Here is a 72,089-nt window from a genome sequence, read left to right as displayed (position 1 = left end):
GACCTGTAGGGAGAGGCCCTGCATCTGCTGGGCCAGGGTCTCAAGGGGGTCCATGATAGCGTCAGCGTAGGAGAAATGGTAGACTAGGTATGGGCTTGTAATTATGTAATGGCAGGAAGGAGGTGAAGGGAAAGTGAGCCCTAATCTACCCACCGCCCTGTCCCTGCCTACTTGAACGACCCGCCCTAGGCGACGGGGTACAACTGGGCAGCGGTCCCTGCGCTGTCTAAGTGCACGGGAGAACAAACAGGGAAAACGCAAGGGAAGGGCCAGTCGCCCACGGAACGCCGCGAGGAAACGGGGCGGTGAATGAGTAGTCCGGACCAGGATGAAGTGGAGTATACCCAAGTGAGCACGGAGGAGGAAGCAAGCCAGAGGCAAAGCAAAGCAGGTTTAAGCGGAACTGCAGCAAGGCAGAAGCACGGCAGAAGCAGGCTGGAGCAGGCAGCAGTGGGCCAGGAATCCAGAAGAATTACAAGCACTGAGGAGGAGAACACAGCAGGTAATAAAGGGCAGGGGGCGGAGCTAACTCCGACTGACCAGGCCGCGATAGGCTCTCCCACTCCTGAGTCTGCCACCCTGGTTGGTGGGAGATGGTGTCAGTCGAACAGGTCTGGCCTCAGGTGTGGATTGAATAGTCCCAGGAGTATACCTAGACGCAGAACCTGGCAGATCCCTAACACCAAGGCATTTACAATGCCCAATGCTGGCAATAATTCTCCTATAAGAGTGACTATGCCCTCATGAAACCCACAATGTCATTTATAAGAGACACAATGCCACTATGACAGTCAAATGCCCTCCATGACAGCCACAAAGCCACCAGAAAATCAACAATCATGCGACCACAATGTACTTTATCCATGCAACAATGCTGTCAATGCCCCTTATGCCAGCCCGAAGGCCAAAATGGAAACCACCAAATGTCAATGCTCCTTTTGCAAGCAACTATGCCTTTATTAAAGCCACAATGAACTCACTTTCCCCTTTGCTAACCAAGACATGACAGACACAAGTCCCCGTGCCAGCCATAATGATACCTGCAAGCCACAATATCCTCATGACACTCGCTATGTCCCATATCCCAGTCATAATATCCTCAATGTTAGCCACAACTTCCTCCCTGCCAGCCAACCACAAAGCCCCCATTACATCCAATACCACGTGACAGCCATAATGCTTCTAACCAATATCCCATATGGCAGCTAAAATGTCCCAATGACAGATACAAAGTCCAGTGTCCCTTATTCCTTTCACAATGCCCCTTATCCAAACCACTTTGCTCTCAATGCCGCCTAAGTTAACTGCAATACAACCATGACAGCCACAATGGCTTCAATAGCCCTATGACAACTACAATGCCCCATGACAGTCATTATGCCAGGAGCCACAATGCCACTATGCGAGCCACAATATACTTTAGCGCAGACACAGTGCTGCCAATGCCCCTTATGCCAGCCCCAATGCCCCCACGATCGTAAATTGTCCTCCATGCCAGCCACTGTGCTCTAAATGCCAGCTAAATTGCCCCCATGAAATCAACAATGTCCCATTTCCCAGTCAAAATGCAGCCATGACATCTGCAAGGTCCACAATGTCCCTTATCCCAGCCACTATGTTCCATGATAATCTAATGCTCTCAATGCCAGCCATATTGTCCTCAATGCTCCCTAAGCCAACATCAATAGAACCAGGACAACTAAAATGCCCCATGACAACCACTATGTCCTCATTGTCTACTTTACCAGACACAATGCTTACCTAAAATCCACAATGCCCCCCCATGACAGCCACTATCCCCAAATTACTCATATGCGAGCCACAATGCCCTAAGTGCCAATTACAAATTTATCGAACAACCAGAAAGCCCTCAATTCTATCTATGCCAGCATCAATGCCACCACAAACGCCACATTGCACTCCATATCAGCCACAATGGCCTGAATGCCTTTTTTGCATACCTCAATGCTCCCATGACAACTACAAAGTCCCTATGTCAACCACAATTCCTCCTATGGCAGCAATGCCCACGTGCCAGCCACAGTGTTCCTCTGGAGCCATTATGCCCACATGTCTGCCACACTGTCCCTGAGCCCAGGCACAATATCTTCATTACAGCCACAATGTTCTCAATTCCCCTTTGGCCAACGAAAATGAAGAAATGGCACAATGCCCTCCATGCCTTTCACAATGCCATTAATAGTCCTATTCCAACTAGATTGCCCCCATTCTACGCACAATACCCCTAATGCAAGAAGCAATGCCCACAGAACACCCACTATATATCTTATCCAAATAGCCAAATACCAGCCACAATGGCTCCCATTCAAGCATCAATGCACTCATAAGAGCCACTATGCCCCCATGACATCCACAATGTCCCTTATCCCAGCTACAATAGCTCTATTACAGCCACAAGTCCCACAATGCCAGCCACATTATCCTTAATGCCCCCTTAGCCGTCCCACAATGCCAGCCACATTATCCTTAATGCCCCCTTAGCCATTCGGAATACAACCATGACAACCACAATTCACTTATTGCCTCTTAAGAGAACCATAATGCCCCAAGACAAACAAAATGATTTCATGACAACTACCACTTTCCCAAACACAATGCCCATTTTAATACCACATCTCCAACTAAGTCACAATGCCATCTAATGACAGCAACAATGCCTTCAATGGTAATTACAATTCCGCGAGGACAGTTACAATGTCCACATGACACCGGCTATATGTCTTATCCAAATAGCCAAATACCAGCCAAAATGGCTCCCATTCATGTAACAATGCACTCATGAGAGCCACTATGCCACATGACATCCACAATGTCCCTTATCCCAGCCACATTATTCTCCATGTCCTCTTAGCCATTCGGAATACAACCATGGCAACCACAATTCACTTATTGCCTCTTAATAATGCCCCAAGACAAACAAAATGCTCTCATGACAACTACCACATTCCCAAACACAATGCCCATTTTAATACCACATCTCCAACTAAGTCACAATGCCCTCATTGTTCACTTTACTAGTCACAATCCCAACACAAATATCACAATGCCTCCAAAAAAGTCACAATGTCCTCATGACAGCCACACTATCCCTAATTCCCAGTCACGATGCTACCATAAAAGCCACAATGTCCTCTGACAACAACATCACGGAATGCATCGTATTACAGCAACAATGTCTTCAATGCTAATTACAATTCCGCGAGGACAGACTCTATGCCCTCAATTCTCCCTATGCCAGCCACAATACCCTCCATACCAGCCAAAAATTTCCCATTGGGGAAGTGGAGATGGTGATGAATGTGTATGTTGGAATGTAAATGCAGTGCACCCATGTGTAGAACACAAAGGCATTTACAATGCCCTTAAATATCTATAGCCAATATATGTACTACTAGACATATATCCTTATATACCGGGAAGGTATTACCACACCTCTGAAAGTCCAGAGCTAGAAACTAGCCTGATAATTATCAGTAATTAATAATAATATTAATTACCAGTCATTTGATTCCTCTATTGCCGCTGTCTGGAGGATTCCATATCTTGCTTCTCTTCACTTTCAAATAGACACCTAGAAAAAAAAAATCAAGAAAGAGGTGTGATAATACATTCCAGGTATATGCTATAGATGTATTGGAAACAGTAAAGAGATTTTAGTGTGCCTAGTTTCTAATGAAACCCCCAAATATTTTAAGGGCCAATTAAACCCTTTCTATGATACATTCTGAGGAGCCAAATTAGAGATCCAACCTCAAGTCTTCCTATCCAAGAGTATGCACAAACCACCCCATCTTGACTAGAAGCTATAAGTAGGATATAATCAACTCTGATCACAATCCCAAAATTAGTCACCAATCACATCAAAGATCAGATGTCTAGAAGAAATAGCACTCTCCTCCACATCTGTATAAAACAGAAAACCATTCTTCAATCTATTCAGTGGACCATTTACAACTCATATATGACATGGGCCTAAATGTGACCTAGAGAGGACACAATATAGCTATTATCAGTCATCATGAAGAATATCACACATTCAACAAAGACCTCACATGCGCCAGGTTAAGACACAAAGTGATATCACTAGTAGCGAAAATAGCTAGATGCTGACTTGCAACTTGTGGCCAAATCACTAGAGAGGCAAAGAAAATTAGACACATCAACTATACTGTGCCACTCATAGTAAAAAAAGAAACATCGTCCACACAAACCCTAAATCAAAAAGCCACGACAGTCACAATTTTCCAATGACAGACAAAATGCACCTATGACAGCTACATTGTCCCACCACATCTAAATGGCTCCAATGACAGCCACAAAGTCCTCAGTGCCAGCCACATTTCCCGCACATGACAACCACAAAGTCATCAATGCCCCCTATGCAAATCACCATGCCTTCAATACCTGCTAAGCCAACCAAAATTCCCACATGACAACCGTAGTGCCTGCCGTGCCAGCTACAAGACCTTCAAAAAAGCCACAATGCTTTTCAGGTTAGCCACAATGCACTCACAACACCCACAATGTACCTTATTCCAGCTACAATGCGCCATGCCAGCCACAAGGTTCTTATAATAGCCACATTATGCCCCATGTCATTTACATGGTCTCCTAAGTCACTAAAACCCCATGACACCCCCATTGATCCCATGACACACGCAATCTACGTTATCTCCACAAAAATGCCTTAATGGCAGCAACCACGCTGTCAGTGGCCACTATGCCAGCCACAAAGTCCCCATGCCAGCTACAGTGTACTTTATCCCAGCAGCAATGCCGGTGATACCCCTTATCCAAGCTACAATGACCACCCAAATGTCCTTTATTCAACACACTGGCCTCAGTATCTATATGCAAACTACAATTAACCACATGACAGCCACAAAGCTCCCATGTAAGGCACAATGCGCCAATGACAATGACATTGCGCTCAATGACACCAAGGCATTTACAATGCCCAATGCTGGCAATAATGCTCCTATAAGAGTGACTATGCCCTCATGAAACCCACAATGTCATTTATAAGGGACACAATGCCACTATGACAGTCAAATGCCCTCCATGACAGCCACAAAGCCACCAGAAAATCAACAATCATGCGACCACAATGTACTTTATCCATGCAACAATGCTGTCAATGCCCCTTATGCCAGCCCGAAGGCCAAAACGGAAACCACCAAATGTCAATGCTCCTTTGCAAGCCACTATGCCTTTATTAAAGCCACAATGAACTCACTTTCCCCTTTGCTAACCAAGACATGACAGACACAAGTCCCCGTGCCAGCCATAATGACACCTGCAAGCCACAATATCCTCATGACACTCGCTATGTCCTATATCCCAGTCATAATATCCTCAATGTTAGCCACAACTTCCTCCCTGCCAGCCAACCACAAAGCCCCCATTACATCCAATACCCCGTGACAGCCATAATGCTTCTAACCAATATCCCATATGGCAGCTAAAATGTCCCCATGACAGATACAAAGTCCAGTGTCCCTTATTCCTTTCACAATGCCCCTTATCCAAACCACATTGCTCTCAATGCCGCCTAAGTTAACTGCAATACAACCATGACAGCCACAATGGCTTCAATAGCCCTATGACAACTACAATGCCCCATGACAGTCATTATGCCAGGAGCCACAATGCCACTATGCGAGCCACAATGTACTTTAGCGCAGACACAGTGCTGCCAATGCCTCTTATGCCAGCCCCAATGCCCCCATGATCGTAAATTGTCCTCCATGCCAGCCACTGTGCTCTAAATGCCAGCTAAATTGCCCCCATGAAATCAACAATGTTCAATTTCCCAGTCAAAATGCAGCCATGACATCTGCAAGGTCCACAATGTCCCTTGTCCCAGCCACTATGCTCCATGATAATCTAATGCTCTCAATGCCAGCCATATTGTCCTCAATGCTCCCTAAGCCAACATCAATAGAACCAGGACAACTAAAATGCCCCATGACAACCATTATGTCCTCATTGTCTACTTTACCAGACACAATGCTTACCTAAAATCCACAATGCCCCCCCATGACAGCCACTATCTCCAAAGTACTCATATGCGAGCCACAATGCCCTAAGTGCCAATTACAAATTTATCGAACAACCAGAAATCCCTCAATTCTATCTATGCCAGCATCAATGCCACCACAAACGCCACATTTCACTCCATATCAGCCACAATGGCCTGAATGCCTTTTTTGCATACCTCAATGCTCCCATGACAACTACAAAGTCCCTATGTCAACCACAATTCCTCCTATGGCAGCAATGCCCACGTGCCAGCCACAGTGTTCCTCTGGAGCCATTATGCCCACATGTCTGCCACACTGTCCCTGAGCCCAGGCACAATATCTCCATTACAGCCACAATGTTCTCAATTCCCCTTTTGCCAACGAAAATGAAGAAATGGCACAATGCCCTCCATGCCTTTCACAATGCCATTAATAGCCCTATTCCAACTAGATTGCCCCCATTCTACGCATAATGCCCCTAATGCAAGAAGCAATGCCCACAGAACACCCACTATATATCTTATCCAAATAGCCAAATACCAGCCACAATGGCTCCCATTCAAGCAACAATGCACTCATAAGAGCCACTATGCCCCCATGACATCCACAATGTCCCTTATCCCAGCTGCAATAGCTCTATTACAGCCACAAGTCCCACAATGCCAGCCACATTATCCTTAATGCCCCCTTAGCCGTCCCACAATGCCAGCCACATTATCCTTAATGCCCCCTTAGCCATTCGGAATACAACCACAATTCACTTATTGCCTCTTAAGAGAACCATAATGCCCCAAGACAAACAAAATGATTTCATGGCAACTACCACTTTCCCAAACACAATGCCCATTTTAATACCACATCTCCAACTAAGTCACAATGCCATCTAATGACAGCAACAATGCCTTCAATGCTAATTACAATTCCGCGAGGACAGTTACAATGTCCACATGACACCGGCTATATGTCTTATCCAAATAGCCAAATACCAGCCAAAATGGCGCCCATTCATGTAACAATGCACTCATGAGAGCCACTATGCCACATGACATCCACAATGTCCCTTATCCCAGCAACATTACTCTCCATGCCCTCTTAGCCATTCGGAATACAACCATGGCAACCACAATTCACTTATTGCCTCTTCATAATGCCCCAAGACAAACAAAATGCTCTCATGACAACTACCACATTCCCAAACACAATGCCCATTTTAATACCACATATCCAACTAAGTCACAATGCCCTCATTGTTCACTTTACCAGTCACAATCCCAACACAAATATCACAATGCCTCCAAAAAAGTCACAAGGTCCTCATGACAGCCACACTATCCCTAATTCCCAGTCACGATGTTACCATAAAAGCCACAATGTCCTCTGACAACAACAATCACGGAATGCATCGTATTACAGCAACAATGTCTTCAATGCTAATTACAATTCCGCAAGGACAGACCCTATGCCCTCAATTCTCCCTATGCCAGCCACAATACCCTCCATACCAGCCAAAAATTTCCCATTGGGGAAGTGGAGATGGTGATGAATGTGTATTTTGGAATGTAAATGCAGTGCACCCATGTGTAGAACACAAAGGCATTTACAATGCCCTTAAATATCTATAGCCAATATATGTACTACTAGACATATATCCTTATATACCGGGAAGGTATTACCACACCTCTGAAAGTCCAGAGCTAGAAACTAGCCTGATAATTATCAGTAATTAATAATAATATTAATTACCAGTCATTTGATTCCTCTATTGCCGCTGTCTGGAGGATTCCATATCTTGCTTCTCTTCACTTTCAAATAGACACCTAGAAAAAAAAAATCAAGAAAGAGGTGTGATAATACATTCCTGGTATATGCTATAGATGTATTGGAAACAGTAAAGAGATTTTAGTGTGCCTAGTTTCTAATGAAACCCCCAAATATTTTAAGGGCCAATTAAACCCTTTCTGTGATACATTCTGAGGAGCCAAATTAGAGATCCAACCTCAAGTCTTCCTATCCAAGAGTATGCACAAACCACCCCATCTTGACTAGAAGCTATAAGTAGGATATAATCAACTCTGATCACAATCCCAAAATTAGTCACCAATCACATCAAAGATCAGATGTCTAGAAGAAATAGCACTCTCCTCCACATCTGTATAAAACAGAAAACCATTCAACAATCTATTCAGTGGACCATTTACAACTCATATATGACATGGGCCTAAATGTGACCTAGAGAGGACACAATATAGCTATTATCAGTCATCATGAAGAATATCACACATTCAACAAAGACCTCACATGCGCCAGGTTAAGACACAAAGTGATATCACTAGTAGCGAAAATAGCTAGATGCTGACTTGCAACTTGTGGCCAAATCACTAGAGAGGCAAAGAAAATTAGACACATCAACTATACTGTGCCACTCATAGTAAAAAAAGAAACATCGTCCACGCAAACCCTAAATCAAAAAGCCACGACAGTCACAATTTTCCAATGACAGCCAAAATGCACCTATGACAGCTACATTGTCCCACCACATCTAAATGGCACCAATGACAGCCACAAAGTCATCAATGCCCCCTATGCAAATCACCATGCCTTCAATACCTGCTAAGCCAACCAAAATTCCCACATGACAACCGTAGTGCCTGCCGTGCCAGCTACAAGACCTTAAAAAAAGCCACAATGCTTTTCAGGTTAGCCACAATGCACTCACAACACCCACAATGTACCTTATTCCAGCTACAATGCGCCATGCCAGCCACAAGGTTCTTATAATAGCCACATTATGCCCCATGTCATTTACATGGTCTCCTAAGTCACTAAAACCCCATGACACCCCCATTGATCCCATGACACACGCAATCTACGTTATCTCCACAAAAATGCCTTAATGGCAGCAACCACGCTGTCAGTGGCCACTATGCCAGCCACAAAGTCCCCATGCCAGCTACAGTGTACTTTATCCCAGCAGCAATGCCGGTGATACCCCTTATCCAAGCTACAATGACCACCCAAATGTCCTTTATTCAACACACTGGCCTCAGTATCTATATGCAAACTACAATTAATCACATGACAGCCACAAAGCTCCCATGTAAGGCACAATGCGCCAATGACAATGACATTGCGCTCATTGACACCAAGGCATTTACAATGCCCAATGCTGGCAATAATGCTCCTATAAGAGTGACTATGCCCTCATGAAACCCACAATGTCATTTATAAGGGACACAATGCCCCTATGACAGTCAAATGCCCTCCATGACAGCCACAAAGCCACCAGAAAATCAACAATCATGCGACCACAATGTACTTTATCCATGCAACAATGCTGTCAATGCCCCTTATGCCAGCCCGAAGGCCAAAACGGAAACCACCAAATGTCAATGCTCCTTTGCAAGCCACTATGCCTTTATTAAAGCCACAATGAACTCACTTTCCCCTTTGCTAACCAAGACATGACAGACACAAGTCCCCGTGCCAGCCATAATGACACCTGCAAGCCACAATATCCTCATGACACTCGCTATGTCCCATATCCCAGTCATAATATCCTCAATGTTAGCCACAACTTCCTCCCTGCCAGCCAACCACAAAGCCCCCATTACATCCAATACCACGTGACAGCCATAATGCTTCTAACCAATATCCCATATGGCAGCTAAAATGTCCCCATGACAGATACAAAGTCCAGTGTCCCTTATTCCTTTCACAATGCCCCTTATCCAAACCACATTGCTCTCAATGCCGCCTAAGTTAACTGCAATAAAACCATGACAGCCACAATGGCTTCAATAGCCCTATGACAACTACAATGCCCCATGACAGTCATTATGCCAGGAGCCACAATGCCACTATGCGAGCCACAATGTACTTTAGCGCAGACACAGTGCTGCCAATGCCTCTTATGCCAGCCCCAATGATCGTAAATTGTCCTCCATGCCAGCCACTGTGCTCTAAATACCAGCTAAATTGCCCCCATGAAATCAACAATGTTCCATTTCCCAGTCAAAATGCAGCCATGACATCTGTAAGGTCCACAATGTCCCTTATCCCAGCCACTATGCTCCATGATAATCTAATGCTCTCAATGCCAGCCATATTGTCCTCAATGCTCCCTAAGCCAACATCAATAGAACCAGGACAACTAAAATGCCCCATGACAACCACTATGTCCTCATTGTCCACTTTACCAGACACAATGCTTACCTAAAATCCACAATGCCCCCCCATGACAGCCACTATCCCCAAATTACTCATATGCAAGCCACAATGCCCTAAGTGCCAATTACAAATTTATCGAACAATCAGAAAGCTCTCAATTCTATCTATGCCAGCATCAATGCCACCACAAACGCCATATTGCACTCCATATCAGCCACAATGGCCTGCATGCCTTTTTTGCATACCTCAATGTTCCCATGACAACTACAAAGTCCCTATGTCAACCACAATTCCTCCTATGGAAGCAATCCCCACGTGCCAGCCACAGTGTTCCTCTGGAGCCATTATGCCCACATGTCTGCCACACTGTCCCTGAGCCCAGCCACAATATCTCAATTACAGCCACAATGTTCTCAATTCCCCTTTGGCCAACGAAAATGAAGAAATGGCACAATGCCCTCCATGCCTTTCACAATGCCATTAATAGCCCTATTCCAACTAGATTGCCCCCATTCTACGCACAATGCCCCTAATGCAAGAAGCAATGCCCACAGAACACCCACTATATATCTTATCCAAATAGCCAAATACCAGCCACAATGGCTCCCATTCAAGCAACAATGCACTCATAAGAGCCACTATGCCCCCGTGACATCCACAATGTCCCTTATCCCAGCTACAATAGCTCTATTACAGCCACAAGTCCCACAATGCCAGCCACATTATCCTTAATGCCCCCTTAGCCGTCCCACAATGCCAGCCACATTATCCTTAATGCCCCCTTAGCCATTCGGAATACAACCATGACAACCACAATTCACTTATTGCCTCTTAAGAGAACCATAATGCCCCAAGACAAACAAAATGATTTCATGACAACTACCACTTTCCCAAACACAATGCCCATTTTAATACCACATCTCCAACTAAGTCACAATGCCATCTAATGACAGCAACAATGCCTTCAATGCTAATTACAATTCCGCGAGGACAGTTACAATGTCCACATGACACCGGCTATATGTCTTATCCAAATAGCCAAATACCAGCCAAAATGGCGCCCATTCATGTAACAATGCACTCATGAGAGCCACTATGCCACATGACATCCACAATGTCCCTTATCCCAGCCACATTACTCTCCATGCCCTCTTAGCCATTCGGAATACAACCATGGCAACCACAATTCACTTATTGCCTCTTAATAATGCCCCAAGACAAACAAAATGCTCTCATGACAACTACCACATTCCCAAACACAATGCCCATTTTAATACCACATCTCCAACTAAGTCACAATGCCCTCATTGTTCACTTTACCAGTCACAATCCCAACACAAATATCACAATGCCTCCAAAAAAGTCACAATGTCCTCATGACAGCCACACTATCCCTAATTCCCAGTCACGATGTTACCATAAAAGCCACAATGTCCTCTGACAACAACAATCACGGAATGCATCGTATTACAGCAACAATGTCTTCAATGCTAATTACAATTCCGCGAGGACAGACCCTATGCCCTCAATTCTCCCTATGCCAGCCACAATACCCTCCATACCAGCCAAAAATGTCCCATTGGGGAAGTGGAGATGGTGATGAATGTGTATGTTGGAATGTAAATGCAGTGCACCCATGTGTAGAACACAAAGGCATTTACAATGCCCTTAAATATCTATAGCCAATATATGTACTACTAGACATATATCCTTATATACCGGGAAGGTATTACCACACCTCTGAAAGTCCAGAGCTAGAAACTAGCCTGATAATTATCAGTAATTAATAATAATATTAATTACCAGTCATTTGATTCCTCTATTGCCGCTGTCTGGAGGATTCCATATCTTGCTTCTCTTCACTTTCAAATAGACACCTAGAAAAAAAAATCAAGAAAGAGGTGTGATAATACATTCCTGGTATATGCTATAGATGTATTGGAAACAGTAAAGAGATTTTAGTGTGCCTAGTTTCTAATGAAACCCCCAAATATTTTAAGGGCCAATTAAACCCTTTCTGTGATACATTCTGAGGAGCCAAATTAGAGATCCAACCTCAAGTCTTCCTATCCAAGAGTATGCACAAACCACCCCATCTTGACTAGAAGCTATAAGTAGGATATAATCAACTCTGATCAGAACCCCAAAATTAGTCACCAATCACATCAAAGATCAGATGTCTAGAAGAAATAGCACTCTCCTCCACATCTGTATAAAACAGAAAACCATTCTACAATCAATTCAGTGGACCATTTACAACTCATATATGACATGGGCCTAAATGTGACCTAGAGAGGACACAATATAGCTATTATCAGTCATCATGAAGAATATCACACATTCAACAAAGACCTCACATGCGCCAGGTTAAGACACAAAGTGATATCACTAGTAGCGAAAATAGCTAGATGCTGACTTGCAACTTGTGGCCAAATCACTAGAGAGGCAAAGAAAATTAGACACATCAACTATACTGTGCCACTCATAGTAAAAAAAGAAACATCGTCCACGCAAAGCCTAAATCAAAAAGCCAAGAGTGTCACAATTTTCCAATGACAGCCAAAATGCACCTATGAGAGCTACATTGTCCCACCACATCTAAATGGCTCCAATGACAGCCACAAAGTCCTCAGTGCCAGCCACATTTCCCCCATATGACAACCACAAAGTCATCAATGCCCCCTTGCAAATCACCATTCCTTCAATACCTGCTAAGCCAACCAAAATTCCCACATGACAACCGTAGTGCCTGCCGTGCCAGCTAAAAGACCTTAAAAAAAGCCACAATGCTTTTCAGGTTAGCCACAATGCACTCACAACACCCACAATGTACCTTATTCCAGCTACAATGCGCCATGCCAGCCACAAGGTTCTTATAATAGCCACATTATGCCCCATGTCATTTACATGGTCTCCTAAGTCACTAAAACCCCATGACACCCCCATTGATCCCATGACACATGCAATCTACGTTATCTCCACAAAAATGCCTTAATGGCAGCAACCACGCTGTCAGTGGCTACTATGCCAGCCACAAAGTCCCCATGCCAGCTACTGTGTACTTTATCCCAGCAGCAATGCCGGTGATACCCCTTATCCAAGCTACAATGACCAAACAAATGTCCTTTATTCAACACACTGGCCTCAGTATCTATATGCAAACTACAATTAACCACATGACAGCCACAAAGCTCCCATGTAAGGCACACTGCGCCAATGACAATGACATTGCGCTCAATGACACCAAGGCATTTACAATGCCCAATGCTGGCAATAATGCTCCTATAAGAGTGACTATGCCCTCATGAAACCCACAATGTCATTTATAAGAGACACAATGCCACTATGACAGTCAAATGCCCTCCATGACAGCCACAAAGCCACCAAAAAATCAACAATCATGCGACCACAATGTACTTTATCCATGCAACAATGCTGTCAATGCCCCTTATGCCAGCCTGAAGGCCAAAATGGAAACCACCAAATGTCAATACTCCTTTTGCAAGCAACTATGCCTTTATTAAAGCCACAATGAACTCACTTTCCCCTTTGCTAACCAAGACATGACAGACACAAGTCCCCGTGCCAGCCATAATGATACCTGCAAGCCACAATATCCTCATGACACTCGCTATGTCCCATATCCCAGTCATAATATCCTCAATGTTAGCCACAACTTCCTCCCTGCCAGCCAACCACAAAGCCCCCATTACATCCAATACCACGTGACAGCCATAATGCTTCTAACCAATATCCCATATGGCAGCTAAAATGTCCCAATGACAGATACAAAGTCCAGTGTCCCTTATTCCTTTCACAATGCCCCTTATCCAAACCACATTGCTCTCAATGCCGCCTAAGTTAACTGCAATACAACCATGACAGCCACAATGGCTTCAATAGCCCTATGACAACTACAATGCCCCATGACAGTCATTATGCCAGGAGCCACAATGCCACTATGCGAGCCACAATGTACTTTAGCGCAGACACAGTGCTGCCAATGCCTCTTATGCCAGCCCCAATGCCCCCACGATCGTAAATTGTCCTCCATGCCAGCCACTGTGCTCTAAATGCCAGCTAAATTGCCCCCATGAAATCAACAATGTCCCATTTCCCAGTCAAAATGCAGCCATGACATCTGCAAGGTCCACAACGTCCCTTATCCCAGCCACTATGCTCCATGATAATCTAATGCTCTCAATGCCAGCCATATTGTCCTCAATGCTCCCTAAGCCAACATCAATAGAACCAGGACAACTAAAATGCCCCATGACAACCACTATGTCCTCATTGTCTACTTTACCAGACACAATGCTTACCTAAAGTCCACAATGCCCCCCATGACAGCCACTATCCCCAAATTACTCATATGCGAGCCACAATGCCCAAAGTGCCAATTACAAATTTATCGAACAACCAGAAAGCCCTCAATTCTATCTATGCCAGCATCAATGCCACCACAAACGCCACATTGCACTCCATATCAGCCACAATGGCCTGAATGCCTTTTTTGCATACCTCAATGCTCCCATGACAACTACAAAGTCCCTATGTCAACCACAATTCCTCCTATGGCAGCAATGCCCACGTGCCAGCCACAGTGTTCCTCTGGAGCCATTATGCCCACATGTCTGCCACACTGTCCCTGAGCCCAGGCACAATATCTTCATTACAGCCACAATGTTCTCAATTCCCCTTTTGCCAACGAAAATGAAGAAATGGCACAATGCCCTCCATGCCTTTCACAATGCCATTAATAGCCCTATTCCAACTAGATTGCCCCCATTCTACGCACAATACCCCTAATGCAAGAAGCAAAGCCCACAGAACACCCACTATATATCTTATCCAAATAGCCAAATACCAGCCACAATGGCTCCCATTCAAGCAACAATGCACTCATAAGAGCCACTATGCCCCCATGACATCCACAATGTCCCTTATCCCAGCTACAATAGCTCTATTACAGCCACAAGTCCCACAATGCCAGCCACATTATCCTTAATGCCCCCTTAGCCGTCCCACAATGCCAGCCACATTATCCTTAATGCCCCCTTAGCCATTCGGAATACAACCATGACAACCACAATTCACTTATTGCCTCTTAAGAGAACCATAATGCCCCAAGACAAACAAAATGATTTCATGACAACTACCACTTTCCCAAACACAATGCCCATTTTAATACCACATCTCCAACTAAGTCACAATGCCATCTAATGACAGCAACAATGCCTTCAATGGTAATTACAATTCCGCGAGGACAGTTATAATGTCCACATGACACCGGCTATATGTCTTATCCAAATAGCCAAATACCAGCCAAAATGGCTCCCATTCATGTAACAATGCACTCATGAGAGCCACTATGACACATGACATCCACAATGTCCCTTATCCCAGCCACATTACTCTCCATGCCCTCTTAGCCATTCGGAATACAACCATGGCAACCACAATTCACTTATTGCCTCTTAATAATGCCCCAAGACAAACAAAATGCTCTCATGACAACTACCACATTCCCAAACACAATGCCCATTTTAATACCACATCTCCAACTAAGTCACAATGCCCTCATTGTTCACTTTACTAGTCACAATCCCAACACAAATATCACAATGCCTCCAAAAAAGTCACAATGTCCTCATGACAGCCACACTATCCCTAATTCCCAGTCACGATGTTACCATAAAAGCCACAATGTCCTCTGACAACAACATCACGGAATGCATCGTATTACAGCAACAATGTCTTCAATGCTAATTACAATTCCGCGAGGACAGACTCTATGCCCTCAATTCTCCCTATGCCAGCCACAATACCCTCCATACCAGCCAAAAATTTCCCATTGGGGAAGTGGAGATGGTGATGAATGTGTATGTTGGAATGTAAATGCAGTGCACCCATGTGTAGAACACAAAGGCATTTACAATGCCCTTAAATATCTATAGCCAATATATGTACTACTAGACATATATCCTTATATACCGGGAAGGTATTACCACACCTCTGAAAGTCCAGAGCTAGAAACTAGCCTGATAATTATCAGTAATTAATAATAATATTAATTACCAGTCATTTGATTCCTCTATTGCCGCTGTCTGGAGGATTCCATATCTTGCTTCTCTTCACTTTCAAATAGACACCTAGAAAAAAAAATCAAGAAAGAGGTGTGATAATACATTCCAGGTATATGCTATAGATGTATTGGAAACAGTAAAGAGATTTTAGTGTGCCTAGTTTCTAATGAAACCCCCAAATATTTTAAGGGCCAATTAAACCCTTTCTATGATACATTCTGAGGAGCCAAATTAGAGATCCAACCTCAAGTCTTCCTATCCAAGAGTATGCACAAACCACCCCATCTTGACTAGAAGCTATAAGTAGGATATAATCAACTCTGATCACAATCCCAAAATTAGTCACCAGTCACATCAAAGATCAGATGTCTAGAAGAAATAGCACTCTCCTCCACATCTGTATAAAACAGAAAACCATTCTTCAATCTATTCAGTGGACCATTTACAACTCATATATGACATGGGCCTAAATGTGACCTAGAGAGGACACAATATAGCTATTATCAGTCATCATGAAGAATATCACACATTCAACAAAGACCTCACATGCGCCAGGTTAAGACACAAAGTGATATCACTAGTAGCGAAAATAGCTAGATGCTGACTTGCAACTTGTGGCCAAATCACTAGAGAGGCAAAGAAAATTAGACACATCAACTATACTGTGCCACTCATAGTAAAAAAAGAAACATTGTGCACGCAAACCCTAAATCAAAAAGCCACGACAGTCACAATTTTCCAATGACAGCCAAAATGCACCTATGACAGCTACATTGTCCCACCACATCTAAATGGCTCCAATGACAGCCACAAAGTCCTCAGTGCCAGCCACATTTCCCCCATATGACAACCACAAAGTCATCAATGCCCCCTATGCAAATCACCATGCCTTCAATACCTGCTAAGCCAACCAAAATTCCCACATGACAACCGTAGTGCCTGCCGTGCCAGCTACAAGACCATGAAAAAAGCCACAATGCTTTTCAGGTTAGCCACAATGCACTCACAACACCCACAATGTACCTTATTCCAGCTACAATGCGCCATGCCAGCCACAAGGTTCTTATAATAGCCACATTATGCCCCATGTCATTTACATGGTCTCCTAAGTCACTAAAACCCCATGACACCCACATTGATCCCATGACACACGCAATCTACGTTATCTCCACAAAAATGCCTTAATGGCAGCAACCACGCTGTCAGTGGCCACTATGCCAGCCACAAAGTCCCCATGCCAGCTGCAGTGTACTTTATCCCAGCAGCAATGCCGGTGATACCCCTTATCCAAGCTACAATGACCACCCAAATGTCCTTTACTCAACACACAATGGCCTCAGTATCTATATGCAAACTACAATTAACCACATGACAGCCACAAAGCTCCCATGTAAGGCACAATGCGCCAATGACAATGACATTGCGCTCATTGACACCAAGGCATTTACAATGCCCAATGCTGGCAATAATGCTCCTATAAGAGTGACTATGCCCTCATGAAACCCACAATGTCATTTATAAGGGACACAATGCCCCTATGACAGTCAAATGCCCTCCATGACAGCCACAAAGCCACCAGAAAATCAACAATCATGCGACCACAATGTACTTTATCCATGCAACAATGCTTTCAATGCCCCTTATGCCAGCCCGAAGGCCAAAATGGAAAGCACCAAATGTCAATGCTCCTTTGCAAGCCACTATGCCTTTATTAAAGCCACAATGAACTCACTTTCCCCTTTGCTAACCAAGACATGACAGACACAAGTCCCCGTGCCAGCCATAATGACACCTGCAAGCCACAATATCCTCATGACACTCGCTATGTCCCATATCCCAGTCATAATATCCTCAATGTTAGCCACAACTTCCTCCCTGCCAGCCAACCACAAAGCCCCCATTACAGCCAATACCACGTGACAGCCATAATGCTTCTAACCAATATCCCATATGGCAGCTAAAATGTCCCCATGACAGATACAAAGTCCAGTGTCCCTTATTCCTTTCACAATGCCCCTTATCCAAACCACATTGCTCTCAATGCCGCCTAAGTTAACTGCAATACAACCATGACAGCCACAATGGCTTCAATAGCCCTATGACAACTACAATGCCCCATGACAGTCATTATGCCAGGAGCCACAATGCCACTATGCGAGCCACAATGTACTTTAGCGCAGACACAGTGCTGCCAATGCCTCTTATGCCAGCCCCAATGCCCCCACGATCGTAAATTGTCCTCCATGCCAGCTAATGTGCTCTAAATGCCAGCTAAATTGCCCCCATGAAATCAACAATGTCCCATTTCCCAGTCAAAATGCAGCCATGACATCTGCAAGGTCCACAATATCCCTTATCCCAGCCACTATGCTCCATGATAATCTAATGCTCTCAATTCCAGCCATATTGTCCTCAATGCTCCCTAAGCCAACATCAATAGAACCAGGACAACTAAAATGCCCCATGACAACCACTATGTCCTCATTGTCTACTTTACCAGACACAATGCTTACATAAAATCCACAATGCCCCCCCCCATGACAGCCACTATCCCCAAATTACTCATATGCGAGCCACAATGCCCTAAGTGCCAATTACAAATTTATCGAACAACCAGAAAGCCCTCAATTCTAACTATGCCAGCATCAATGCCACCACAAACGCCACATTGCACTCCATATCAGCCACAATGGCCTGAATGCCTTTTTTGCATACCTCAATGCTCCCATGACAACTACAAAGTCCCTATGTCAACCACAATTCCTCCTATGGCAGCAATGCCCACGTGCCAGACACAGTGTTCCTCTGGAGCCATTATGCCCACATGTCTGCCACACTGTCCCTGAGCCCAGGCACAATATCTCCATTACAGCCACAATGTTCTCAATTCCCCTTTTGCCAACGAAAATGAAGAAATGGCACAATGCCCTCCATGCCTTTCACAATGCCATTAATAGCCCTATTCCAACTAGATTGCCCCCATTCTACGCACAATGCCCCTAATGCAAGAAGCAATGCCCACAGAACACCCACTATATATCTTATCCAAATAGCCAAATACCAGTCACAATGGCTCCCATTCAAGCAACAATGCACTCATAAGAGCCACTATGCCCCCATGACATCCACAATGTCCCTTATCCCAGCTACAATAGCTCTATTACAGCCACAAGTCCCACAATGCCAGCCACATTATCCTTAATGCCCCCTTAGCCGTCCCACAATGCCAGCCACATTATCCTTAATGCCCCCTTAGCCATTCGGAATACAACCATGACAACCACAATTCACTTATTGCCTCTTAAGAGAACCATAATGCCCCAAGACAAACAAAATGATTTCATGACAACTACCACTTTCCCAAACACAATGCCCATTTTAATACCACATTTCCAACTAAGTCACAATGCCATCTAATGACAGCAACAATGCCTTCAATGGTAATTACAATTCCGCGAGGACAGTTACAATGTCCACATGACACCGGCTATATGTCTTATCCAAATAGCCAAATACCAGCCAAAATGGCTCCCATTCATGTAACAATGCACTCATGAGAGCCACTATGCCACATGACATCCACAATGTCCCTTATCCCAGCCACATTATTCTCCATGTCCTCTTAGCCATTCGGAATACAACCATGGCAACCACAATTCACTTATTGCCTCTTAATAATGCCCCAAGACAAACAAAATGCTCTCATGACAACTACCACATTCCCAAACACAATGCCCATTTTAATACCACATCTCCAACTAAGTCACAATGCCCTCATTGTTCACTTTACTAGTCACAATCCCAACACAAATATCACAATGCCTCCAAAAAAGTCACAATGTCCTCATGACAGCCACACTATCCCTAATTCCCAGTCACGATGTTACCATAAAAGCCACAATGTCCTCTGACAACAACATCACGGAATGCATCGTATTACAGCAACAATGTCTTCAATGTTAATTACAATTCCGCGAGGACAGACCCTATGCCCTCAATTCTCCCTATGCCAGCCACAATACCCTCCATACCAGCCAAAAATGTCCCATTGGGGAAGTGGAGATGGTGATGAATGTGAATGTTGGAATGTAAATGCAGTGCACCCATGTGTAGAACACAAAGGCATTTACAATGCCCTTAAATATCTATAGCCAATATATGTACTACTAGACATATATCCTTATATACCGGGAAGGTATTACCACACCTCTGAAAGTCCAGAGCTAGAAACTAGCCTGATAATTATCAGTAATTAATAATAATATTAATTACCAGTCATTTGATTCCTCTATTGCCGCTGTCTGGAGGATTCCATATCTTGCTTCTCTTCACTTTCAAATAGACACCTAGAAAAAAAAAATCAAGAAAGAGGTGTGATAATACATTCCAGGTATATGCTATAGATGTATTGGAAACAGTAAAGAGATTTTAGTGTGCCTAGTTTCTAATGAAACCCCCAAATATTTTAAGGGCCAATTAAACCCTTTCTATGATACATTCTGAGGAGCCAAATTAGAGATCCAACCTCAAGTCTTCCTATCCAAGAGTATGCACAAACCACCCCATCTTGACTAGAAGCTATAAGTAGGATATAATCAACTCTGATCACAATCCCAAAATTAGTCACCAATCACATCAAAGATCAGATGTCTAGAAGAAATAGCACTCTCCTCCACATCTGTATAAAACAGAAAACCATTCTACAATCTATTCAGTGGACCATTTACAACTCATATATGACATGGGCCTAAATGTGACCTAGAGAGGACACAATATAGCTATTATCAGTCATCATGAAGAATATCACACATTCAACAAAGACCTCACATGCGCCAGGTTAAGACACAAAGTGATATCACTAGTAGCGAAAATAGCTAGATGCTGACTTGCAACTTGTGGCCAAATCACTAGAGAGGCAAAGAAAATTAGACACATCAACTATACTGTGCCACTCATAGTAAAAAAAGAAACATCGTCCATGCAAACCCTAAATCAAAAAGCCACGACAGTCACAATTTTCCAATGACAGCCAAAATGCACCTATGACAGCTACATTGTCCCACCACATCTAAATGGCTCCAATGACAGCCACAAAGTCCTCAGTGCCAGCCACATTTCCCCCACATGACAACCACAAAGTCATCAATGCCCCCTATGCAAATCACCATGCCTTCAATACCTGCTAAGCCAACCAAAATTCCCACATGACAACCGTAGTGCCTGCCGTGCCAGCTACAAGACCATGAAAAAAGCCACAATGCTTTTCAGGTTAGCCACAATGCACTCACAACACCCACAATGTACCTTATTCCAGCTACAATGCGCCATGCCAGCCACAAGGTTCTTATAATAGCCACATTATGCCCCATGTCATTTACATGGTCTCCAAAGTCACTAAAACCCCATGACACCCACATTGATCCCATGACACACGCAATCTACGTTATCTCCACAAAAATGCCTTAATGGCAGCAACCACGCTGTCAGTGGCCACTATGCCAGCCACAAAGTCCCCATGCCAGCTGCAGTGTACTTTATCCCAGCAGCAATGCCGGTGATACCCCTTATCCAAGCTACAATGACCACCCAAATGTCCTTTACTCAACACACAATGGCCTCAGTATCTATATGCAAACTACAATTAACCACATGACAGCCACAAAGCTCCCATGTAAGGCACAATGCGCCAATGACATTGTGCTCAATGACACCAAGGCATTTACAATGCCCAATGCTGGCAATAATGCTCCTATAAGAGTGACTATGCCCTCATGAAACCCACAATGTCATTTATAAGGGACACAATACCACTATGACAGTCAAATGCCCTCCATGACAGCCACAAAGCCACCAGAAAATCAACAATCATGCGACCACAATGTACTTTATCCATGCAACAATGCTGTCAGTGCCCCTTATGCCAGCCCGAAGGCCAAAGTGGAAACCACCAAATGTCAATGCTCCTTTGCAAGCCACTATGCCTTTATTAAAGCCACAATGAACTCACTTTCCCCTTTGCTAACCAAGACATGACAGACACAAGTCCCCGTGCCAGCCATAATGACACCTGCAAGCCACAATATCCTCATGACACTCGCTATGTCCCATATCCCAGTCATAATATCCTCAATGTTAGCCACAACTTCCTCCCTGCCAGCCACAATGCCAACCAACCACAAAGCCCCTATTACATCCAATACCACGTGACAGCCATAATGCTTCTAACCAATATCCCATATGGCAGCTAAAATGTCCCCATGACAGATACAAAGTCCAGTGTCCCTTATTCCTTTCACAATACCCCTTATCTAAACCACATTGCTCTCAATGCCGCCTAAGTTAACTGCAATACAACCATGACAGCCACAATGGCTTCAATAGCCCTATGACAACTACAATGCCCCATGACAGTCATTATGCCAGGAGCCACAATGCCACTATGCGAGCCACAATGTACTTTAGTGCAGACACAGTGCTGCCAATGCCTCTTATGCCAGCCCCAATGCCCCCATGATCGTAAATTGTCCTCCATGCCAGCCACAGTGCTCTAAATGCCAGCTAAATTGCCCCCATGAAATCAACAATGTCCCATTTCCCAGTCAAAATGCAGCCATGACATCTGCAAGGTCCACAATATCCCTTATCCCAGCCACTATGCTCCTTGATAATCTAATGCTCTCAATGCCAGCCATATTGTCCTCAATGCTCCCTAAGCCAACATCAATAGAACCAGGACAACTAAAATGCCCCATGACAACCACTATGTCCTCATTGTCCACTTTACCAGACACAATGCTTACCTAAAATCCACAATGCCCCCCATGACACCCACTATCCCCAAATTACTCATATGCGAGCCACAATGCCCTAAGTGCCAATTACAAATTTATCAAACAACCAGAAAGCTCTCAATTCTATCTATGCCAGCATCAATGCCACCACAAACGCCACATTGCACTCCATATCAGCCACAATGGCCTGCATGCCTTTTTTGCATACCTCAATGTTCCCATGACAACTACAAAGTCCCTATGTCAACCACAGTTCCTCCTATGGCAGCAATGCCCACGTGGCAGCCACAGTGTTCCTCTGGAGCCATTATGCCCACATGTCTGCCACACTGTCCCTGAGCCCAGCCACAATATCTCCATTACAGCCACAATGTTGTCAATTCCCCTTTTGCCAACGAAAATGAAGAAATGGCACAATGCCCTCCATGCCTTTCACAATGCCATTAATAGCCCTATTCCAACTAGATTGCCCCCATTCTACGCACAATGCCCCTAATGCAAGAAGCAATGCCCACAGAACACCCACTATATATCTTATCCAAATAGCCAAATACCAGCCACAATGGCTCCCATTCAAGCAACAATGCACTGATAAGAGCCACTATGCCCCCATGACATCCACAATGTCCCTTATCCCAGCTACAATAGCTCTATTACAGCCACAAGTCCCACAATGCCAGCCACATTATCCTTAATGTCCCCTTAGCCGTCCCACAATGCCAGCCACATTATCCTTAATGCCCCCTTAGCCATTCGGAATACAACCATGACAACCACAATTCACTTATTGCCTCTTAAGAGAACCATAATGCCCCAAGACAAAGAAAACGATTTCATGACAACTACCACTTTCCCAAACATAATGCCCATTTTAATACCACATCTCCAACTAAGTCACAATGCCATCTAATGACAGCAACAATGCCTTCAATACTAATTACAATTCCGCGAGGACAGTTACAATGTCCACATGACACCGGCTATATGTCTTTTCCAAATAGCCAAATACCAACCACAATGGCTCCCATTCATGCAACAATGCACTCATGAGAGCCACTATGCCACATGACATCCACAATGTCCCTTATCCCAGCCACAATATCTCTATTACAGCCACAAGTACCTCAATGACAGCCACATTACTCTCCATGCCCTCTTAGCCATTCGGAATACAACCATGGCAACCACAATTCACTTATTGCCTCTTAATAATGCCCCAAGACAAACAAAATGCTCTCATGACAACTACCACATTCCCAAACACAATGCCCATTTTAATACCACATCTCCAACTAAGTCACAATGCCCTCATTGTTCACTTTACCAGTCACAATCCCAACACAAATATCACAATGCCTCCAAAAAAGTCACAATGTCCTCATGACAGCCACACTATCCCTAATTCCCAGTCACGATGTTACCATAAAAGCCACAATGTCCTCTGACAACAACAATAATGGAATGCATCGTATTACAGCAACAATGTCTTCAATGTTAATTACAATTCCGCGAGGACAGACCCTATGCCCTCAATTCTCCCTATGCCAGCCACAATACCCTCCATACCAGCCAAAAATGTCCCATTGGGGAAGTGGAGATGGTGATGAATGTGAATGTTGGAATGTAAATGCAGTGCACCCATGTGTAGAACACAAAGGCATTTACAATGCCCTTAAATATCTATAGCCAATATATGTACTACTAGACATATATCCTTATATACCGGGAAGGTATTACCACACCTCTGAAAGTCCAGAGCTAGAAACTAGCCTGATAATTATCAGTAATTAATAATAATATTAATTACCAGTCATCTGATTCCTCTATTGCCGTTGTCTGGAGGATTCCATATCTTGCTTCTCTTCACTTTCAAATAGACACCTAGAAAAAAAAATCAAGAAAGAGGTGTGATAATACATTCCAGGTATATGCTATAGATGTATTGGAAACAGTAAAGAGATTTTAGTGTGCCTAGTTTCTAATGAAACCCCCAAATATTTTAAGGGCCAATTAAACCCTTTCTGTGATACATTCTGAGGAGCCAAATTAGAGATCCAACCTCAAGTCTTCCTATCCAAGAGTATGCACAAACCACCCCATCTTGACTAGAAGCTATAAGTAGGATATAATCAACTCTGATCACAACCCCAAAATTAGTCACCAATCACATCAAAGATCAGATGTCTAGAAGAAATAGCACTCTCCTCCACATCTGTATAAAACAGAAAACCATTCTACAATCTATTCAGTGGACCATTTACAACTCATATATGATATGGGCCTAAATGTGACCTAGAGAGGACACAATATAGCTATTATCAGTCATCATGAAGAATATCACACATTCAACAAAGACCTCACATGCGCCAGGTTAAGACACAAAGTGATATCACTAGTAGCGAAAATAGCTAGATGCTGACTTGCAACTTGTGGCCAAATGACTAGAGAGGCAAAGAAAATTAGACACATCAACTATACTGTGCCACTCATAGTAAAAAAAGAAACATCGTCCACGCAAAGCCTAAATCAAAAAGCCACGAGTGTCACAATTTTCCAATGACAGCCAAAATGCACCTATGACAGCTACATTGTCCCACCACATCTAAATGGCTCCAATGACAGCCACAAAGTCCTCAGTGCCAGCCACATTTCCCCCATATGACAACCACAAAGTCATCAATGCCCCCTATGCAAATCACCATTCCTTCAATACCTGCTAAGCCAACCGAAATTCCCACATGACAACCGTAGTGCCTGCCGTGCCAGCTACAAGACCTTAAAAAAAGCCACAATGCTTTTCAGGTTAGCCACAATGCACTCACAACACCCACAATGTACCTTATTCCAGCTACAATGCGCCATGCCAGCCACAAGGTTCTTATAATAGCCACATTATGCCCCATGTCATTTACATGGTCTCCTAAGTCACTAAAACCCCATGACACCCCCATTGATCCCATGACACACGCAATCTACGTTATCTCCACAAATATGCCTTAATGGCAGAAACCACGCTGGCAGTGGCCACTATGCCAGCCACAAAGTCCCCATGCCAGCTACAGTGTACTTTATCCCAGCAGCAATGCCGGTGATACCCCTTATCCAAGCTACAATGACCACCCAAATGTCCTTTATTCAACACACTGGCCTCAGTATCTATATGCAAACTACAATTAACCACATGACAGCCACAAAGCTCCCATGTAAGGCACAATGCGCCAATGACAATGACATTGCGCTCAATGACACCAAGGCATTTACAATGCCCAATGCTGGCAATAATGCTCCTATAAGAGTTACTATGCCCTCATGAAACCCACAATGTCATTTATAAGGGACACAATGCCACTATGACAGCAAATGCCCTCCATGACAGCCACAAAGCCACCAGACAATCAACAATCATGCGACCACAATGTACTTTATCCATGCAACAATGCTGTCAATGCCCCTTATGCCAGTCTGAAGGCCAAAATGGAAAGCACCAAATGTCAATGCTCCTTTGCAAGCCACTATGCCTTTATTAAAGCCACAATGAACTCACTTTCCCCTTTGCTAACCAAGACATGACAGACACAAGTCCCCGTGCCAGCCATAATGACACCTGCAAGCCACAATATCCTCATGACACTCGCTATGTCCCATATCCCAGTCATAATATCCTCAATGTTAGCCACAACTTCCTCCCTGCCAGCCAACCACAAAGCCCCCATTACAGCCAATACCACGTGACAGCCATAATGCTTCTAACCAATATCCCATATGGCAGCTAAAATGTCCCCATGACAGATACAAAGTCCAGTGTCCCTTATTCCTTTCACAATGCCGCTTATCCAAACCACATTGCTCTCAATGCCGCCTAAATTAACTGCAATACAACCATGACAGCCACAATGGCTTCAATAGTCCCATGACAACTACAATGCCCCATGACAGTCATTATGCCAGGAGCCACAATACCACTATGCGAGCCACAATGTACTTTAGCGCAGACACAGTGCTGCCAATGCCTCTTATGCCAGCCCCAATGCCCCCATGATTGTAAATTGTCCTCCAAGCCAGCTACTGTGCTCTAAATGCCAGCTAAATTGCCCCCATGAAATCAACAATGTCCCATTTCCCAGTCAAAATGCAGCCATGACATCTGCAAGGTCCACAATATCCCTTATCCCAGCCACTATGCTCCATGATAATCTATTGCTCTCAATGCCAGCCATATTGTCCTCAATGCCCCCTAAGCCAACATCAATAGAACCAGGACAACTAAAATGCCGCATGACAACCACTATGTCCTCATTGTCTACTTTACCAGACACAATGCTTACCTAAAATCCACAATGCCCCCCCATGACAGCCACTATCTCCAAATTACTCATATGCGAGCCACAATGCCCTAAGTGCCAATTACAAATTTATCGAACAACCAGAAATCCCTCAATTCTATCTATGTCAGCATCAATGCCACCACAAACGCCACATTGCACTCCATATCAGCCACAATGGCCTGAATGCCTTTTTTGCATACCTCAATGCTCCCATGACAACTACAAAGTCCCTATGTCAACCACAATTCCTCCTATGGCAGCAATGCCCACGTGCCAGCCACAGTGTTCCTCTGGAGCCATTATGCCCACATGTCTGCCACACTGTCCCTGAGCCCAGCCACAATATCTCCATTACAGCCACAATGTTCTCAATTCCCCTTTTGCCAACGAAAATGAAGAAATGGCACAATGCGCTCCATGCCTTTCACAATGCCATTAATAGCCCTATTCCAACTAGATTGCCCCCATTCTACGTACAATGCCCCTAATGCAAGAAGCAATGCCCACAGAACACCCACTATATATCTTATCCAAATAGCCAAATACCAGCCACAATGGCTCCCATTCAAGCAACAATGCACTCATAAGAGCCACTATGCCCCCATGACATCCACAATGTCCCTTATCCCAGCTACAATAGCTCTATTACAGCCACAAGTCCCACAATGCCAGCCACATTATCCTTAATGTCCCCTTAGCCGTCCCACAATGCCAGCCACATTATCCTTAATGCCCCCTTAGCCATTCGGAATACAACCATGACAACCACAATTCACTTATTGCCTCTTAAGAGAACCATAATGCCCCAAGACAAAGAAAATGATTTCATGACAACTACCACTTTCCCAAACATAATGCCCATTTTAATACCACATCTCCAACTAAGTCACAATGCCATCTAATGACAGCAACAATGCCTTCAATACTAATTACAATTCCGCGAGGACAGTTACAATGTCCACATGACACCGGCTATATGTCTTTTCCAAATAGCCAAATACCAGCCACAATGGCTCCCATTCATGCAACAATGCACTCATGAGAGCCACTATGCCACATGACATCCACAATGTCCCTTATCCCAGCCACAATATCTCTATTACAGCTACAAGTCCCTCAATGACAGCCACATTACTCTCCATGCCCTCTTAGCCATTCGGAATACAACCATGGCAACCACAATTCACTTATTGCCTCTTAATAATGCCCCAAGACAAACAAAATGCTCTCATGACAACTACCACATTCCCAAACACAATGCCCATTTTAATACCACATCTCCAACTAAGTCACAATGCCCTCATTGTTCACTTTACCAGTCACAATCCCAACACAAATATCACAATGCCTCCAAAAAAGTCACAATGTCCTCATGACAGCCACACTATCCCTAATTCCCAGTCACGATGTTACCATAAAAGCCACAATGTCCTCTGACAACAACAATCACGGAATGCATCGTATTACAGCAACAATGTCTTCAATGTTAATTACAATTCCGCGAGGACAGACCCTATGCCCTCAATTCTCCCTATGCCAGCCACAATACCCTCCATACCAGCCAAAAATGTCCCATTGGGGAAGTGGAGATGGTGATGAATGTGTATGTTGGAATGTAAATGCAGTGCACCCATGTGTAGAACACAAAGGCATTTACAATGCCCTTAAATATCTATAGCCAATATATGTACTACTAGACATATATCCTTATATACCGGGAAGGTATTACCACACCTCTGAAAGTCCAGAGCTAGAAACTAGCCTGATAATTATCAGTAATTAATAATAATATTAATTACCAGTCATCTGATTCCTCTATTGCCGTTGTCTGGAGGATTCCATATCTTGCTTCTCTTCACTTTCAAATAGACACCTAGAAAAAAAAATCAAGAAAGAGGTGTGATAATACATTCCAGGTATATGCTATAGATGTATTGGAAACAGTAAAGAGATTTTAGTGTGCCTAGTTTCTAATGAAACCCCCAAATATTTTAAGGGCCAATTAAACCCTTTCTGTGATACATTCTGAGGAGCCAAATTAGAGATCCAACCTCAAGTCTTCCTATCCAAGAGTATGCACAAACCACCCCATTTTGACTAGAAGCTATAAGTAGGATATAATCAACTCTGATCACAACCCCAAAATTAGTCACCAATCACATCAAAGATCAGATGTCTAGAAGAAATAGCACTCTCCTCCACATCTGTATAAAACAGAAAACCTTTCTACAATCTATTCAGTGGACCATTTACAACTCATATATGACATGGGCCTAAATGTGACCTAGAGTGGACACAATATAGCTATTATCAGTCATCATGAAGAATATCACACATTCAACAAAGACCTCACATGCGCCAGGTTAAGACACAAAGTGATATCACTAGTAGCGAAAATAGCTAGATGCTGACTTGCAACTTGTGGCCAAATCACTAGAGAGGCAAAGAAAATTAGACACATCAACTATACTGTGCCACTCATAGTAAAAAAAGAAACATCGTCCACGCAAAGCCTAAATCAAAAAGCCACGAGTGTCACAATTTTCCAATGACAGCCAAAATGCACCTATGACAGCTACATTGTCCCACCACATCTAAATGGCTCCAATGACAGCCACAAAGTCCTCAGTGCCAGCCACATTTCCCCCATATGACAACCACAAAGTCATCAATGCCCCCTATGCAAATCACCATTCCTTCAATACCTGCTAAGCCAACCGAAATTCCCACATGACAACCGTAGTGCCTGCCGTGCCAGCTACAAGACCTTAAAAAAAGCCACAATGCTTTTCAGGTTAGCCACAATGCACTCACAACACCCACAATGTACCTTATTCCAGCTACAATGCGCCATGCCAGCCACAAGGTTCTTATAATAGCCACATTATGCCCCATGTCATTTACATGGTCTCCTAAGTCACTAAAACCCCATGACACCCCCATTGATCCCATGACACACGCAATCTACGTTATCTCCACAAATATGCCTTAATGGCAGAAACCACGCTGGCAGTGGCCACTATGCCAGCCACAAAGTCCCCATGCCAGCTACAGTGTACTTTATCCCAGCAGCAATGCCGGTGATACCCCTTATCCAAGCTACAATGACCACCCAAATGTCCTTTATTCAACACACTGGCCTCAGTATCTATATGCAAACTACAATTAACCACATGACAGCCACAAAGCTCCCATGTAAGGCACAATGCGCCAATGACAATGACATTACGCTCAATGACACCAAGGCATTTACAATGCCCAATGCTGGCAATAATGCTCCTATAAGAGTTACTATGCCCTCATGAAACCCACAATGTCATTTATAAGGGACACAATGCCACTATGACAGTCAAATGCCCTCCATGACAGCCACAAAGCCACCAGAAAATCAACAATCATGCGACCACAATGTACTTTATCCATGCAACAATGCTGTCAATGCCCCTTATGCCAGTCTGAAGGCCAAAATGGAAAGCACCAAATGTCAATGCTCCTTTGCAAGCCACTATGCCTTTATTAAAGCCACAATGAACTCACTTTCCCCTTTGCTAACCAAGACATGACAGACACAAGTCCCCGTGCCAGCCATAATGACACCTGCAAGCCACAATATCCTCATGACACTCGCTATGTCCCATATCCCAGTCATAATATCCTCAATGTTAGCCACAACTTCCTCCCTGCCAGCCAACCACAAAGCCCCCATTACAGCCAATACCACGTGACAGCCATAATGCTTCTAACCAATATCCCATATGGCAGCTAAAATGTCCCCATGACAGATACAAAGTCCAGTGTCCCTTATTCCTTTCACAATGCCGCTTATCCAAACCACATTGCTCTCAATGCCGCCTAAATTAACTGCAATACAACCATGACAGCCACAATGGCTTCAATAGTCCCATGACAACTACAATGCCCCATGACAGTCATTATGCCAGGAGCCACAATACCACTATGCGAGCCACAATGTACTTTAGCGCAGACACAGTGCTGCCAATGCCTCTTATGCCAGCCCCAATGCCCCCATGATTGTAAATTGTCCTCCAAGCCAGCTACTGTGCTCTAAATGCCAGCTAAATTGCCCCCATGAAATCAACAATGTCCCATTTCCCAGTCAAAATGCAGCCATGACATCTGCAAGGTCCACAATATCCCTTATCCCAGCCACTATGCTCCATGATAATCTATTGCTCTCAATGCCAGCCATATTGTCCTCAATGCCCCCTAAGCCAACATCAATAGAACCAGGACAACTAAAATGCCGCATGACAACCACTATGTCCTCATTGTCTACTTTACCAGACACAATGCTTACCTAAAATCCACAATGCCCCCCCATGACAGCCACTATCTCCAAATTACTCATATGCGAGCCACAATGCCCTAAGTGCCAATTACAAATTTATCGAACAACCAGAAATCCCTCAATTCTATCTATGTCAGCATCAATGCCACCACAAACGCCACATTGCACTCCATATCAGCCACAATGGCCTGAATGCCTTTTTTGCATACCTCAATGCTCCCATGACAACTACAAAGTCCCTATGTCAACCACAATTCCTCCTATGGCAGCAATGCCCACGTGCCAGCCACAGTGTTCCTCTGGAGCCATTATGCCCACATGTCTGCCACACTGTCCCTGAGCCCAGCCACAATATCTCCATTACAGCCACAATGTTCTCAATTCCCCTTTTGCCAACGAAAATGAAGAAATGGCACAATGCGCTCCATGCCTTTCACAATGCCATTAATAGCCCTATTCCAACTAGATTGCCCCCATTCTACGTACAATGCCCCTAATGCAAGAAGCAATGCCCACAGAACACCCACTATATATCTTATCCAAATAGCCAAATACCAGCCACAATGGCTCCCATTCAAGCAACAATGCACTCATAAGAGCCACTATGCCCCCATGACATCCACAATGTCCCTTATCCCAGCTACAATAGCTCTATTACAGCCACAAGTCCCACAATGCCAGCCACATTATCCTTAATGTCCCCTTAGCCGTCCCACAATGCCAGCCACATTATCCTTAATGCCCCCTTAGCCATTCGGAATACAACCATGACAACCACAATTCACTTATTGCCTCTTAAGAGAACCATAATGCCCCAAGACAAAGAAAATGATTTCATGACAACTACCACTTTCCCAAACATAATGCCCATTTTAATACCACATCTCCAACTAAGTCACAATGCCATCTAATGACAGCAACAATGCCTTCAATACTAATTACAATTCCGCGAGGACAGTTACAATGTCCACATGACACCGGCTATATGTCTTTTCCAAATAGCCAAATACCAGCCACAATGGCTCCCATTCATGCAACAATGCACTCATGAGAGCCACTATGCCACATGACATCCACAATGTCCCTTATCCCAGCCACAATATCTCTATTACAGCTACAAGTCCCTCAATGACAGCCACATTACTCTCCATGCCCTCTTAGCCATTCGGAATACAACCATGGCAACCACAATTCACTTATTGCCTCTTAATAATGCCCCAAGACAAACAAAATGCTCTCATGACAACTACCACATTCCCAAACACAATGCCCATTTTAATACCACATCTCCAACTAAGTCACAATGCCCTCATTGTTCACTTTACCAGTCACAATCCCAACACAAATATCACAATGCCTCCAAAAAAGTCACAATGTCCTCATGACAGCCACACTATCCCTAATTCCCAGTCACGATGTTACCATAAAAGCCACAATGTCCTCTGACAACAACAATCACGGAATGCATCGTATTACAGCAACAATGTCTTCAATGTTAATTACAATTCCGCGAGGACAGACCCTATGCCCTCAATTCTCCCTATGCCAGCCACAATACCCTCCATACCAGCCAAAAATGTCCCATTGGGGAAGTGGAGATGGTGATGAATGTGTATGTTGGAATGTAAATGCAGTGCACCCATGTGTAGAACACAAAGGCATTTACAATGCCCTTAAATATCTATAGCCAATATATGTACTACTAGACATATATCCTTATATACCGGGAAGGTATTACCACACCTCTGAAAGTCCAGAGCTAGAAACTAGCCTGATAATTATCAGTAATTAATAATAATATTAATTACCAGTCATCTGATTCCTCTATTGCCGTTGTCTGGAGGATTCCATATCTTGCTTCTCTTCACTTTCAAATAGACACCTAGAAAAAAAAATCAAGAAAGAGGTGTGATAATACATTCCAGGTATATGCTATAGATGTATTGGAAACAGTAAAGAGATTTTAGTGTGCCTAGTTTCTAATGAAACCCCCAAATATTTTAAGGGCCAATTAAACCCTTTCTGTGATACATTCTGAGGAGCCAAATTAGAGATCCAACCTCAAGTCTTCCTATCCAAGAGTATGCACAAACCACCCCATTTTGACTAGAAGCTATAAGTAGGATATAATCAACTCTGATCACAACCCCAAAATTAGTCACCAATCACATCAAAGATCAGATGTCTAGAAGAAATAGCACTCTCCTCCACATCTGTATAAAACAGAAAACCTTTCTACAATCTATTCAGTGGACCATTTACAACTCATATATGACATGGGCCTAAATGTGACCTAGAGTGGACACAATATAGCTATTATCAGTCATCATGAAGAATATCACACATTCAACAAAGACCTCACATGCGCCAGGTTAAGACACAAAGTGATATCACTAGTAGCGAAAATAGCTAGATGCTGACTTGCAACTTGTGGCCAAATCACTAGAGAGGCAAAGAAAATTAGACACATCAACTATACTGTGCCACTCATAGTAAAAAAAGAAACATCGTCCACGCAAAGCCTAAATCAAAAAGCCACGAGTGTCACAATTTTCCAATGACAGCCAAAATGCACCTATGACAGCTACATTGTCCCACCACATCTAAATGGCTCCAATGACAGCCACAAAGTCCTCAGTGCCAGCCACATTTCCCCCATATGACAACCACAAAGTCATCAATGCCCCCTATGCAAATCACCATTCCTTCAATACCTGCTAAGCCAACCGAAATTCCCACATGACAACCGTAGTGCCTGCCGTGCCAGCTACAAGACCTTAAAAAAAGCCACAATGCTTTTCAGGTTAGCCACAATGCACTCACAACACCCACAATGTACCTTATTCCAGCTACAATGCGCCATGCCAGCCACAAGGTTCTTATAATAGCCACATTATGCCCCATGTCATTTACATGGTCTCCTAAGTCACTAAAACCCCATGACACCCCCATTGATCCCATGACACACGCAATCTACGTTATCTCCACAAATATGCCTTAATGGCAGAAACCACGCTGGCAGTGGCCACTATGCCAGCCACAAAGTCCCCATGCCAGCTACAGTGTACTTTATCCCAGCAGCAATGCCGGTGATACCCCTTATCCAAGCTACAATGACCACCCAAATGTCCTTTATTCAACACACTGGCCTCAGTATCTATATGCAAACTACAATTAACCACATGACAGCCACAAAGCTCCCATGTAAGGCACAATGCGCCAATGACAATGACATTACGCTCAATGACACCAAGGCATTTACAATGCCCAATGCTGGCAATAATGCTCCTATAAGAGTTACTATGCCCTCATGAAACCCACAATGTCATTTATAAGGGACACAATGCCACTATGACAGTCAAATGCCCTCCATGACAGCCACAAAGCCACCAGAAAATCAACAATCATGCGACCACAATGTACTTTATCCATGCAACAATGCTGTCAATGCCCCTTATGCCAGTCTGAAGGCCAAAATGGAAAGCACCAAATGTCAATGCTCCTTTGCAAGCCACTATGCCTTTATTAAAGCCACAATGAACTCACTTTCCCCTTTGCTAACCAAGACATGACAGACACAAGTCCCCGTGCCAGCCATAATGACACCTGCAAGCCACAATATCCTCATGACACTCGCTATGTCCCATATCCCAGTCATAATATCCTCAATGTTAGCCACAACTTCCTCCCTGCCAGCCAACCACAAAGCCCCCATTACAGCCAATACCACGTGACAGCCATAATGCTTCTAACCAATATCCCATATGGCAGCTAAAATGTCCCCATGACAGATACAAAGTCCAGTGTCCCTTATTCCTTTCACAATGCCGCTTATCCAAACCACATTGCTCTCAATGCCGCCTAAATTAACTGCAATACAACCATGACAGCCACAATGGCTTCAATAGTCCCATGACAACTACAATGCCCCATGACAGTCATTATGCCAGGAGCCACAATACCACTATGCGAGCCACAATGTACTTTAGCGCAGACACAGTGCTGCCAATGCCTCTTATGCCAGCCCCAATGCCCCCATGATTGTAAATTGTCCTCCAAGCCAGCTACTGTGCTCTAAATGCCAGCTAAATTGCCCCCATGAAATCAACAATGTCCCATTTCCCAGTCAAAATGCAGCCATGACATCTGCAAGGTCCACAATATCCCTTATCCCAGCCACTATGCTCCATGATAATCTATTGCTCTCAATGCCAGCCATATTGTCCTCAATGCCCCCTAAGCCAACATCAATAGAACCAGGACAACTAAAATGCCGCATGACAACCACTATGTCCTCATTGTCTACTTTACCAGACACAATGCTTACCTAAAATCCACAATGCCCCCCCATGACAGCCACTATCTCCAAATTACTCATATGCGAGCCACAATGCCCTAAGTGCCAATTACAAATTTATCGAACAACCAGAAATCCCTCAATTCTATCTATGTCAGCATCAATGCCACCACAAACGCCACATTGCACTCCATATCAGCCACAATGGCCTGAATGCCTTTTTTGCATACCTCAATGCTCCCATGACAACTACAAAGTCCCTATGTCAACCACAATTCCTCCTATGGCAGCAATGCCCACGTGCCAGCCACAGTGTTCCTCTGGAGCCATTATGCCCACATGTCTGCCACACTGTCCCTGAGCCCAGCCACAATATCTCCATTACAGCCACAATGTTCTCAATTCCCCTTTTGCCAACGAAAATGAAGAAATGGCACAATGCGCTCCATGCCTTTCACAATGCCATTAATAGCCCTATTCCAACTAGATTGCCCCCATTCTACGTACAATGCCCCTAATGCAAGAAGCAATGCCCACAGAACACCCACTATATATCTTATCCAAATAGCCAAATACCAGCCACAATGGCTCCCATTCAAGCAACAATGCACTCATAAGAGCCACTATGCCCCCATGACATCCACAATGTCCCTTATCCCAGCTACAATAGCTCTATTACAGCCACAAGTCCCACAATGCCAGCCACATTATCCTTAATGTCCCCTTAGCCGTCCCACAATGCCAGCCACATTATCCTTAATGCCCCCTTAGCCATTCGGAATACAACCATGACAACCACAATTCACTTATTGCCTCTTAAGAGAACCATAATGCCCCAAGACAAAGAAAATGATTTCATGACAACTACCACTTTCCCAAACATAATGCCCATTTTAATACCACATCTCCAACTAAGTCACAATGCCATCTAATGACAGCAACAATGCCTTCAATACTAATTACAATTCCGCGAGGACAGTTACAATGTCCACATGACACCGGCTATATGTCTTTTCCAAATAGCCAAATACCAGCCACAATGGCTCCCATTCATGCAACAATGCACTCATGAGAGCCACTATGCCACATGACATCCACAATGTCCCTTATCCCAGCCACAATATCTCTATTACAGCTACAAGTCCCTCAATGACAGCCACATTACTCTCCATGCCCTCTTAGCCATTCGGAATACAACCATGGCAACCACAATTCACTTATTGCCTCTTAATAATGCCCCAAGACAAACAAAATGCTCTCATGACAACTACCACATTCCCAAACACAATGCCCATTTTAATACCACATCTCCAACTAAGTCACAATGCCCTCATTGTTCACTTTACCAGTCACAATCCCAACACAAATATCACAATGCCTCCAAAAAAGTCACAATGTCCTCATGACAGCCACACTATCCCTAATTCCCAGTCACGATGTTACCATAAAAGCCACAATGTCCTCTGACAACAACAATCACGGAATGCATCGTATTACAGCAACAATGTCTTCAATGTTAATTACAATTCCGCGAGGACAGACCCTATGCCCTCAATTCTCCCTATGCCAGCCACAATACCCTCCATACCAGCCAAAAATGTCCCATTGGGGAAGTGGAGATGGTGATGAATGTGTATGTTGGAATGTAAATGCAGTGCACCCATGTGTAGAACACAAAGGCATTTACAATGCCCTTAAATATCTATAGCCAATATATGTACTACTAGACATATATCCTTATATACCGGGAAGGTATTACCACACCTCTGAAAGTCCAGAGCTAGAAACTAGCCTGATAATTATCAGTAATTAATAATAATATTAATTACCAGTCATCTGATTCCTCTATTGCCGTTGTCTGGAGGATTCCATATCTTGCTTCTCTTCACTTTCAAATAGACACCTAGAAAAAAAAATCAAGAAAGAGGTGTGATAATACATTCCAGGTATATGCTATAGATGTATTGGAAACAGTAAAGAGATTTTAGTGTGCCTAGTTTCTAATGAAACCCCCAAATATTTTAAGGGCCAATTAAACCCTTTCTGTGATACATTCTGAGGAGCCAAATTAGAGATCCAACCTCAAGTCTTCCTATCCAAGAGTATGCACAAACCACCCCATTTTGACTAGAAGCTATAAGTAGGATATAATCAACTCTGATCACAACCCCAAAATTAGTCACCAATCACATCAAAGATCAGATGTCTAGAAGAAATAGCACTCTCCTCCACATCTGTATAAAACAGAAAACCTTTCTACAATCTATTCAGTGGACCATTTACAACTCATATATGACATGGGCCTAAATGTGACCTAGAGTGGACACAATATAGCTATTATCAGTCATCATGAAGAATATCACACATTCAACAAAGACCTCACATGCGCCAGGTTAAGACACAAAGTGATATCACTAGTAGCGAAAATAGCTAGATGCTGACTTGCAACTTGTGGCCAAATCACTAGAGAGGCAAAGAAAATTAGACACATCAACTATACTGTGCCACTCATAGTAAAAAAAGAAACATCGTCCACGCAAAGCCTAAATCAAAAAGCCACGAGTGTCACAATTTTCCAATGACAGCCAAAATGCACCTATGACAGCTACATTGTCCCACCACATCTAAATGGCTCCAATGACAGCCACAAAGTCCTCAGTGCCAGCCACATTTCCCCCATATGACAACCACAAAGTCATCAATGCCCCCTATGCAAATCACCATTCCTTCAATACCTGCTAAGCCAACCGAAATTCCCACATGACAACCGTAGTGCCTGCCGTGCCAGCTACAAGACCTTAAAAAAAGCCACAATGCTTTTCAGGTTAGCCACAATGCACTCACAACACCCACAATGTACCTTATTCCAGCTACAATGCGCCATGCCAGCCACAAGGTTCTTATAATAGCCACATTATGCCCCATGTCATTTACATGGTCTCCTAAGTCACTAAAACCCCATGACACCCCCATTGATCCCATGACACACGCAATCTACGTTATCTCCACAAATATGCCTTAATGGCAGAAACCACGCTGGCAGTGGCCACTATGCCAGCCACAAAGTCCCCATGCCAGCTACAGTGTACTTTATCCCAGCAGCAATGCCGGTGATACCCCTTATCCAAGCTACAATGACCACCCAAATGTCCTTTATTCAACACACTGGCCTCAGTATCTATATGCAAACTACAATTAACCACATGACAGCCACAAAGCTCCCATGTAAGGCACAATGCGCCAATGACAATGACATTGCGCTCAATGACACCAAGGCATTTACAATGCCCAATGCTGGCAATAATGCTCCTATAAGAGTTACTATGCCCTCATGAAACCCACAATGTCATTTATAAGGGACACAATGCCACTATGACAGTCAAATGCCCTCCATGACAGCCACAAAGCCACCAGAAAATCAACAATCATGCGACCACAATGTACTTTATCCATGCAACAATGCTGTCAATGCCCCTTATGCCAGTCTGAAGGCCAAAATGGAAAGCACCAAATGTCAATGCTCCTTTGCAAGCCACTATGCCTTTATTAAAGCCACAATGAACTCACTTTCCCCTTTGCTAACCAAGACATGACAGACACAAGTCCCCGTGCCAGCCATAATGACACCTGCAAGCCACAATATCCTCATGACACTCGCTATGTCCCATATCCCAGTCATAATATCCTCAATGTTAGCCACAACTTCCTCCCTGCCAGCCAACCACAAAGCCCCCATTACAGCCAATACCACGTGACAGCCATAATGCTTCTAACCAATATCCCATATGGCAGCTAAAATGTCCCCATGACAGATACAAAGTCCAGTGTCCCTTATTCCTTTCACAATGCCGCTTATCCAAACCACATTGCTCTCAATGCCGCCTAAATTAACTGCAATACAACCATGACAGCCACAATGGCTTCAATAGTCCCATGACAACTACAATGCCCCATGACAGTCATTATGCCAGGAGCCACAATACCACTATGCGAGCCACAATGTACTTTAGCGCAGACACAGTGCTGCCAATGCCTCTTATGCCAGCCCCAATGCCCCCATGATTGTAAATTGTCCTCCAAGCCAGCTACTGTGCTCTAAATGCCAGCTAAATTGCCCCCATGAAATCAACAATGTCCCATTTCCCAGTCAAAATGCAGCCATGACATCTGCAAGGTCCACAATATCCCTTATCCCAGCCACTATGCTCCATGATAATCTATTGCTCTCAATGCCAGCCATATTGTCCTCAATGCCCCCTAAGCCAACATCAATAGAACCAGGACAACTAAAATGCCGCATGACAACCACTATGTCCTCATTGTCTACTTTACCAGACACAATGCTTACCTAAAATCCACAATGCCCCCCCATGACAGCCACTATCTCCAAATTACTCATATGCGAGCCACAATGCCCTAAGTGCCAATTACAAATTTATCGAACAACCAGAAATCCCTCAATTCTATCTATGTCAGCATCAATGCCACCACAAACGCCACATTGCACTCCATATCAGCCATAATGGCCTGAATGCCTTTTTTGCATACCTCAATGCTCCCATGACAACTACAAAGTCCCTATGTCAACCACAATTCCTCCTATGGCAGCAATGCCCACGTGCCAGCCACAGTGTTCCTCTGGAGCCATTATGCCCACATGTCTGCCACACTGTCCCTGAGCCCAGCCACAATATCTCCATTACAGCCACAATGTTCTCAATTCCCCTTTTGCCAACGAAAATGAAGAAATGGCACAATGCGCTCCATGCCTTTCACAATGCCATTAATAGCCCTATTCCAACTAGATTGCCCCCATTCTACGTACAATGCCCCTAATGCAAGAAGCAATGCCCACAGAACACCCACTATATATCTTATCCAAATAGCCAAATACCAGCCACAATGGCTCCCATTCAAGCAACAATGCACTCATAAGAGCCACTATGCCCCCATGACATCCACAATGTCCCTTATCCCAGCTACAATAGCTCTATTACAGCCACAAGTCCCACAATGCCAGCCACATTATCCTTAATGTCCCCTTAGCCGTCCCACAATGCCAGCCACATTATCCTTAATGCCCCCTTAGCCATTCGGAATACAACCATGACAACCACAATTCACTTATTGCCTCTTAAGAGAACCATAATGCCCCAAGACAAAGAAAATGATTTCATGACAACTACCACTTTCCCAAACATAATGCCCATTTTAATACCACATCTCCAACTAAGTCACAATGCCATCTAATGACAGCAACAATGCCTTCAATACTAATTACAATTCCGCGAGGACAGTTACAATGTCCACATGACACCGGCTATATGTCTTTTCCAAATAGCCAAATACCAGCCACAATGGCTCCCATTCATGCAACAATGCACTCATGAGAGCCACTATGCCACATGACATCCACAATGTCCCTTATCCCAGCCACAATATCTCTATTACAGCTACAAGTCCCTCAATGACAGCCACATTACTCTCCATGCCCTCTTAGCCATTCGGAATACAACCATGGCAACCACAATTCACTTATTGCCTCTTAATAATGCCTCAAGACAAACAAAATGCTCTCATGACAACTACCACATTCCCAAACACAATGCCCATTTTAATACCACATCTCCAACTAAGTCACAATGCCCTCATTGTTCACTTTACCAGTCACAATCCCAACACAAATATCACAATGCCTCCAAAAAAGTCACAATGTCCTCATGACAGCCACACTATCCCTAATTCCCAGTCACGATGTTACCATAAAAGCCACAATGTCCTCTGACAACAACAATCACGGAATGCATCGTATTACAGCAACAATGTCTTCAATGTTAATTACAATTCCGCGAGGACAGACCCTATGCCCTCAATTCTCCCTATGCCAGCCACAATACCCTCCATACCAGCCAAAAATGTCCCATTGGGGAAGTGGAGATGGTGATGAATGTGTATGTTGGAATGTAAATGCAGTGCACCCATGTGTAGAACACAAAGGCATTTACAATGCCCTTAAATATCTATAGCCAATATATGTACTACTAGACATATATCCTTATATACCGGGAAGGTATTACCACACCTCTGAAAGTCCAGAGCTAGAAACTAGCCTGATAATTATCAGTAATTAATAATAATATTAATTACCAGTCATCTGATTCCTCTATTGCCGTTGTCTGGAGGATTCCATATCTTGCTTCTCTTCACTTTCAAATAGACACCTAGAAAAAAAAATCAAGAAAGAGGTGTGATAATACATTCCAGGTATATGCTATAGATGTATTGGAAACAGTAAAGAGATTTTAGTGTGCCTAGTTTCTAATGAAACCCCCAAATATTTTAAGGGCCAATTAAACCCTTTCTGTGATACATTCTGAGGAGCCAAATTAGAGATCCAACCTCAAGTCTTCCTATCCAAGAGTATGCACAAACCACCCCATTTTGACTAGAAGCTATAAGTAGGATATAATCAACTCTGATCACAACCCCAAAATTAGTCACCAATCACATCAAAGATCAGATGTCTAGAAGAAATAGCACTCTCCTCCACATCTGTATAAAACAGAAAACCTTTCTACAATCTATTCAGTGGACCATTTACAACTCATATATGACATGGGCCTAAATGTGACCTAGAGTGGACACAATATAGCTATTATCAGTCATCATGAAGAATATCACACATTCAACAAAGACCTCACATGCGCCAGGTTAAGACACAAAGTGATATCACTAGTAGCGAAAATAGCTAGATGCTGACTTGCAACTTGTGGCCAAATCACTAGAGAGGCAAAGAAAATTAGACACATCAACTATACTGTGCCACTCATAGTAAAAAAAGAAACATCGTCCACGCAAAGCCTAAATCAAAAAGCCACGAGTGTCACAATTTTCCAATGACAGCCAAAATGCACCTATGACAGCTACATTGTCCCACCACATCTAAATGGCTCCAATGACAGCCACAAAGTCCTCAGTGCCAGCCACATTTCCCCCATATGACAACCACAAAGTCATCAATGCCCCCTATGCAAATCACCATTCCTTCAATACCTGCTAAGCCAACCGAAATTCCCACATGACAACCGTAGTGCCTGCCGTGCCAGCTACAAGACCTTAAAAAAAGCCACAATGCTTTTCAGGTTAGCCACAATGCACTCACAACACCCACAATGTACCTTATTCCAGCTACAATGCGCCATGCGAGCCACAAGGTTCTTATAATAGCCACATTATGCCCCATGTCATTTACATGGTCTCCTAAGTCACTAAAACCCCATGACACCCCCATTGATCCCATGACACACGCAATCTACGTTATCTCCACAAATATGCCTTAATGGCAGAAACCACGCTGGCAGTGGCCACTATGCCAGCCACAAAGTCCCCATGCCAGCTACAGTGTACTTTATCCCAGCAGCAATGCCGGTGATACCCCTTATCCAAGCTACAATGACCACCCAAATGTCCTTTATTCAACACACTGGCCTCAGTATCTATATGCAAACTACAATTAACCACATGACAGCCACAAAGCTCCCATGTAAGGCACAATGCGCCAATGACAATGACATTGCGCTCAATGACACCAAGGCATTTACAATGCCCAATGCTGGCAATAATGCTCCTATAAGAGTTACTATGCCCTCATGAAACCCACAATGTCATTTATAAGGGACACAATGCCACTATGACAGTCAAATGCCCTCCATGACAGCCACAAAGCCACCAGAAAATCAACAATCATGCGACCACAATGTACTTTATCCATGCAACAATGCTGTCAATGCCCCTTATGCCAGTCTGAAGGCCAAAATGGAAAGCACCAAATGTCAATGCTCCTTTGCAAGCCACTATGCCTTTATTAAAGCCACAATGAACTCACTTTCCCCTTTGCTAACCAAGACATGACAGACACAAGTCCCCGTGCCAGCCATAATGACACCTGCAAGCCACAATATCCTCATGACACTCGCTATGTCCCATATCCCAGTCATAATATCCTCAATGTTAGCCACAACTTCCTCCCTGCCAGCCAACCACAAAGCCCCCATTACAGCCAATACCACGTGACAGCCATAATGCTTCTAACCAATATCCCATATGGCAGCTAAAATGTCCCCATGACAGATACAAAGTCCAGTGTCCCTTATTCCTTTCACAATGCCGCTTATCCAAACCACATTGCTCTCAATGCCGCCTAAATTAACTGCAATACAACCATGACAGCCACAATGGGTTCAATAGTCCCATGACAACTACAATGCCCCATGACAGTCATTATGCCAGGAGCCACAATACCACTATGCGAGCCACAATGTACTTTAGCGCAGACACAGTGCTGCCAATGCCTCTTATGCCAGCCCCAATGCCCCCATGATTGTAAATTGTCCTCCAAGCCAGCTACTGTGCTCTAAATGCCAGCTAAATTGCCCCCATGAAATCAACAATGTCCCATTTCCCAGTCAAAATGCAGCCATGACATCTGCAAGGTCCACAATATCCCTTATCCCAGCCACTATGCTCCATGATAATCTAATGCTCTCAATTCCAGCCATATTGTCCTCAATGCTCCCTAAGCCAACATCAATAGAACCAGGACAACTAAAATGCCGCATGACAACCACTATGTCCTCATTGTCTACTTTACCAGACACAATGCTTACCTAAAATCCACAATGCCCCCCCATGACAGCCACTATCTCCAAATTACTCATATGCGAGCCACAATGCCCTAAGTGCCAATTACAAATTTATCGAACAACCAGAAATCCCTCAATTCTATCTATGTCAGCATCAATGCCACCACAAACGCCACATTGCACTCCATATCAGCCACAATGGCCTGAATGCCTTTTTTGCATACCTCAATGCTCCCATGACAACTACAAAGTCCCTATGTCAACCACAATTCCTCCTATGGCAGCAATGCCCACGTGCCAGCCACAGTGTTCCTCTGGAGCCATTATGCCCACATGTCTGCCACACTGTCCCTGAGCCCAGCCACAATATCTCCATTACAGCCACAATGTTCTCAATTCCCCTTTTGCCAACGAAAATGAAGAAATGGCACAATGCCCTCCATGCCTTTCACAATGCCATTAATAGCCCTATTCCAACTAGATTGCCCCCATTCTACGCACAATGCCCCTAATGCAAGAAGCAATGCCCACAGAACACCCACTATATATCTTATCCAAATAGCCAAATACCAGCCACAATGGCTCCCATTCAAGCAACAATGCACTCATAAGAGCCACTATGCCCCCATGACATCCACAATGTCCCTTATCCCAGCTACAATAGCTCTATTACAGCCACAAGTCCCACAATGCCAGCCACATTATCCTTAATGTCCCCTTAGCCGTCCCACAATGCCAGCCACATTATCCTTAATGCCCCCTTAGCCATTCGGAATACAACCATGACAACCACAATTCACTTATTGCCTCTTAAGAGAACCATAATGCCCCAAGACAAAGAAAATGATTTCATGACAACTACCACTTTCCCAAACATAATGCCCATTTTAATACCACATCTCCAACTAAGTCACAATGCCATCTAATGACAGCAACAATGCCTTCAATACTAATTACAATTCCGCGAGGACAGTTACAATGTCCACATGACACCGGCTATATGTCTTTTCCAAATAGCCAAATACCAGCCACAATGGCTCCCATTCATGCAACAATGCACTCATGAGAGCCACTATGCCACATGACATCCACAATGTCCCTTATCCCAGCCACAATATCTCTATTACAGCTACAAGTCCCTCAATGACAGCCACATTACTCTCCATGCCCTCTTAGCCATTCGGAATACAACCATGGCAACCACAATTCACTTATTGCCTCTTAATAATGCCCCAAGACAAACAAAATGCTCTCATGACAACTACCACATTCCCAAACACAATGCCCATTTTAATACCACATCTCCAACTAAGTCACAATGCCCTCATTGTTCACTTTACCAGTCACAATCCAAACACAAATATCACAATGCCTCCAAAAAAGTCACAATGTCCTCATGACAGCCACACTATCCCTAATTCCCAGTCACGATGTTACCATAAAAGCCACAATGTCCTCTGACAACAACAATCACGGAATGCATCGTATTACAGCAACAATGTCTTCAATGTTAATTACAATTCCGCGAGGACAGACCCTATGCCCTCAATTCTCCCTATGCCAGCCACAATACCCTCCATACCAGCCAAAAATGTCCCATTGGGGAAGTGGAGATGGTGATGAATGTGTATGTTGGAATGTAAATGCAGTGCACCCATGTGTAGAACACAAAGGCATTTACAATGCCCTTAAATATCTATAGCCAATATATGTACTACTAGACATATATCCTTATATACCGGGAAGGTATTACCACACCTCTGAAAGTCCAGAGCTAGAAACTAGCCTGATAATTATCAGTAATTAATAATAATATTAATTACCAGTCATCTGATTCCTCTATTGCCGCTGTCTGGAGGATTCCATATCTTGCTTCTCTTCACTTTCAAATAGACACCTAGAAAAAAAAATCAAGAAAGAGGTGTGATAATACATTCCAGGTATATGCTATAGATGTATTGGAAACAGTAAAGAGATTTTAGTGTGCCTAGTTTCTAATGAAACCCCCAAATATTTTAAGGGCCAATTAAACCCTTTCTGTGATACATTCTGAGGAGCCAAATTAGAGATCCAACCTCAAGTCTTCCTATCCAAGAGTATGCACAAACCACCCCATTTTGACTAGAAGCTATAAGTAGGATATAATCAACTCTGATCACAACCCCAAAATTAGTCACCAATCACATCAAAGATCAGATGTCTAGAAGAAATAGCACTCTCCTCCACATCTGTATAAAACAGAAAACCTTTCTACAATCTATTCAGTGGACCATTTACAACTCATATATGACATGGGCCTAAATGTGACCTAGAGTGGACACAATATAGCTATTATCAGTCATCATGAAGAATATCACACATTCAACAAAGACCTCACATGCGCCAGGTTAAGACACAAAGTGATATCACTAGTAGCGAAAATAGCTAGATGCTGACTTGCAACTTGTGGCCAAATCACTAGAGAGGCAAAGAAAATTAGACACATCAACTATACTGTGCCACTCATAGTAAAAAAAGAAACATCGTCCACGCAAAGCCTAAATCAAAAAGCCACGAGTGTCACAATTTTCCAATGACAGCCAAAATGCACCTATGACAGCTACATTGTCCCACCACATCTAAATGGCTCCAATGACAGCCACAAAGTCCTCAGTGCCAGCCACATTTCCCCCATATGACAACCACAAAGTCATCAATGCCCCCTATGCAAATCACCATTCCTTCAATACCTGCTAAGCCAACCGAAATTCCCACATGACAACCGTAGTGCCTGCCGTGCCAGCTACAAGACCTTAAAAAAAGCCACAATGCTTTTCAGGTTAGCCACAATGCACTCACAACACCCACAATGTACCTTATTCCAGCTACAATGCGCCATGCCAGCCACAAGGTTCTTATAATAGCCACATTATGCCCCATGTCATTTACATGGTCTCCTAAGTCACTAAAACCCCATGACACCCCCATTGATCCCATGACACACGCAATCTACGTTATCTCCACAAATATGCCTTAATGGCAGAAACCACGCTGGCAGTGGCCACTATGCCAGCCACAAAGTCCCCATGCCAGCTACAGTGTACTTTATCCCAGCAGCAATGCCGGTGATACCCCTTATCCAAGCTACAATGACCACCCAAATGTCCTTTATTCAACACACTGGCCTCAGTATCTATATGCAAACTACAATTAACCACATGACAGCCACAAAGCTCCCATGTAAGGCACAATGCGCCAATGACAATGACATTGCGCTCAATGACACCAAGGCATTTACAATGCCCAATGCTGGCAATAATGCTCCTATAAGAGTTACTATGCCCTCATGAAACCCACAATGTCATTTATAAGGGACACAATGCCACTATGACAGTCAAATGCCCTCCATGACAGCCACAAAGCCACCAGAAAATCAACAATCATGCGACCACAATGTACTTTATCCATGCAACAATGCTTTCAATGCCCCTTATGCCAGTCTGAAGGCCAAAATGGAAAGCACCAAATGTCAATGCTCCTTTGCAAGCCACTATGCCTTTATTAAAGCCACAATGAACTCACTTTCCCCTTTGCTAACCAAGACATGACAGACACAAGTCCCCGTGCCAGCTATAATGACACCTGCAAGCCACAATATCCTCATGACACTCGCTATGTCCCATATCCCAGTCATAATATCCTCAATGTTAGCCACAACTTCCTCCCTGCCAGCCAACCACAAAGCCCCCATTACAGCCAATACCACGTGACAGCCATAATGCTTCTAACCAATATCCCATATGGCAGCTAAAATGTCCCCATGACAGATACAAAGTCCAGTGTCCCTTATTCCTTTCACAATGCCGCTTATCCAAACCACATTGCTCTCAATGCCGCCTAAGTTAACTGCAATACAACCATGACAGCCACAATGGCTTCAATAGCCCTATGACAACTACAATGCCCCATGACAGTCATTATGCCAGGAGCCACAATGCCACTATGCGAGCCACAATGTACTTTAGTGCAGACACAGTGCTGCCAATGCCTCTTATGCCAGCCCCAATGCCCCCATGATCGTAAATTGTCCTCCATGCCAGCTAATGTGCTCTAAATGCCAGCTAAATTGCCCCCATGAAATCAACAATGTCCCATTTCCCAGTCAAAATGCAGCCATGACATCTGCAAGGTCCACAATATCCCTTATCCCAGCCACTATGCTCCATGATAATCTAATGCTCTCAATGGCAGCCATATTGTCCTCAATGCTCCCTAAGCCAACATCAATAGAACCAGGACAACTAAAATGCCCCATGACAACCACTATGTCCTCATTGTCTACTTTACCAGACACAATGCTTACCTAAAATCCACAATGCCCCCCATGACAGCCACTATCTCCAAATTACTCATATGCGAGCCACAATGCCCTAAGTGCCAATTACAAATTTATCGAACAACCAGAAATCCCTCAATTCTATCTATGTCAGCATCAATGCCACCACAAACGCCACATTGCACTCCATATCAGCCACAATGGCCTGAATGCCTTTTTTGCATACCTCAATGCTCCCATGACAACTACAAAGTCCCTATGTCAACCACAATTCCTCCTATGGCAGCAATGCCCACGTGCCAGACACAGTGTTCCTCTGGAGCCATTATGCCCACATGTCTGCCACACTGTCCCTGAGCCCAGGCACAATATCTCCATTACAGCCACAATGTTCTCAATTCCCCTTTTGCCAACGAAAATTAAGAAATGGCACAATGCCCTCCATGCCTTTCACAATGCCATTAATAGCCCTATTCCAACTAGATTGCCCCCATTCTACGCACAATGCCCCTAATGCAAGAAGCAATGCCCACAGAACACCCACTATATATCTTATCCAAATAGCCAAATACCAGTCACAATGGCTCCCATTCAAGCAACAATGCACTCATAAGAGCCACTATGCCCCCATGACATCCACAATGTCCCTTATCCCAGCTACAATAGCTCTATTACAGCCACAAGTCCCACAATGCCAGCCACATTATCCTTAATGCCCCCTTAGCCGTCCCACAATGCCAGCCACATTATCCTTAATGCCCCCTTAGCCATTCGGAATACAACCATGACAACCACAATTCACTTATTGCCTCTTAAGAGAACCATAATGCCCCAAGACAAACAAAATGATTTCATGACAACTACCACTTTCCCAAACACAATGCCCATTTTAATACCACATCTCCAACTAAGTCACAATGCCATCTAATGACAGCAACAATGCCTTCAATGGTAATTACAATTCCGCGAGGACAGTTACAATGTCCACATGACACCGGCTATATGTCTTATCCAAATAGCCAAATACCAGCCAAAATGGCTCCCATTCATGTAACAATGCACTCATGAGAGCCACTATGCCACATGACATCCACAATGTCCCTTCTCCCAGCCACATTACTCTCCATGCCCTCTTAGCCATTCGGAATACAACCATGGCAACCACAATTCACTTATTGCCTCTTAATAATGCCCCAAGACAAACAAAATGCTCTCATGACAACTACCACATTCCCAAACACAATGCCCATTTTAATACCACATCTCCAACTAAGTCACAATGCCCTCATTGTTCACTTTACTAGTCACAATCCCAACACAAATATCACAATGCCTCCAAAAAAGTCACAATGTCCTCATGACAGCCACACTATCCCTAATTCCCAGTCACGATGTTACCATAAAAGCCACAATGTCCTCTGACAACAACATCACGGAATGCATCATATTACAGCAACAATGTCTTCAATGCTAATTACAATTCCGCGAGGACAGACTCTATGCCCTCAATTCTCCCTATGCCAGCCACAATACCCTCCATACCAGCCAAAAATTTCCCATTGGGGAAGTGGAGATGGTGATAAATGTGTATGTTGGAATGTAAATGCAGTGCACCCATGTGTAGAACACAAAGGCATTTACAATGACCTTAAATATCTATAGCCAATATATGTACTACTAGACATATATCCTTATATACCGGGAAGGTATTGCCACACCTCTGAAAGTCCAGAGCTAGAAACTAGCCTGATAATTATCAGTAATTAATAATAATATTAATTACCAGTCATTTGATTCCTCTATTGCCGCTGTCTGGAGGATTCCATATCTTGCTTCTCTTCACTTTCAAATAGACACCTAGAAAAAAAAATCAAGAAAGAGGTGTGATAATACATTCCAGGTATATGCCATAGATGTATTGGAAACAGTAAAGAGATTTTAGTGTGCCTAGTTTCTAATGAAACCCCCAAATATTTTAAGGGCCAATTAAACCCTTTCTGTGATACATTCTGAGGAGCCAAATTAGAGATCCAACCTCAAGTCTTCCTATCCAAGAGTATGCACAAACCACCCCATTTTGACTAGAAGCTATAAGTAGGATATAATCAACTCTGATCACAATCCCAAAATTAGTCACCAATCACATCAAAGATCAGATGTCTAGAAGAAATAGCACTCTCCTCCACATCTGTATAAAACAGAAAACCATTCTACAATCTATTCAGTGGACCATTTACAACTCATATATGACATGGGCCTAAATGTGACCTAGAGAGGACACAATATAGCTATTATCAGTCATCATGAAGAATATCACACATTCAACAAAGACCTCACATGCGCCAGGTTAAGACACAAAGTGATATCAGTAGTAGCGAAAATAGCTAGATGCTGACTTGCAACTTGTGGCCAAATCACTAGAGAGGCAAAGAAAATTAGACACATCAACTATACTGTGCCACTCATAGTAAAAAAAGAAACATCGTCCACGCAAACCCTAAATCAAAAAGCCACGACAGTCACAATTTTCCAATGACAGACAAAATGCACCTATGACAGCTACATTGTCCCACCACATCTAAATGGCTCCAATGACAGCCACAAAGTCCTCAGTGCCAGCCACATTTCCCGCACATGACAACCACAAAGTCATCAATGCCCCCTATGCAAATCACCATGCCTTCAATACCTGCTAAGCCAACCAAAATTCCCACATGACAACCATAGTGCCTGCCGTGCCAGCTACAAGACCTTAAAAAAAGCCACAATGCTTTTCAGGTTAGCCACAATGCACTCACAACACCCACAATGTACCTTATTCCAGATACAATGCGCCATGCCAGCCACAAGGTTCTTATAATAGCCACATTATGCCCCATGTCATTTACATGGTCTCCTAAGTCACTAAAACCCCATGACACCCCCATTGATCCCATGACACACGCAATCTACGTTATCTCCACAAAAATGCCTTAATGGCAGCAACCACGCTGTCAGTGGCCACTATGCCAGCCACAAAGTCCCCATGCCAGCTACAGTGTACTTTATCCCAGCAGCAATGCCGGTGATACCCCTTATCCAAGCTACAATGACCACCCAAATGTCCTTTATTCAACACACTAGCCTCAGTATCTATATGCAAACTACAATTAACCACATGACAGCCACAAAGCTCCCATGTAAGGCACAATGCGCCAATGACAATGACATTGCGCTCAATGACACCAAGGCATTTAAAATGCCCAATGCTGGCAATAATGCTCCTATAAGAGTTACTATGCCCTCATGAAACCCACAATGTCATTTATAAGGGACACAATGCCACTATGACAGTCAAATGCCCTCCATGACAGCCACAAAGCCACCAGAAAATCAACAATCATGCGACCACAATGTACTTTATCCATGCAACAATGCTTTCAATGCCCCTTATGCCAGCCCGAAGGCCAAAATGGAAAGCACCAAATGTCAATGCTCCTTTGCAAGCCACTATGCCTTTATTAAAGCCACAATGAACTCACTTTCCCCTTTGCTAACCAAGACATGACAGACACAAGTCCCCGTGCCAGCCATAATGACACCTGCAAGCCACAATATCCTCATGACACTCGCTATGTCCCATATCCCAGTCATAATATCCTCAATGTTAGCCACAACTTCCTCCCTGCCAGCCAACCACAAAGCCCCCATTACAGCCAATACCACGTGACAGCCATAATGCTTCTAACCAATATCCCATATGGCAGCTAAAATGTCCCCAAGACAGATACAAAGTCCAGTGTCCCTTATTCCTTTCACAATGCCCCTTATCCAAACCACATTGCTCTCAATGCCGCCTAAGTTAACTGCAATACAACCATGACAGCCACAATGGCTTCAATAGCCCTATGACAACTACAATGCCCCATGACAGTCATTATGCCAGGAGCCACAATGCCACTATGCGAGCCACAATGTACTTTAGCGCAGACACAGTGCTGCCAATGCCTCTTATGCCAGCCCCAATGCCCCCACGATCGTAAATTGTCCTCCATGCCAGCTAATGTGCTCTAAATGCCAGCTAAATTGCCCCCATGAAACCAACAATGTCCCATTTCCCAGTCAAAATGCAGCCATGACATCTGCAAGGTCCACAATATCCCTTATCCCAGCCACTATGCTCCATGATAATCTAATGCTCTCAATTCCAGCCATATTGTCCTCAATGCTCCCTAAGCCAACATCAATAGAACCAGGACAACTAAAATGCCCCATGACAACCACTATGTCCTCATTGTCTACTTTACCAGACACAATGCTTACCTAAAATCCACAATGCCCCCCCCATGACAGCCACTATCCCCAAATTACTCATATGCGAGCCACAATGCCCTAAGTGCCAATTACAAATTTATCGAACAACCAGAAAGCCCTCAATTCTATCTATGTCAGCATCAATGCCACCACAAACGCCACATTGCACTCCATATCAGCCACAATGGCCTGAATGCCTTTTTTGCATACCTCAATGCTCCCATGACAACTACAAAGTCCCTATGTCAACCACAATTCCTCCTATGGCAGCAATGCCCACGTGCCAGACACAGTGTTCCTCTGGAGCCATTATGCCCACATGTCTGCCACACTGTCCCTGAGCCCAGGCACAATATCTCCATTACAGCCACAATGTTCTCAATTCCCCTTTTGCCAACGAAAATGAAGAAATGGCACAATGCCCTCCATGCCTTTCACAATGCCATTAATAGCCCTATTCCAACTAGATTACCCCCATTCTACGCACAATGCCCCTAATGCAAGAAGCAATGCCCACAGAACACCCACTATATATCTTATCCAAATAGCCAAATACCAGTCACAATGGCTCCCATTCAAGCAACAATGCACTCATAAGAGCCACTATGCCCCCATGACATCCACAATGTCCCTTATCCCAGCTACAATAGCTCTATTACAGCCACAAGTCCCACAATGCCAGCCACATTATCCTTAATGCCCCCTTAGCCGTCCCACAATGCCAGCCACATTATCCTTAATGCCCCCTTAGCCATTCGGAATACAACCATGACAACCACAATTCACTTATTGCCTCTTAAGAGAACCATAATGCCCCAAGACAAACAAAATGATTTCATGACAACTACCACTTTCCCAAACACAATGCCCATTTTAATACCACATCTCCAACTAAGTCACAATGCCATCTAATGACAGCAACAATGCCTTCAATGGTAATTACAATTCCGGGAGGACAGTTACAATGTCCACATGACACCGGCTATATGTCTTATCCAAATAGCCAAATACCAGCCAAAATGGCTCCCATTCATGTAACAATGCACTCATGAGAGCCACTATGCCACATGACATCCACAATGTCCCTTATCCCAGCCACATTATTCTCCATGTCCTCTTAGCCATTCGGAATACAACCATGGCAACCACAATTCACTTATTGCCTCTTAATAATGCCCAAAGACAAACAAAATGCTCTCATGACAACTACCACATTCCCAAACACAATGCCCATTTTAATACCACATCTCCAACTAAGTCACAATGCCCTCATTGTTCACTTTACTAGTCACAATCCCAACACAAATATCACAATGCCTCCAAAAAAGTCACAATGTCCTCATGACAGCCACACTATCCCTAATTCCCAGTCACGATGTTACCATAAAAGCCACAATATCCTCTGACAACAACATCACGGAATGCATCGTATTACAGCAACAATGTCTTCAATGCTAATTACAATTCCGCGAGGACAGACTCTATGCCCTCAATTCTCCCTATGCCAGCCACAATACCCTCCATACCAGCCAAAAATTTCCCATTGGGGAAGTGGAGATGGTGATGAATGTGTATGTTGGAATGTAAATGCAGTGCACCCATGTGTAGAACACAAAGGCATTTACAATGCCCTTAAATATCTATAGCCAATATATGTACTACTAGACATATATCCTTATATACCGGGAAGGTATTACCACACCTCTGAAAGTCCAGAGCTAGAAACTAGCCTGATAATTATCAGTAATTAATAATAATATTAATTACCAGTCATTTGATTCCTCTATTGCCGCTGTCTGGAGGATTCCATATCTTGCTTCTCTTCACTTTCAAATAGACACCTAGAAAAAAAAAATCAAGAAAGAGGTGTGATAATACATTCCAGGTATATGCTATAGATGTATTGGAAACAGTAAAGAGATTTTAGTGTGCCTAGTTTCTAATAAAACCCCCAAATATTTTAAGGGCCAATTAAACCCTTTCTATAATACATTCTGAGGAGCCAAATTAGAGATCCAACATCAAGTCTTCCTATCCAAGAGTATGCACAAACCACCCCATCTTGACTAGAAGCTATAAGTAGGATATAATCAACTCTGATCACAATCCCAAAATTAGTCACCAATCACATCAAAGATCAGATGTCTAGAAGAAATAGCACTCTCCTCCACATCTGTATAAAACAGAAAACCATTCTTCAATCTATTCAGTGGACCATTTACAACTCATATATGACATGGGCCTAAATGTGACCTAGAGAGGACACAATATAGCTATTATCAGTCATCATGAAGAATATCACACATTCAACAAAGACCTCACATGCGCCAGGTTAAGACACAAAGTGATATCACTAGTAGCGAAAATAGCTAGATGCTGACTTGCAACTTGTGGCCAAATCACTAGAGTGGCAAAGAAAATTAGACACATCAACTATACTGTGCCACTCATTGTAAAAAAAGAAACATCGTCCACGCAAACCCTAAATCAAAAAGCCACGACAGTCACAATTTTCCAATGACAGACAAAATGCACCTATGACAGCTACATTGTCCCACCACATCTAAATGGCTCCAATGACAGCCACAAAGTCCTCAGTGCCAGCCACATTTCCCGCACATGACAACCACAAAGTCATCAATGCCCCCTATGCAAATCACCATGCCTTCTATACCTGCTAAGCCAACCAAAATTCCCACATGACAACCGTAGTGCCTGCCGTGCCAGCTACAAGACCTTAAAAAAAGCCACAATGCTTTTCAGGTTAGCCACAATGCACTCACAACACCCACAATGTACCTTATTCCAGCTACAATGCGCCATGCCAGCCACAAGGTTCTTATAATAGCCACATTATGCCCCATGTCATTTACATGGTCTCCTAAGTCACTAAAACCCCATGACACCCCCATTGATACCATGACACACGCAATCTACGTTATCTCCACAAAAATGCCTTAATGGCAGCAACCACGCTGTCAGTGGCCACTATGCCAGCCACAAAGTCCCCATGCCAGCTACAGTGTACTTTATCCCAGCAGCAATGCCGGTGATACCCCTTATCCAAGCTACAATGACCACCCAAATGTCCTTTATTCAACACACTGGCCTCAGTATCTATATGCAAACTACAATTAACCACATGACAGCCACAAAGCTCCCATGTAAGGCACAATGCGCCAATGACAATGACATTGTGCTCAATGACACCAAGGCATTTACAATGCCCAATGCTGGCAATAATGCTCCTATAAGAGTGACTATGCCCTCATGAAACCCACAATGTCATTTATAAGGGACACAATACCACTATGACAGTCAAATGCCCTCCATGACAGCCACAAAGCCACCAGAAAATCAACAATCATGCGACCACAATGTACTTTATCCATGCAACAATGCTGTCAGTGCCCCTTATGCCAGCCCGAAGGCCAAAGTGGAAACCACCAAATGTCAATGCTCCTTTGCAAGCCACTATGCCTTTATTAAAGCCACAATGAACTCACTTTCCCCTTTGCTAACCAAGACATGACAGACACAAGTCCCCGTGCCAGCCATAATGACACCTGCAAGCCACAATATCCTCATGACACTCGCTATGTCCCATATCCCAGTCATAATATCCTCAATGTTAGCCACAACTTCCTCCCTGCCAGCCACAATGCCAACCAACCACAAAGCCCCTATTACATCCAATACCACGTGACAGCCATAATGCTTCTAACCAATATCCCATATGGCAGCTAAAATGTCCCCATGACAGATACAAAGTCCAGTGTCCCTTATTCCTTTCACAATACCCCTTATCTAAACCACATTGCTCTCAATGCCGCCTAAGTTAACTGCAATACAACCATGACAGCCACAATGGCTTCAATAGCCCTATGACAACTACAATGCCCCATGACAGTCATTATGCCAGGAGCCACAATGCCACTATGCGAGCCACAATGTACTTTAGTGCAGACACAGTGCTGCCAATGCCTCTTATGCCAGCCCCAATGCCCCCATGATCGTAAATTGTCCTCCATGCCAGCCACAGTGCTCTAAATGCCAGCTAAATTGCCCCCATGAAATCAACAATGTCCCATTTCCCAGTCAAAATGCAGCCATGACATCTGCAAGGTCCACAATATCCCTTATCCCAGCCACTATGCTCCTTGATAATCTAATGCTCTCAATGCCAGCCATATTGTCCTCAATGCTCCCTAAGCCAACATCAATAGAACCAGGACAACTAAAATGCCCCATGACAACCACTATGTCCTCATTGTCCACTTTACCAGACACAATGCTTACCTAAAATCCACAATGCCCCCCATGACACCCACTATCCCCAAATTACTCATATGCGAGCCACAATGCCCTAAGTGCCAATTACAAATTTATCAAACAACCAGAAAGCTCTCAATTCTATCTATGCCAGCATCAATGCCACCACAAACGCCACATTGCACTCCATATCAGCCACAATGGCCTGCATGCCTTTTTTGCATACCTCAATGTTCCCATGACAACTACAAAGTCCCTATGTCAACCACAGTTCCTCCTATGGCAGCAATGCCCACGTGGCAGCCACAGTGTTCCTCTGGAGCCATTATGCCCACATGTCTGCCACACTGTCCCTGAGCCCAGCCACAATATCTCCATTACAGCCACAATGTTGTCAATTCCCCTTTTGCCAACGAAAATGAAGAAATGGCACAATGCCCTCCATGCCTTTCACAATGCCATTAATAGCCCTATTCCAACTAGATTGCCCCCATTCTACGCACAATGCCCCTAATGCAAGAAGCAATGCCCACAGAACACCCACTATATATCTTATCCAAATAGCCAAATACCAGCCACAATGGCTCCCTTTCAAGCAACAATGCACTGATAAGAGCCACTATGCCCCCATGACATCCACAATGTCCCTTATCCCAGCTACAATAGCTCTATTACAGCCACAAGTCCCACAATGCCAGCCACATTATCCTTAATGTCCCCTTAGCCGTCCCACAATGCCAGCCACATTATCCTTAATGCCCCCTTAGCCATTCGGAATACAACCATGACAACCACAATTCACTTATTGCCTCTTAAGAGAACCATAATGCCCCAAGACAAAGAAAATGATTTCATGACAACTACCACTTTCCCAAACATAATGCCCATTTTAATACCACATCTCCAACTAAGTCACAATGCCATCTAATGACAGCAACAATGCCTTCAATACTAATTACAATTCCGCGAGGACAGTTACAATGTCCACATGACACCGGCTATATGTCTTTTCCAAATAGCCAAATACCAACCACAATGGCTCCCATTCATGCAACAATGCACTCATGAGAGCCACTATGCCACATGACATCCACAATGTCCCTTATCCCAGCCACAATATCTCTATTACAGCCACAAGTACCTCAATGACAGCCACATTACTCTCCATGCCCTCTTAGCCATTCGGAATACAACCATGGCAACCACAATTCACTTATTGCCTCTTAATAATGCCCCAAGACAAACAAAATGCTCTCATGACAACTACCACATTCCCAAACACAATGCCCATTTTAATACCACATCTCCAACTAAGTCACAATGCCCTCATTGTTCACTTTACCAGTCACAATCCCAACACAAATATCACAATGCCTCCAAAAAAGTCACAATGTCCTCATGACAGCCACACTATCCCTAATTCCCAGTCACGATGTTACCATAAAAGCCACAATGTCCTCTGACAACAACAATAATGGAATGCATCGTATTACAGCAACAATGTCTTCAATGTTAATTACAATTCCGCGAGGACAGACCCTATGCCCTCAATTCTCCCTATGCCAGCCACAATACCCTCCATACCAGCCAAAAATGTCCCATTGGGGAAGTGGAGATGGTGATGAATGTGAATGTTGGAATGTAAATGCAGTGCACCCATGTGTAGAACACAAAGGCATTTACAATGCCCTTAAATATCTATAGCCAATATATGTACTACTAGACATATATCCTTATATACCGGGAAGGTATTACCACACCTCTGAAAGTCCAGAGCTAGAAACTAGCCTGATAATTATCAGTAATTAATAATAATATTAATTACCAGTCATCTGATTCCTCTATTGCCGTTGTCTGGAGGATTCCATATCTTGCTTCTCTTCACTTTCAAATAGACACCTAGAAAAAAAAATCAAGAAAGAGGTGTGATAATACATTCCAGGTATATGCTATAGATGTATTGGAAACAGTAAAGAGATTTTAGTGTGCCTAGTTTCTAATGAAACCCCCAAATATTTTAAGGGCCAATTAAACCCTTTCTGTGATACATTCTGAGGAGCCAAATTAGAGATCCAACCTCAAGTCTTCCTATCCAAGAGTATGCACAAACCACCCCATCTTGACTAGAAGCTATAAGTAGGATATAATCAACTCTGATCACAACCCCAAAATTAGTCACCAATCACATCAAAGATCAGATGTCTAGAAGAAATAGCACTCTCCTCCACATCTGTATAAAACAGAAAACCATTCTACAATCTATTCAGTGGACCATTTACAACTCATATATGATATGGGCCTAAATGTGACCTAGAGAGGACACAATATAGCTATTATCAGTCATCATGAAGAATATCACACATTCAACAAAGACCTCACATGCGCCAGGTTAAGACACAAAGTGATATCACTAGTAGCGAAAATAGCTAGATGCTGACTTGCAACTTGTGGCCAAATGACTAGAGAGGCAAAGAAAATTAGACACATCAACTATACTGTGCCACTCATAGTAAAAAAAGAAACATCGTCCACGCAAAGCCTAAATCAAAAAGCCACGAGTGTCACAATTTTCCAATGACAGCCAAAATGCACCTATGACAGCTACATTGTCCCACCACATCTAAATGGCTCCAATGACAGCCACAAAGTCCTCAGTGCCAGCCACATTTCCCCCATATGACAACCACAAAGTCATCAATGCCCCCTATGCAAATCACCATTCCTTCAATACCTGCTAAGCCAACCGAAATTCCCACATGACAACCGTAGTGCCTGCCGTGCCAGCTACAAGACCTTAAAAAAAGCCACAATGCTTTTCAGGTTAGCCACAATGCACTCACAACACCCACAATGTACCTTATTCCAGCTACAATGCGCCATGCCAGCCACAAGGTTCTTATAATAGCCACATTATGCCCCATGTCATTTACATGGTCTCCTAAGTCACTAAAACCCCATGACACCCCCATTGATCCCATGACACACGCAATCTACGTTATCTCCACAAATATGCCTTAATGGCAGAAACCACGCTGGCAGTGGCCACTATGCCAGCCACAAAGTCCCCATGCCAGCTACAGTGTACTTTATCCCAGCAGCAATGCCGGTGATACCCCTTATCCAAGCTACAATGACCACCCAAATGTCCTTTATTCAACACACTGGCCTCAGTATCTATATGCAAACTACAATTAACCACATGACAGCCACAAAGCTCCCATGTAAGGCACAATGCGCCAATGACAATGACATTGCGCTCAATGACACCAAGGCATTTACAATGCCCAATGCTGGCAATAATGCTCCTATAAGAGTTACTATGCCCTCATGAAACCCACAATGTCATTTATAAGGGACACAATGCCACTATGACAGCAAATGCCCTCCATGACAGCCACAAAGCCACCAGACAATCAACAATCATGCGACCACAATGTACTTTATCCATGCAACAATGCTGTCAATGCCCCTTATGCCAGTCTGAAGGCCAAAATGGAAAGCACCAAATGTCAATGCTCCTTTGCAAGCCACTATGCCTTTATTAAAGCCACAATGAACTCACTTTCCCCTTTGCTAACCAAGACATGACAGACACAAGTCCCCGTGCCAGCCATAATGACACCTGCAAGCCACAATATCCTCATGACACTCGCTATGTCCCATATCCCAGTCATAATATCCTCAATGTTAGCCACAACTTCCTCCCTGCCAGCCAACCACAAAGCCCCCATTACAGCCAATACCACGTGACAGCCATAATGCTTCTAACCAATATCCCATATGGCAGCTAAAATGTCCCCATGACAGATACAAAGTCCAGTGTCCCTTATTCCTTTCACAATGCCGCTTATCCAAACCACATTGCTCTCAATGCCGCCTAAATTAACTGCAATACAACCATGACAGCCACAATGGCTTCAATAGTCCCATGACAACTACAATGCCCCATGACAGTCATTATGCCAGGAGCCACAATACCACTATGCGAGCCACAATGTACTTTAGCGCAGACACAGTGCTGCCAATGCCTCTTATGCCAGCCCCAATGCCCCCATGATTGTAAATTGTCCTCCAAGCCAGCTACTGTGCTCTAAATGCCAGCTAAATTGCCCCCATGAAATCAACAATGTCCCATTTCCCAGTCAAAATGCAGCCATGACATCTGCAAGGTCCACAATATCCCTTATCCCAGCCACTATGCTCCATGATAATCTATTGCTCTCAATGCCAGCCATATTGTCCTCAATGCCCCCTAAGCCAACATCAATAGAACCAGGACAACTAAAATGCCGCATGACAACCACTATGTCCTCATTGTCTACTTTACCAGACACAATGCTTACCTAAAATCCACAATGCCCCCCCATGACAGCCACTATCTCCAAATTACTCATATGCGAGCCACAATGCCCTAAGTGCCAATTACAAATTTATCGAACAACCAGAAATCCCTCAATTCTATCTATGTCAGCATCAATGCCACCACAAACGCCACATTGCACTCCATATCAGCCACAATGGCCTGAATGCCTTTTTTGCATACCTCAATGCTCCCATGACAACTACAAAGTCCCTATGTCAACCACAATTCCTCCTATGGCAGCAATGCCCACGTGCCAGCCACAGTGTTCCTCTGGAGCCATTATGCCCACATGTCTGCCACACTGTCCCTGAGCCCAGCCACAATATCTCCATTACAGCCACAATGTTCTCAATTCCCCTTTTGCCAACGAAAATGAAGAAATGGCACAATGCGCTCCATGCCTTTCACAATGCCATTAATAGCCCTATTCCAACTAGATTGCCCCCATTCTACGTACAATGCCCCTAATGCAAGAAGCAATGCCCACAGAACACCCACTATATATCTTATCCAAATAGCCAAATACCAGCCACAATGGCTCCCATTCAAGCAACAATGCACTCATAAGAGCCACTATGCCCCCATGACATCCACAATGTCCCTTATCCCAGCTACAATAGCTCTATTACAGCCACAAGTCCCACAATGCCAGCCACATTATCCTTAATGTCCCCTTAGCCGTCCCACAATGCCAGCCACATTATCCTTAATGCCCCCTTAGCCATTCGGAATACAACCATGACAACCACAATTCACTTATTGCCTCTTAAGAGAACCATAATGCCCCAAGACAAAGAAAATGATTTCATGACAACTACCACTTTCCCAAACATAATGCCCATTTTAATACCACATCTCCAACTAAGTCACAATGCCATCTAATGACAGCAACAATGCCTTCAATACTAATTACAATTCCGCGAGGACAGTTACAATGTCCACATGACACCGGCTATATGTCTTTTCCAAATAGCCAAATACCAGCCACAATGGCTCCCATTCATGCAACAATGCACTCATGAGAGCCACTATGCCACATGACATCCACAATGTCCCTTATCCCAGCCACAATATCTCTATTACAGCTACAAGTCCCTCAATGACAGCCACATTACTCTCCATGCCCTCTTAGCCATTCGGAATACAACCATGGCAACCACAATTCACTTATTGCCTCTTAATAATGCCCCAAGACAAACAAAATGCTCTCATGACAACTACCACATTCCCAAACACAATGCCCATTTTAATACCACATCTCCAACTAAGTCACAATGCCCTCATTGTTCACTTTACCAGTCACAATCCCAACACAAATATCACAATGCCTCCAAAAAAGTCACAATGTCCTCATGACAGCCACACTATCCCTAATTCCCAGTCACGATGTTACCATAAAAGCCACAATGTCCTCTGACAACAACAATCACGGAATGCATCGTATTACAGCAACAATGTCTTCAATGTTAATTACAATTCCGCGAGGACAGACCCTATGCCCTCAATTCTCCCTATGCCAGCCACAATACCCTCCATACCAGCCAAAAATGTCCCATTGGGGAAGTGGAGATGGTGATGAATGTGTATGTTGGAATGTAAATGCAGTGCACCCATGTGTAGAACACAAAGGCATTTACAATGCCCTTAAATATCTATAGCCAATATATGTACTACTAGACATATATCCTTATATACCGGGAAGGTATTACCACACCTCTGAAAGTCCAGAGCTAGAAACTAGCCTGATAATTATCAGTAATTAATAATAATATTAATTACCAGTCATCTGATTCCTCTATTGCCGTTGTCTGGAGGATTCCATATCTTGCTTCTCTTCACTTTCAAATAGACACCTAGAAAAAAAAATCAAGAAAGAGGTGTGATAATACATTCCAGGTATATGCTATAGATGTATTGGAAACAGTAAAGAGATTTTAGTGTGCCTAGTTTCTAATGAAACCCCCAAATATTTTAAGGGCCAATTAAACCCTTTCTGTGATACATTCTGAGGAGCCAAATTAGAGATCCAACCTCAAGTCTTCCTATCCAAGAGTATGCACAAACCACCCCATTTTGACTAGAAGCTATAAGTAGGATATAATCAACTCTGATCACAACCCCAAAATTAGTCACCAATCACATCAAAGATCAGATGTCTAGAAGAAATAGCACTCTCCTCCACATCTGTATAAAACAGAAAACCTTTCTACAATCTATTCAGTGGACCATTTACAACTCATATATGACATGGGCCTAAATGTGACCTAGAGTGGACACAATATAGCTATTATCAGTCATCATGAAGAATATCACACATTCAACAAAGACCTCACATGCGCCAGGTTAAGACACAAAGTGATATCACTAGTAGCGAAAATAGCTAGATGCTGACTTGCAACTTGTGGCCAAATCACTAGAGAGGCAAAGAAAATTAGACACATCAACTATACTGTGCCACTCATAGTAAAAAAAGAAACATCGTCCACGCAAAGCCTAAATCAAAAAGCCACGAGTGTCACAATTTTCCAATGACAGCCAAAATGCACCTATGACAGCTACATTGTCCCACCACATCTAAATGGCTCCAATGACAGCCACAAAGTCCTCAGTGCCAGCCACATTTCCCCCATATGACAACCACAAAGTCATCAATGCCCCCTATGCAAATCACCATTCCTTCAATACCTGCTAAGCCAACCGAAATTCCCACATGACAACCGTAGTGCCTGCCGTGCCAGCTACAAGACCTTAAAAAAAGCCACAATGCTTTTCAGGTTAGCCACAATGCACTCACAACACCCACAATGTACCTTATTCCAGCTACAATGCGCCATGCCAGCCACAAGGTTCTTATAATAGCCACATTATGCCCCATGTCATTTACATGGTCTCCTAAGTCACTAAAACCCCATGACACCCCCATTGATCCCATGACACACGCAATCTACGTTATCTCCACAAATATGCCTTAATGGCAGAAACCACGCTGGCAGTGGCCACTATGCCAGCCACAAAGTCCCCATGCCAGCTACAGTGTACTTTATCCCAGCAGCAATGCCGGTGATACCCCTTATCCAAGCTACAATGACCACCCAAATGTCCTTTATTCAACACACTGGCCTCAGTATCTATATGCAAACTACAATTAACCACATGACAGCCACAAAGCTCCCATGTAAGGCACAATGCGCCAATGACAATGACATTGCGCTCAATGACACCAAGGCATTTACAATGCCCAATGCTGGCAATAATGCTCCTATAAGTGTTACTATGCCCTCATGAAACCCACAATGTCATTTATAAGGGACACAATGCCACTATGACAGTCAAATGCCCTCCATGACAGCCACAAAGCCACCAGAAAATCAACAATCATGCGACCACAATGTACTTTATCCATGCAACAATGCTGTCAATGCCCCTTATGCCAGTCTGAAGGCCAAAATGGAAAGCACCAAATGTCAATGCTCCTTTGCAAGCCACTATGCCTTTATTAAAGCCACAATGAACTCACTTTCCCCTTTGCTAACCAAGACATGACAGACACAAGTCCCCGTGCCAGCCATAATGACACCTGCAAGCCACAATATCCTCATGACACTCGCTATGTCCCATATCCCAGTCATAATATCCTCAATGTTAGCCACAACTTCCTCCCTGCCAGCCAACCACAAAGCCCCCATTACAGCCAATACCACGTGACAGCCATAATGCTTCTAACCAATATCCCATATGGCAGCTAAAATGTCCCCATGACAGATACAAAGTCCAGTGTCCCTTATTCCTTTCACAATGCCGCTTATCCAAACCACATTGCTCTCAATGCCGCCTAAATTAACTGCAATACAACCATGACAGCCACAATGGCTTCAATAGTCCCATGACAACTACAATGCCCCATGACAGTCATTATGCCAGGAGCCACAATACCACTATGCGAGCCACAATGTACTTTAGCGCAGACACAGTGCTGCCAATGCCTCTTATGCCAGCCCCAATGCCCCCATGATTGTAAATTGTCCTCCAAGCCAGCTACTGTGCTCTAAATGCCAGCTAAATTGCCCCCATGAAATCAACAATGTCCCATTTCCCAGTCAAAATGCAGCCATGACATCTGCAAGGTCCACAATATCCCTTATCCCAGCCACTATGCTCCATGATAATCTATTGCTCTCAATGCCAGCCATATTGTCCTCAATGCCCCCTAAGCCAACATCAATAGAACCAGGACAACTAAAATGCCGCATGACAACCACTATGTCCTCATTGTCTACTTTACCAGACACAATGCTTACCTAAAATCCACAATGCCCCCCCATGACAGCCACTATCTCCAAATTACTCATATGCGAGCCACAATGCCCTAAGTGCCAATTACAAATTTATCGAACAACCAGAAATCCCTCAATTCTATCTATGTCAGCATCAATGCCACCACAAACGCCACATTGCACTCCATATCAGCCACAATGGCCTGAATGCCTTTTTTGCATACCTCAATGCTCCCATGACAACTACAAAGTCCCTATGTCAACCACAATTCCTCCTATGGCAGCAATGCCCACGTGCCAGCCACAGTGTTCCTCTGGAGCCATTATGCCCACATGTCTGCCACACTGTCCCTGAGCCCAGCCACAATATCTCCATTACAGCCACAATGTTCTCAATTCCCCTTTTGCCAACGAAAATGAAGAAATGGCACAATGCGCTCCATGCCTTTCACAATGCCATTAATAGCCCTATTCCAACTAGATTGCCCCCATTCTACGTACAATGCCCCTAATGCAAGAAGCAATGCCCACAGAACACCCACTATATATCTTATCCAAATAGCCAAATACCAGCCACAATGGCTCCCATTCAAGCAACAATGCACTCATAAGAGCCACTATGCCCCCATGACATCCACAATGTCCCTTATCCCAGCTACAATAGCTCTATTACAGCCACAAGTCCCACAATGCCAGCCACATTATCCTTAATGTCCCCTTAGCCGTCCCACAATGCCAGCCACATTATCCTTAATGCCCCCTTAGCCATTCGGAATACAACCATGACAACCACAATTCACTTATTGCCTCTTAAGAGAACCATAATGCCCCAAGACAAAGAAAATGATTTCATGACAACTACCACTTTCCCAAACATAATGCCCATTTTAATACCACATCTCCAACTAAGTCACAATGCCATCTAATGACAGCAACAATGCCTTCAATACTAATTACAATTCCGCGAGGACAGTTACAATGTCCACATGACACCGGCTATATGTCTTTTCCAAATAGCCAAATACCAGCCACAATGGCTCCCATTCATGCAACAATGCACTCATGAGAGCCACTATGCCACATGACATCCACAATGTCCCTTATCCCAGCCACAATATCTCTATTACAGCTACAAGTCCCTCAATGACAGCCACATTACTCTCCATGCCCTCTTAGCCATTCGGAATACAACCATGGCAACCACAATTCACTTATTGCCTCTTAATAATGCCCCAAGACAAACAAAATGCTCTCATGACAACTACCACATTCCCAAACACAATGCCCATTTTAATACCACATCTCCAACTAAGTCACAATGCCCTCATTGTTCACTTTACCAGTCACAATCCCAACACAAATATCACAATGCCTCCAAAAAAGTCACAATGTCCTCATGACAGCCACACTATCCCTAATTCCCAGTCACGATGTTACCATAAAAGCCACAATGTCCTCTGACAACAACAATCACGGAATGCATCGTATTACAGCAACAATGTCTTCAATGTTAATTACAATTCCGCGAGGACAGACCCTATGCCCTCAATTCTCCCTATGCCAGCCACAATACCCTCCATACCAGCCAAAAATGTCCCATTGGGGAAGTGGAGATGGTGATGAATGTGTATGTTGGAATGTAAATGCAGTGCACCCATGTGTAGAACACAAAGGCATTTACAATGCCCTTAAATATCTATAGCCAATATATGTACTACTAGACATATATCCTTATATACCGGGAAGGTATTACCACACCTCTGAAAGTCCAGAGCTAGAAACTAGCCTGATAATTATCAGTAATTAATAATAATATTAATTACCAGTCATCTGATTCCTCTATTGCCGTTGTCTGGAGGATTCCATATCTTGCTTCTCTTCACTTTCAAATAGACACCTAGAAAAAAAAATCAAGAAAGAGGTGTGATAATACATTCCAGGTATATGCTATAGATGTATTGGAAACAGTAAAGAGATTTTAGTGTGCCTAGTTTCTAATGAAACCCCCAAATATTTTAAGGGCCAATTAAACCCTTTCTGTGATACATTCTGAGGAGCCAAATTAGAGATCCAACCTCAAGTCTTCCTATCCAAGAGTATGCACAAACCACCCAATTTTGACTAGAAGCTATAAGTAGGATATAATCAACTCTGATCACAACCCCAAAATTAGTCACCAATCACATCAAAGATCAGATGTCTAGAAGAAATAGCACTCTCCTCCACATCTGTATAAAACAGAAAACCTTTCTACAATCTATTCAGTGGACCATTTACAACTCATATATGACATGGGCCTAAATGTGACCTAGAGTGGACACAATATAGCTATTATCAGTCATCATGAAGAATATCACACATTCAACAAAGACCTCACATGCGCCAGGTTAAGACACAAAGTGATATCACTAGTAGCGAAAATAGCTAGATGCTGACTTGCAACTTGTGGCCAAATCACTAGAGAGGCAAAGAAAATTAGACACATCAACTATACTGTGCCACTCATAGTAAAAAAAGAAACATCGTCCACGCAAAGCCTAAATCAAAAAGCCACGAGTGTCACAATTTTCCAATGACAGCCAAAATGCACCTATGACAGCTACATTGTCCCACCACATCTAAATGGCTCCAATGACAGCCACAAAGTCCTCAGTGCCAGCCACATTTCCCCCATATGACAACCACAAAGTCATCAATGCCCCCTATGCAAATCACCATTCCTTCAATACCTGCTAAGCCAACCGAAATTCCCACATGACAACCGTAGTGCCTGCCGTGCCAGCTACAAGACCTTAAAAAAAGCCACAATGCTTTTCAGGTTAGCCACAATGCACTCACAACACCCACAATGTACCTTATTCCAGCTACAATGCGCCATGCCAGCCACAAGGTTCTTATAATAGCCACATTATGCCCCATGTCATTTACATGGTCTCCTAAGTCACTAAAACCCCATGACACCCCCATTGATCCCATGACACACGCAATCTACGTTATCTCCACAAATATGCCTTAATGGCAGAAACCACGCTGGCAGTGGCCACTATGCCAGCCACAAAGTCCCCATGCCAGCTACAGTGTACTTTATCCCAGCAGCAATGCCGGTGATACCCCTTATCCAAGCTACAATGACCACCCAAATGTCCTTTATTCAACACACTGGCCTCAGTATCTATATGCAAACTACAATTAACCACATGACAGCCACAAAGCTCCCATGTAAGGCACAATGCGCCAATGACAATGACATTGCGCTCAATGACACCAAGGCATTTACAATGCCCAATGCTGGCAATAATGCTCCTATAAGAGTTACTATGCCCTCATGAAACCCACAATGTCATTTATAAGGGACACAATGCCACTATGACAGTCAAATGCCCTCCATGACAGCCACAAAGCCACCAGAAAATCAACAATCATGCGACCACAATGTACTTTATCCATGCAACAATGCTGTCAATGCCCCTTATGCCAGTCTGAAGGCCAAAATGGAAAGCACCAAATGTCAATGCTCCTTTGCAAGCCACTATGCCTTTATTAAAGCCACAATGAACTCACTTTCCCCTTTGCTAACCAAGACATGACAGACACAAGTCCCCGTGCCAGCCATAATGACACCTGCAAGCCACAATATCCTCATGACACTCGCTATGTCCCATATCCCAGTCATAATATCCTCAATGTTAGCCACAACTTCCTCCCTGCCAGCCAACCACAAAGCCCCCATTACAGCCAATACCACGTGACAGCCATAATGCTTCTAACCAATATCCCATATGGCAGCTAAAATGTCCCCATGACAGATACAAAGTCCAGTGTCCCTTATTCCTTTCACAATGCCGCTTATCCAAACCACATTGCTCTCAATGCCGCCTAAATTAACTGCAATACAACCATGACAGCCACAATGGCTTCAATAGTCCCATGACAACTACAATGCCCCATGACAGTCATTATGCCAGGAGCCACAATACCACTATGCGAGCCACAATGTACTTTAGCGCAGACACAGTGCTGCCAATGCCTCTTATGCCAGCCCCAATGCCCCCATGATTGTAAATTGTCCTCCAAGCCAGCTACTGTGCTCTAAATGCCAGCTAAATTGCCCCCATGAAATCAACAATGTCCCATTTCCCAGTCAAAATGCAGCCATGACATCTGCAAGGTCCACAATATCCCTTATCCCAGCCACTATGCTCCATGATAATCTATTGCTCTCAATGCCAGCCATATTGTCCTCAATGCCCCCTAAGCCAACATCAATAGAACCAGGACAACTAAAATGCCGCATGACAACCACTATGTCCTCATTGTCTACTTTACCAGACACAATGCTTACCTAAAATCCACAATGCCCCCCCATGACAGCCACTATCTCCAAATTACTCATATGCGAGCCACAATGCCCTAAGTGCCAATTACAAATTTATCGAACAACCAGAAATCCCTCAATTCTATCTATGTCAGCATCAATGCCACCACAAACGCCACATTGCACTCCATATCAGCCACAATGGCCTGAATGCCTTTTTTGCATACCTCAATGCTCCCATGACAACTACAAAGTCCCTATGTCAACCACAATTCCTCCTATGGCAGCAATGCCCACGTGCCAGCCACAGTGTTCCTCTGGAGCCATTATGCCCACATGTCTGCCACACTGTCCCTGAGCCCAGCCACAATATCTCCATTACAGCCACAATGTTCTCAATTCCCCTTTTGCCAACGAAAATGAAGAAATGGCACAATGCGCTCCATGCCTTTCACAATGCCATTAATAGCCCTATTCCAACTAGATTGCCCCCATTCTACGTACAATGCCCCTAATGCAAGAAGCAATGCCCACAGAACACCCACTATATATCTTATCCAAATAGCCAAATACCAGCCACAATGGCTCCCATTCAAGCAACAATGCACTCATAAGAGCCACTATGCCCCCATGACATCCACAATGTCCCTTATCCCAGCTACAATAGCTCTATTACAGCCACAAGTCCCACAATGCCAGCCACATTATCCTTAATGTCCCCTTAGCCGTCCCACAATGCCAGCCACATTATCCTTAATGCCCCCTTAGCCATTCGGAATACAACCATGACAACCACAATTCACTTATTGCCTCTTAAGAGAACCATAATGCCCCAAGACAAAGAAAATGATTTCATGACAACTACCACTTTCCCAAACATAATGCCCATTTTAATACCACATCTCCAACTAAGTCACAATGCCATCTAATGACAGCAACAATGCCTTCAATACTAATTACAATTCCGCGAGGACAGTTACAATGTCCACATGACACCGGCTATATGTCTTTTCCAAATAGCCAAATACCAGCCACAATGGCTCCCATTCATGCAACAATGCACTCATGAGAGCCACTATGCCACATGACATCCACAATGTCCCTTATCCCAGCCACAATATCTCTATTACAGCTACAAGTCCCTCAATGACAGCCACATTACTCTCCATGCCCTCTTAGCCATTCGGAATACAACCATGGCAACCACAATTCACTTATTGCCTCTTAATAATGCCCCAAGACAAACAAAATGCTCTCATGACAACTACCACATTCCCAAACACAATGCCCATTTTAATACCACATCTCCAACTAAGTCACAATGCCCTCATTGTTCACTTTACCAGTCACAATCCCAACACAAATATCACAATGCCTCCAAAAAAGTCACAATGTCCTCATGACAGCCACACTATCCCTAATTCCCAGTCACGATGTTACCATAAAAGCCACAATGTCCTCTGACAACAACAATCACGGAATGCATCGTATTACAGCAACAATGTCTTCAATGTTAATTACAATTCCGCGAGGACAGACCCTATGCCCTCAATTCTCCCTATGCCAACCACAATACCCTCCATACCAGCCAAAAAT

The sequence above is a fragment of the Rhinoderma darwinii genome, chromosome 3 (assembly GCF_050947455.1).
Source record: "Rhinoderma darwinii isolate aRhiDar2 chromosome 3, aRhiDar2.hap1, whole genome shotgun sequence".
NCBI lineage: Eukaryota > Metazoa > Chordata > Amphibia > Anura > Rhinodermatidae > Rhinoderma > Rhinoderma darwinii.
This window is presented reverse-complemented; position numbering follows the sequence as displayed.